Raw genomic sequence first — 72,089 nt, 5'->3', positions numbered from 1 at the left:
ATTTTAACTAAATCTATAACTCATATTTAATTCTAGCAAAATTTTAAACTATTAAGAAAAATAAAATTTTAGGGTGTTACAAACCTACCCCCTTAGGTTGAATCTCACCCTCGAGATTTGAAATGATAAGAGAAGAGATGGGGAAACTCGACCTTTAGATCATCCTGTCAGGTGGGTTTTGAATGATGCCTCCACTGCACTTTGCATATTCGCACTCTTCTGTTCTAGGTAACCCATTCTGATGTCTCAAGAATATTGACCGGATATTCTGAATAGGAGAGATCTTCTCACACATCCAGTTCCTCTACCGGTAATTGTTCCTCGGAAACTCTCAAATACTTTTTCAGTTGTAACACATGAAAAACATCATGTACTCCTGAAAGTTAAGGTGATAATTCAAGCTGGTAAACTACTTTACCTCGTCTTTCCAGTATCTTGTATGGGCCAATAAATCGAGGTAAAACCTTGCCCTTGACCTTGAATCTGCGTAGATCTCTTATATGTGACACCTTGAGATACATAAAGTCTCCCACTTCGAAGGTTAATCACTACGTAAAAAAAATTCATTAGTGACGGGTGATAACCGGTATTAGTGACGGGTCTCATACCCATAACTCTTATCACGTCATTAATGATATATTATTAATGACAGGAGATGACCCATCACTAATGAGGTCATTAGTGACGGGTCATAACCGTGAGCTGTTACTAATGACTGAACATTAGTGATGTGTCGTAATTGTGACCCGTCACTATTGACTGAACATTAGTGACGGGTTGTAATCTTGACCCGTCACTAATGAACGATGAACATTTTTTGTATTTTTTGGACACGAAAAAAAGTCAAAAAAAATATTTTTTCACCAGAGCCATCCCAACATAGGCCCATCCCATATGCCTCAAAAGCCACGCTTTTTCATATTGTTTTCAAGTTTGCGTTCCATAGGAATCAAACCCACGACCTCCTCCTCGCCTATATAGCCACTTACCACCTCTGTTATCACGTAGTTATGATAGAAATCGAATATTTTATCTTTTTAACCTTCTTTGCTTAAGGTCATTAGTGACGCGTCGTAACCATGACCCATCACTAATGACTAATTTTGCCAAATTTCGTTGAGGGTTATAATTTGATAGGTGACCCGGAGTGCATTCGGTAAAACGGGCATAACTTTTACATACGGACTCCGATTTCTACGTTTTTTTGACTCTACGAACATCTAAAAAAATACATCTGTTTGTCCCTGACTTTGTAGGATTCGGAGAATTTTTTTAGGCTAAAAATGGCTTGGATGATTGAGTTCTTGCCTCCGAAAGTTTATGCATCATTTTTGGAACGCGCGTTTATATCCATAGCCATCACACCTTACATCAAACTTGAGAAGAAATGTACAATAGTTCGTATTCTAGTGCTGCTGAGGTGAGAAAAATAGGAGAAAAATAAAATAAAAATAAAAAATATTTACGAATACCGTCATTAGCGACGGATTACAAGTTGACCTGTCACTAATAACTAGTATAGGACAACCCGCTACTAATGACTGATCTAGGACGACCTGTAACTGATGACCTTATCATTAGTGATGGGTCACAACTTGAACCATCACTAATGACTCACCTAGAACGACCCATCACTGATATCCTTATCATTAGTGATGGGTCACAACTTAACATGTCACTAATGACTGACCTAAGATGACTTATCACTGATGACTTAGTCATTAGTGGCGGGTCACAACTTGATCCGTCACTATTATCATCAGTGACGGGTCTATATCTGGTCCCGATCAGAAGGAATATTAGTGATGTGTCCTTACTGGTCCCATCACTAATATGATATTAGTAACGCGTGTTGAGCAGTCATCACTAATGTGATGTCTCCTTTGCTGGTTTCTTACATAGTGAATTCTTGACGTCGGTGATCCGTATAGATCTTTTGTCTTGATTGAGCAGTTTTCAGATTATCACTAATCTCTTGTACTTATCTTTCTACTTCTCTCAATACTTCTGGGACGAATACTTAGCTTTCCCCAATCTGGTTTCAAAATAGTAGGGTTCTACACTTCCTTCCATACAAGACCTCAAAAGGAGACATCTTGATACTAGCTTAATAAAAGCTGCTATACAAGAACTCTGCATAGGGTAAATTCTTGTCTCAACTGTTACTATTCTTAAAAGCACACGCTCTCAACACGATTAAATACATCAACGCATAAAAATGATAAAATGTAACTCTTTGCCAATACATCTAATTATCTTCCTTTGTTTGTGAGGTATTGCCTCATCCCTTACTCGGTGACTCTCCAAATATTTAGCCCCTTGGCTTGAAGAAAATAAGTCATTAGAATTTTTCATCGAAGGAAATTAGTGCCGTTGAAATGTGGAGCACTATAGGTATACATCCCAACCCCGGATGTCACAACTCTAGGATGTTAAGCCTATCAAGAGCATGAGGCTCTGATACTAATTATGAGAAACAATGACGTCCTAAGAGGGGGGTGAATTAGGACACTTAGAAACTAATAGCTCCAAAAACTTCACAAGATAAACCTATATCAATTCCTATCTAAATGTGCTCTAGGTTTATCTAGTGTATCTACTCTATCGCTCAAGAGGATTACAACATACTCTAGCAAGGTAAATTGTAAGTTTGTAAATGAGAAAACATAAATAAGGTAGAGAGAGAGTAGCAAAAAGTGTCCTATTAGATCATGATTGTGATTTTGGTGATTAATGACAACATAGTCAATAAGACTAACATATTTATTAAATATATGCTTTAGTAGATCTCATGGATGCAATACATAAAGAAGTCACCGTAGCTAGGGACAAAGTTTGATTGAATTAGAGAAGTCTCAGAATATTTGTTCTCACCGTATGGTGTTGAGGCTCGAGTACTCACCAGAGTATTTCTGCTCAGAAGGCAAAATGGAACAACCCACTGCATAGTCCGGTGATCAGAGAAGGATACACACCGGAACATTTTTACCAGAGAAGATTGTAGCCATTGAAGATTAAAGATCAACTCACCGGATAGTTTGGTGATCATAGAGAGTTGCATCGGAGCATTTTCAAGGAAAAGAATATAAGGTTCAACTCACCGAATGGTCCGGTGTGAATGAGATGAACACCGAATGCTTACACCAGAGCATTTTACATAGAGAGGCTGCAAAGGCACGAATTGGCTCAGGATAACTCACCGGATAGTCCGGTGATGGATATAAAGCATACACTAGAGTGTTCGGTGTTTACAGTGGCTTTGAGTGGATTTTCATTGGCTAGTTTCTAAGGTTGTACTAACCGGATGGTCCGATGTTAGTACAACTATTATCACCGGATCATTCGGTGTTAACAGCTTTTCTAAATTGTTGGGGCAATGGCTAGTTAGCGAGTTTGAGGCTATAAATACCCAGCCACTCATCCATTTGAAGGGGCTAGAGTCCAGATAAGCACAGAGACACTTGAGAAGACATCCGAGACACTTGAGAAGACATCCAAGCCACTAAAGTGCTTAATGTGATCATTCAAAACAATTAAGCACACGATTAGTGAGTAATTAGTGCTTATAGCCCTAGAAAGAGTGTTGCTAGGTGATTACTGTCTAGAGAATATATTAAGGAGTGATCCTAACTTGTACTAGGTGCTAAGTCGACACCTTAGAGTCATGGTGACTCGTCGGCAACTTGAGTCGGAGTTGCTAAAGCTTGTTGACCCTCCGACTTAGTGTGGAGCGGTGGCAAGACGCTTGTATGGGGACACAGAGACCCTTGCCTTGGTGGCTCAAGATCCAAAGTGAAGATAGCGACAAGTGACCGTATAGCATCTAGGCCCCTAGGTAAGTGGTAAGTGTTTTGGTGATTAATGACAATCATAGCATTGCGTCTAACAATTTGTTTTGAAGGGAATCAAAAATTTAGTTCGCAATAATATTTGGGTATGCTTGGTCCCTAAAGCGATTATATGGATGATAAAAGGACATGCACATCAAGATTAAGGATCTTCTAGTTTTAAGTGTCACAAAGGAGATGAATGACACTTAGAGTAGTATAGGTCTCTTTTTCTTAGTCTTTTGACCGATCTATAAAGAGGGGCTAAGAGTAGTAGCTTGACCTAGTTAAGTCTAGACGTGGTTTGATGCACACTTGTGAAATTCTAGCACTAGGTAGTTCATAGAAGCCCATTGTTGAGATGTCGAGAAGTTAGAGCTCAAGAAAGTTTGAATTGGACGAGCTCAGAAAAAGTTTAACTCACTAGATGATCCGGAGTCTGAAGAAGGAACCCACCGGAGCTTTATTTGTTCAGCAAGACAGAAATTAGTTGAATACACCAGATGATCCGATGTATAAGTTGATGTATCACCGGATGATTATTTTTTTGTTGACATGTGTCCAAAAAATTTAGAAGTGTTTCACCGGATGGTCCGGTGTTAGTGTGGTGAAATCATCGGACCAATTTCAGCAAAAGTGATCTTGCTCAGGAAAATGAAGTTGAACTCACCGGATGATCCAGTGATGGAAGTGTGGGATCACTGGACTATATTTTCCAGAGGAAAATTGAAGATGGTATACTCACCAGATGGTCCGGTCAGGTGATTGGAGACTACACCGGAGTAATATTCCCAGAGAGGGTTATTTCGGGTGTTTTGAATTGGAACTACTCACCGGATTATCCGGTGATAGTCATATATGTACACCGGAGCTTTTTCTCCGGAGGATCCTTTGATGGCAGAAGCAGCTCAACCCATCGGATAGTCCGGTGTTGGCTTGATGAGAGTTACCGAACTAATAGTTCCAGAGAGGGTTGCAACGGGTAGTTTTGACTGAGTTACACTCACAGGATAGTCTGTTGTTGAGTGTGTGTTCACTGGATGGATTCACCAGACTATTAATAGTACAGCGGCCAATGACAACTGGCACAGTGGAGGATTGAAGTTTGAACTCACCAGATTGTCCACTGTGAGTAAAAAGATACTCACCGAATCATCTGGTGTTAGCAGAAAATGTGGGTGGTTAGGCAACAGTTATAATTTGGTTCTCTATCCTATAAGTACCCCTCCACTTGGTTTCATTTGGCTGGTTAGCGACCCAGAGAAGCTCATACACTATGTGTGTCATCTAGAAGCAAGAGAGAGCACTTGAGTTGATTTTCAGATCCCTAATTGAAGATTAAGGACTTTATTAATGCTTGGAGAGTAGCAAGTGTGCATCTAGCTATAGTCTAGGCTTGATCTTGGTTAAGTGAAGCTATTGCCTTGTTACTCTTGGTGGTTATCAACACCTAGCCGGTCTTGGTGATTGGAGGTGTTCTCGGTGAGCTCTTGGAATTCTTGTGGGAGCCTCAGGAAGAGCTTTATATTTGGTTTAATGCTCACCAATCCGGAGATGGAGAAGTGGTAATCATAAGGGAGCACTTGAGTCTTGGTGACTCAAGGGGGAGCGATATCCTTGGTGGATGCTCCAACGAGGACTAGGGGGAGTGCCAACTGCTCGATACCTCGGGAAAAATCCGTGTTCTCTTGTCCATCTCTTTACTATTCTTTAATTTAATTTGAGTATTTACATTCTTACAAGCTTTCAAATTCCGTATTTTCTTAGTGTCTTTGCTTGCTTGTTTTGTTGCCCTCTCCTAACTTGTTCGTGTAGTCACACTTCATTTCTTCTAGGCTAAGATTGCTATTTGTTCTAGATTTTGATAGAAGTTTTTAATTGCCCAATTCACCCTCCTCTTGGGCCATTCGATCCTTTCAGAATAGCAGAGAGGCTACTTGTGAGACCTTGTCTTTGTGGCTTGATGGCTCATATGGGTTAAGAACTAAAACACTCTCTAATCTTGTGCGTAATTGCCCTATATGATCACTTTAAGCACTTTGGTGGCTTAGATATCTTCTCAAGTATATATGAGCTTCCTCTAGACTCTAGCAGCATGCCACACCATCAAATAACTGAGTGGAGGGGTATTTATAGCCTCAACCCCACCAACTAGCCGTTTTCCAACGGCTCAGAAAAGCTGTTAACACCGGATGATCCGGTGAGAATAGTAGTACTAACACCAGATCATCCGGTGAGTACAAACTCAGAAACTAGCCGTTAGAACTACACTCAATATCTCTGTGAACACCATACACTCCAGTGTGCCTTCAAATCCATCACCAAACCTTTCGGTGAGTTATCTTAAGACACCCAAGCCTTTACAGCATCTCTGTGTAAAATGCTCCAGTGCATTCATCCGGTGTTCATTCTATTCACACTAAACCATCCGATGAGTTGAACATTCTCTTCTTTTTCCTAAAAATGCTCTGGTGCAACTATCTCTGTGATCACCGGACTATCCGGTGAATTGATCTTCATTTTTTAGCAATTGCAATCGCCTTTGCAAGAAATGCTTCGATGTCATACTCCGGTGTGCACAAACCAAGCACTAGACCTTCCTGTGGGTTGATCTTCAGTCTTCTACACTTGCATTCTTCTCTATAAGAAATGCTCCGGTGTTACCCAGTGCAGATCATCGGACTATCCGGTAAGATCCTCAGCCTTCTCCTCTTTGTCAGAAATACTCCGGTGAGTTAAACAAATAGAGCACCGGACCTTCCGAAGGGGCAAATGTTTTTGGGACTTTTTCAATTTAATAAATCTTTGTCCCAGTTATGGTGGCTTCTTGATGTATTGTATCCATGAGACTTACTAACATATATTCTTGGTAAACATGTTAGTCCCAATGACTATTTTATCATTAATCACCAAAATCATAATCATGACCTAATAGGCCCATTTTCGCTACAATATCTGAGTTATCCCCGTGTTAACTCCAAAAGCCCTCTTCTCTGGGTTCATCATGACTGGATTATTGCGCAGATTGTTGAATGTTTTTTTGTAGGTCAGAGATGACATCTTCCTTCTTTCTGGTTTTGACAATAAGATCATCAACGAAGGCCTTTGTGTTCTGGTTGATCTGATTATGGAGTGTTATTTGTATTCCTCATTGGTATGTGACATCGGCATTTTTCAATCCGAAGGGCATTTTAACATATTAATAAACCCCAAATGTAGTAATAAAGGAAGTCTTCTCCTTATCCTCTGGATGCATGCTCATATGGTGATAGCCAGAATAGGCATCAAGAAGGCTTAAATAATCGCAACCAGATGTGGAGTCGACTATCTGATCTATTCGTGATAAAGGAAAAGTATCCTTAGGGCAGACTTTGTTGAGATCTATGAAGTTGACACACATTCGTCATCTGTTGTTTGACTTTTTAACCATAACAGGGTTTGCAAGCCACTCGGGGTGATCAACCTCTTGAATAAAGCCTGGGTTGGTGAGCCTCTCGATTTCCTCTATAATAGCTTCTTTACGATCGGGTGTGAACCATTGGAGTTTCTGTATGACCAGCTTTGTGTCAGGTCGGATAGCTAGTTTGTGCTCAATCACCTTCCTAGGGATCTCGGACATGTTTGATGGTTGTCAGGAGAACACATCGGCGTTTGCTCGGAGGAAAGTGATGAGCACGAGTTCCTATTTGGGATCCATTTTGTAACTAATCCGAAGGAGATTTCAGTGTTTGACCACATCACAGCTGGACGACCCTTAGGGATGACAGCTAGGACTTCTCGGGCTACCATCTTGTACTATAGCTTTGACTAGTAGGATGTGAAACCACAGAATATGTGGCCGATTGTCCTCTCACCCAGCAGAAAAGACATCGTGTTTATATCATCCTCACTGCCATCCGAGTCGGAGTCCCTGCTTTGGGTCACATCCTAGATCTTCTTTCCCTTAGCGCATTTTAATTGTGCCTTGACCAACTTTTTGCAGCAATGGTACTCATAGATGTTGTAGTTGTCGATTTGGTGGAAGTTGCACCAAGACTTCTCAATTCATTCGTCGGAGCCTGGTGTAAAGCTTTTACTCCGAGAAGGACCGGAGCGCTGGTCAGGATGGATGTCGGGTAGATCTACAAAAACTTTATCAGATTTAGCTTTTTTGCCCTTACCTCCCTTGATGTCCTTCTTGCGCTTGCTCTAGAACTTATCACCGTGGAGCCGAGGTTGAGAATGCTTGATGCCTTGAATCTGCATGAGGCCCTTAACCGTTTCAGGCTCCTTGTCTTCAATGCTACACCGGCTCTTAACCTCTTGAGTGAACACCTAGATGACATCGTAGTCGCTAATCTTGGGGATGGTATTCCGGGTGTTGCTGAAGCGTCACACGAACTCACGCAAGGTTTTGTTCCCCATCTCCTCGCAATGGTGGAGATTGTTTTCATGCTAGGGCGAACATACAAACCCTGGAAGTTAGCTTGAAACATGTCGTGAAGCTGCTCCCACGATTAGATTATCCTTGGTGATAGATTGATCAACCATGTCCTAGCTGCCCCTTCAAAGGCTGTGGGGAGGTAATTCGCCATTTCCTTTTCGCCCCACCCCTAGCTTCCTAGAAGGCCATCGTGTAGATATGGAGAAACTCAATGGGATTTGCACTTCCATTGTAAATCTCAATCGCCCTAGGGTGGGACCTTGTCGGCCAGCTTACATTCTGTAGACTTGATGAGAAGGCCAGACATTCGTTGATGGTGGCTTGCTTGGTTCCAGCACCATCTAGAATGCTTCCCATGGTGATCAGAGATCAGTCCCGATTTGATCGATGGCAGGACATTTTCTGATTAGATCGATGAGGGGTAGAAGAAGCCTCCTCAGAAGCCCCTAGGCCTCTTCACCAGTAATCAATGACCTGATGCAAGTCATTGATAGGATGATGATTGACTAATGAGGTCCGACATCACTTATTTGGTCGATTGTCATCAAGGGAAGCCTTGTTCCTAGGGTTACACCTTTCCAGGTTCAACACATCTCACGACAAAGGATTCTCTAGCCTGCCCCGATTAGTATTATTTCTAGCTACGGCCAGATGAGAATTCTCAGCCTGGAGCACGATCTCTTTTGTTAAGTCAACCATCGAGTTCATCCAATCCTTACCGGCTGGGGTAGCCACATTTGTGGTCGGAGAGTGCATGATGGTCTCTTGTTGAAGGAGGATCCTCTTAGCAGTCGTGGATTTAAAGCGATCAATCCCCTATTGATAATCGGGAGACTGTATGATCGGGCCTTGATAAGGGTCGTAGGTGGTGTGTCTGCGTGAGGCTGGCCATTGCATGCCGCCGAGGCCGAAAGACCTTGACCGTTTGCAAGGTTGTCGTCATGATGACCCAGATCATCACCTCCATCTCTGATAGTGAAGACATCTCTGGGGTAATCTCAGCTAGACGAGGTGTCTAGATCCATCATGGTTGTTTTATCGGATTGCTCCGGGTTGGTATCTTGACAATTCATGTTGTCAGAAACTGCGGGGATTGATCTCAACTTGCTGTGAATCGGATATTCATAGTTGTCTTAGCAACCGAGTGGTTCAAACTCGATGCCATCATCTTTGGCACTCCATAAATTGACTTACCTCATCGCTTGAATTATCGCCAGAAAGTTCATCGCTGAAATGTACCCGATCGATCATAGGTTCATCGGAAAGAGAGGTAAAGTTATCGTAAAACCCCTCGTCGGAAAACCAATTTTCAGTGAAGCTTTGGGTGATGTCGACGGCATGTCATGTGCAGACTCTTCAACACCTTTTTTCATGATCCCCATGGATGGTGCCAGCTATCGACGATTGGTAAATCGCCGATCTAACGAACCTGTTGAAGAATTGGGGGATGTTTTGAGTAGATGAATCATAAGGGGAACACAAGAGTTTTTAGACAGGTTCGAACCTCCCTGAGGATAATAATCCTACATCATATTTGTCTTGTATTGATCTGAGGTTGTTACAAGGAGGGTGTAGCTAACCTAGATGGATCTAAACTTTATCGGTGACTTCTTCCTCGGTTTCCGTTGGCTCGTATTGTGTATTTTGGCTTGTAATGACTTGTCCTCCGCAGAGCCCCTTGGTTTCATATATATATGGGGGTGTCATTCGTCCTCTGACCTCCTCATTCCTATTCTTAGAGATAGACCTACATAGTTACGGGACACCTTGGGTAACTACGGGTAGTTTTCTTTCTTCCAGGGATCCCCTTCACAGAGATAAAGACATACCTCTAGAATTACAAAAAAACCCTGGGGGTGCCCGGATATAATAACTACCCATTATTCATCGTCAGTTTCCCAAAATGTTTTTTATTAGTTAAAACAAAACTAAATAAATGAAGCATGATGCGTATGTATGTTTGATGACTAGGTTAGGGTTTTTTGGGGTGTGACAATAACTTAAGTTTTAAAAGGATGGCCGTATCTTTAAAACTTACATGTATAATGTATTTGCGACATGAGTTAGTATCATTGTGCCAAATATTTTACTTTGTCATCTATATATTCATATTTGGCCCTCCTTTGTTTATGTTTATATTGAACGACAAAAGTAATGGAGAGAAACAGTAGAGTGTAGAATAGAATTCCATAGGTTCATTGCATTGTGTCTGTTAAATAAATATATATATATATATAAGATGAAAGGGTGTTGTTGGGGAGGCACCTCTCCCCAGCGGACATGAACAAAGGGATGCCTATTGGGGAGACATCTCTTCCTAATAGGTATGAATTGATCATTTCTCAAAACTCCTCCTTAATCAATTTTGCCATCTATATATAGCACAATGAAAAACTCCTCTAAAAACCTTATGTGAAAAATATGAGGAGAAAAGTGATTGTAATATGCCATTAAAAAAACTCCATGAAAACCCAGTGGGGAAAAACTTAGGAGAAAATGATATGTCCTATATGATTGCATTGATATTGCCTCATTAGAAACCTTATATGAGAAAAGTAGAGAGTAAAACTTATAAAGGGAAAATAGTACAATGTATATAATTTGATGATTATAAACATGTTATAAACTAGGGACTGACTCCCTCTGAACTTTGCAATTTTTGAAGTCTTCGTCACGCCAATTTCACGAATATATTTCTAGAATAGTAAACTAGGCAATAACTTAGTGAATAAATCTGCTAGATTTTTACATAACTTTGTTTGCACGATATCTTGTGGCAATATGCTCCATGATATTGCACTTTATATAACATTTAGCATTTGAGCAATACAAGCAATATTATTTTGATAGATAGTTATGGGATATTCTGATGAATCTATACCACATGATATTGGAATATAATTAATCATTCTACAAAGTAATACACTCATGTGATATTGCATGTAATGTAATTATTCCAGAATGATCAGCGGAAGCGGAAAGTAAAGTTTGCTTTTGATGACTTCCAACATAAGATTGTAGTACCATGTAAGAAAATGGAACCGGTCGGACAATAAGCTTGTATTAGTATTTTCTAAAATGATCATGTCTTGATATTATGATAAAATAAATTAGGATCCTTCGTACATTGGAGATATCTGAGGATATTCCATAAACAAATCATATGCATTTTTGTTGGAGCTATATTGTGTCTAGCTAATAACTTGGCTGCAAATGCAAAGTTGGGTCTGAGACAATTTGCAAGATATCTGAGTGCTCCAATCATACCAGAATATGGAACTTCAGGTTCTGATATTATCTCATCAACACCTTTAGGTTCCAATGGATGTTTATCTACACCAAGGAATTGAATGACCATAAGTGCTTTAGATGAGATTCCTTATGGAATGTGCTCAAGTTATAGACTTAAGTAAAGATTTGGCTTTACCCAAGTCTTTCATCTCAAAATCCATATTTAGATGTCTGTTTACCTCTTCTATATCTTGTGTAGTGAGATGATACAAAATTCAATGAGGGATTTCTTAATGGACACGCATAGGTAATCATCATTTGAGTAATCCTTTAGTAGCTCATTCGATCTATTGTACCATATTTTGCCTAACTGGTTTAAGTCATAGAGTGACTTTTTAGTTTCACACAATACATGTTTCGATTTGCTCTTGGATTTGGAATTTTAAGCTATTCAGAGGTATATAATATCCGAATCTAGTGACTCATGAGAGTATGCGGTCACTACATCAACTGCATGGATAAATCCATTTATACTGCCAAAATATTAGATATCAGAACTTAATTCCACACAGAACTAGAGAGTATGTTATCATTGAAAATTGATGTCGGGTCTTTGCGTTAACACTTGTGCTGCATGCCTTGCTTTGTATCTCACCACGTCATTCTTTCGAATGAATAGACCATATTTTGTTATAAATTTGCATCACTTTGTAATACCTACTCTTCATTAAGACTTCCCACGGGAAGCAAAATATATTATCATAATGAAGAGTAAGTATTACAGAGGTAAATGTCTCTACTTTGTGAAGCAAGTGCAATTCTAAGTCTGAGTGCTAGAGGCACTCTGTCATGGTTATGGACTTTGGCCTGGATTCAGTTGAAGGTCTACAAATTTTCGAGGAGAAATATAATATCTACAAATTGTAATCTTTCTATTGTATGATTCAGTGGAATTAATATACTTTGTGAATATTTAGTTAACCCTTCTAACTCGTAATGATTTCCCACAACAATGAAGTGATGGGGTTCTGATGTCTCAGCATATAAATTTGTGCGCACATTTATGTCGGGTACTGGATGCAAAGCATCCATTAGGTGTCTTTCACCAAGAAGTTGAACATCATTTACTGATTTAGAAGATATCTTTATTTGCTTTTGCGGTAGATTAAGAAGCATTATTTGTGCCTAGATTTCTCCCCGTCTTATTTTTATTTGGGAAATGAGTGGTTTTATAAGGTACCTCCACTCTTTCTAGTGTATTGATCGTAAAGATTAGTGACACCCTTATGATCAATAAATACAATTGGCAAAGTATTTGCAAAGTGATACAAATTTATAACTCTCTGAACTTTTTATTCAAATTCTTTAGTACGTGAATCTAAGGACTCAAGTCAATCTTTATGGTACATATCTTACCCTAATTCTGGAATAATTATTCTTATCAAAATATAATCAGCGTACCAGGCTATATCTAAGTATCATGTTATGACGGAGATTTATATCATTAACTGAGATTTATATCTCACTTAGATCCCCAATTCCCTGTGGGGGCCCAAAGATGTATTATGAAGTGGTGATTCCGATATGTAGAGAACGTAACTGGATTTTTGCAAATAGAAAATTCTTGGTTGATTTTTCACGGGTGTCGCCTTCCACCACAAAAAGTAAAGCTGGCTTGGGCGGAAGGCCACCGTGGGAGGAGGCAAGGCGCCGGTCGAGGGCCACCACCAGATAGGGAGGGCGAGCCGCGAGACCGGTTCAGGTGTCAGCCGAGGGACGCCGGTGTGCATGGTGGGAGCGGCCACCACCGGTGGGCGCAATGCAAGCGGACACAACCGTGGGGGAGGCACCACCGCGAGGGTATGACGATGGCTGACGCAGCAAGCAGATCTCGCCATGTTGGGGGGCTCCCACCGCCAGAGGAAGACGCATCGCAAGCATGAGCGAACCGCATTGCCGGCAGACTGACCCATAGCCACTATCATCAAGAAGGAAGGTTACCACCTGGAAAAAGTGGGGTGGGTGCGCCACCGCTTTAGGCAGTGTCGGTCGCCGCCTCAGGCATTGCCAGCCATCGCGCGCCACTACGGGCGCTACCGTCTGAGGGCCAAGATGACACATATACCTGACCGGTCATATTCAGAATGCCTTAAGGTGAAGTGAAGGAGCAGCGCTGCCACAGATGGCCATGGTGGTGAAGACTTCTTTTCAAGCTTCTGCTCCTGTGTGCCCTTGATTGGTTGAATGACATGTAGAGCAAGTGACCTTGATGCTTCCTCTACTCTTCACTCCTCATTTTTGTTCTTTGCTATTTGTCTTCAGTGCATGAACTTCTTTGGCTAGCCGATGCTTAGTTGATCGAATAAGTGACTGATAACATGTTGAATGACAAAAGTAATGGAGAGAAACAGTAGAGATTGTAGAATAGAATTCCATTGATTCATTGCATTGTGAATGTTACATATATACAAGATAAAAGGGTGTTGTTTGGGAGGCACCTCTCCCCAACAAACATGAACTAAGGGATACCTATCGGGGAGACACCACTTCTCAGCAGGCATGAATTGATCATTTCTCAACTGTCACATCCCAAAACATTAATTATGTAATTAGGCATGTCTCATCATAATTGCATTATATTTTGTGTGATTTATTATCAATTTAAGTTTAAGCCTGTTTCAAAAGTTATGTGTTTTGAACCTTCACGTATTTCCCCACATACAAGTGAGTATTTGAGAGTAAAAATGGCTTAGAAGATAATTAGGAGAAACCCTATAGATATTAGAAAAGAAAAAGAATAAGAAAAGGGAAAAAGAATGAGACTTTTAGCATCAAATAGCTCTCGCTGTCTAACCGGGGCTCCCCGCGATCTAACCGCCAGTACACAAAGCGGCCATTAAGGAGATAGATCTCTCTCTCTCTCTCTCTCTCTCTCTCTCTCTCTCTCTCTCTCTCTCTCTCTCTCTCTCTCTCTCTCTCTCTCTCTCTCTCTCTCTCTCTCTATCTATCTATCTATCTATCTATATATCTATCTCTCTCTCTCTCACTCACTCTCACTCTCTCTCTCTTTCTTTTGCTATCTCACTCTCTCCCTCACTCAAGCCCTAAAGAGAGAGAAAGAGATCACCTCGACAACCAAAGATCAATGGAGGAACCTTCACCGAGCTTCCCGAAGACTTCCCTGAGATCTTCCCCCTTTTTCTCAATTGTCGGAGGCGTGTTCTTCCTCCCCAAGCTCCCTCATCCTCTTTGGGGGTCCAATCGGTGGATCGGAGCTCCCCCCGGAGGATTCCAATCCAATAGAAAGTTCCTCTACGCCGAGGTGAATCTTCGCATGCTATCTTTCTTTCGTTTCCTAGCTCTAGTCGTTCGTCGTTTGGATTTGAACCAAGAAATCCGAGTATACCCTAGATCTATATCTCATTCTCGGGGTTTTATGTGTTCGGACCGTGCATGTCATCCAAACACTCATAGAAAACGTTCCCCTAGTCTTATAGAGTACTTTGGTGCCCTTCGTCGTTGAACGTTTCGCTAGAGTCCTCGTTAGCGACCCCGCAAAGCCTCTGCCAGTAAGGTCTGGTAGTTTGATTGCCACTAGGGCCAGTCTGACCACCACCATTCCTTTGGTCAGACTGCCAGGCGCCAAAGCTCTCTGCTGGTTGATGGTTAGACCACTACTTCCTCGTTGGTCTAACCGCCAGCCATTCAAATCTGCTGGTTGATGGTTAGACCACTACTTCCTCGTTGGTCTAACCGCCAGCCATTCAAATCTGTATGTACTTAGGTTACCTTGTCCGGGGCAAACTTTGAAACCCTAATCTTTTGGCAGTCTTTTGCAAATATTTTTGAAACACGGCGCTCTATTATTGTTCAAGCATGCATCATATGCACATGTTTTCATCGTTTGATTATTTATTCGATGCATTCGTATTTTGTTTAGAGAGTGATGTGTTGCTGTTCTTTGTGGTCGAGATCGACACCAAAGTGGTTCTGAACGTGAGCGAAGCACCTAGAGTAGCAAGACAAGCATCTAAGCATATTATACCCTTTTGAGTTGAATCAAGTGGAATATAAATTGATAGGTTACTGCTTAAGTATGTTTGCATGATTAGTGAGTCGATGTCGGGTGATATGGGTAGAACCTATGTTGATGCATTGCCTCTACCTTCAATTATTGATGATTCTTTATCCTTGTAACCTAGGTATAGTTTTGTTGATGTCTAACTTCAAAGGTTAATCGAAATGCTTACCAATGCTTAGGTCCCGGTAGAAGTCAAGCGCTGATGTGGCCGTTGTTCGCGAGCATAGGGCTTGCTTAATGTTCACATTGATTATGATTATGATGTGGGGTGGTATGAGATGTGAGGATGAGGCGAGATGTGGGCGGTGCTAGGGGTAGATCGAGAGAAGAGCCCAGATACCATAGACCACTTGCATCGGTTGAGCATTAATCATCGGTGTTGTTAGCTCTAACACTTTTTCGTACTTACCACATACTCTGATATGGGATGTGTAAACCAGGTACCGTAAGTCACTGTGTTCATTTTACCTATGCGCCCGGGGTGTGAGCAAGGGCTTGTAGAGGTACCGAGAAGCGTCAGTAAATAGTAGTACGTTCGGGGTCTCGGTGGCCTCTACATAGATCGGGCATGGGGACAAAGGTTCGGAGTGGGTACGTGAGCGGTTGGTTCGTGAATCATCGCTCGCAGCTGATGGGTTGTGTGGGGGGTGGTCTCATATCATGTGGGTCCAAGAGTACCCCTTGCAGGGTGTAAAATCAATTCGAATTGCCATGCTCTCGGTTATCAAGCAAGTTTTATCCATCTACATCGGTCGTAGAGTTCCGACTTTAGGGTTTTGGTATGCCATGTTGATTATGATGATTGATGGTAGTTGTTTACATGAGATGGTTCCACTTACTTTCATGTGTAAGTGGTTGGTTATAGGGTAGAAAGATAGTTGTGGTTTAGAATAGGTGCTCACATCTAGGTATTAAGGTTGCTTACGCATGTGAATTTATTTGCTAATGGCTCAATTGAATAATCCTTGGAGTCAGGTTATTATACGTACCCAATATGGATTAAATTTTGTGAGTACATTCGTACTCACGCTACCCTTTCAGGTTTGCAGACGAGAAAAGTTTAGTTGTCAGCTACTTCGTGTCTATCGATGCTGGCGGCAGTCAAGAGTAGTGATGTCTACTCGAGTGGCGTGCTTTTGTGTGGAGCTTAAGCGCATATAGCTTCACCTAGTTGTTGTTGCTCATAGATGTTACTTTTTCTCTGCGTGGTATCTATGTAAATTATTGTAAATGATACTCTTCTAAATGCTTATAATATAATCTAATTACTCGCTCTTTCTTAAGCTTTGTTATGATATTATTGTTGGAAAGGTATATGTTCCAATCTTGTGTACAAAACACGTGTCAAAACTATCGAAATGGTATTCTAGTTAATCATTATAGTTATAATTATTTAAATAATCGACTTAATAGTTAATTAGAATACTATTTAAACTGTTCCTCGTATCAACCGTTTCAAGCTCCACCCTGAAGAACTAGAAAAGTTAATAGCAACCAGCTTTCATCTATCCTGTGATAATTTGGCCGTACCAAAATAACCAACTGCCAACCTACCACTTTTTTAGCAGTGGCATAACAGATTTTTTTTTCTAAATAAGGTAGTGCACAAGGTTAGGACATGTTTAGGGGAGCTCCAACTTTTGGATTCATGCAGATATATTTATCTAAAGCTCTACCTCTAAGACACTATCACAGAAACTATCATCCGCGTCCTCTCTTCACTGCAGGTTCAGAAGCTTCAGCCGCACATAAAAAATCGAGTCAGCAAGAACCGGCAGTGATAGTGATTAACTCTGTCGGTGATAGTGATACATCACTACGATTATTGTTACTAATCGGCAATGATATTCAAATTATCACTGTCGGTTTGTTTTATAAATTGGCAATGATACATTACTACCGGTTCTTAGCTAAAATCGACAGTGATATTAGGTCACCAAAAGATGTACCTTTTATAACCAGTATTGATAATAACTATTAATACCGGTTGTGTTTATAAATCGCCAGTGATACTTAAAAATCCATATGTCTTCACGCACGCGACTGCTTGGCTTCACACGTCCGGTTGCTCAGCTTCCCAGCGACTGTAAATATCGATGCTCTCTCTCTCTCTCTCTCTCTCTCTCTCTCTCTCTCTCTCTCTCTCTCTCTCATGCTCTCTCTTGTGCCCAACGCCGGTTGCCTCCACCTCCGCATGATCCATGGATCCGATGGCACCTCCACCGCCACCTCTACCGTCTTCTTCGAGGATGCCTCCCACACCCGTGACCTTGTCTAGGGAGGAGGAGACCTCGCTAGGCAGGTCATCGGACAAGGCTCCCTCGACCTCCTTGTACTTTGGCATTTCGCCAGGATCCCCCTCATCGGACGACGAGGTGTGGGATCTGTTCATTGACGATCTGAAGACCAAGAAGGCTTGGAGAAGCTCGAAGGAGGAGGACGACGACGATGAGGAGGAGGAGGAGGAAGAGGAAGACCTTGGTGATGGCAACGAAGAAAACACCGCCGCCACCGACAATGACAATGCCCGTGACAAGGAAGATGGCGACGATGTCGATGAAGATGAGGATGACGACTTTCGTTCATGGGTCGAGTACCATCTCGGTTGTGGGTAGTCGACGCGCGTATTAGGGTTTTTCATGCGGCTTAGGGTTTTACGTGCTGTCGTATGCATGACGACAGCTTTTGGTGTAATTAGTATTATGAACTCTATTAATATTGTAATTAGTAATATTAATCTTGTTTAAGTATCACTATTAATGCTTATCTTTTATTCCTTATTTTGTTTTAGATTAAGTATCACTATCTGTTCGTAGCTAGAACCGATAGTGATAAATATACAAATTGAGCAGAATAAGATTAAAAACGAGTAGTGATAATCATGGTTCAAAAACCGACAATGATATCAGTTTTAAACCAACAGTAATAACATTTTCTATAACAGTTAGAAATTTAGAGCTACCTATATCTGACTCCAATTTTACCGAGCAGACTTAAAAAAGCTACGCGAATCTCACAGTTGTACACAGAGTATAGGACAGAGCTAAACCTTTCTACCACGAAAAGCGCATATATAAATATAATCACCAAACTAGTTTAGGGCATGCTTTGAATGGAGTAGGTCATATGAATTCCACACGAAACAGTTTAACTCCTACACGATCGAAAAATTATCACGTGTTTCAAAATAGAGTCTTGGTACAGTAACAAACAAAAACACTAGATTTATGAATCCTCAGTTTCTACTGAAAAAGGTGATATATGAGCCTAGATAAATAGGCTCAGAAGTTACGAAATTCTGGACTGAAAAGTTGGGAACCGTACCAGAACCGTACCATACCTTAGGCAACACGGTTTAAAAATTCGTCGGTAACAGACAAAAATTCGCGATAATCGGGCATCTCGGTCCGACTCGATTTCAGAAACCGAAGGTAACCGAATTTAAATTAAAAAATTCGAAAAAATTAAAAACATTAAAAAAATTAAAAAATTCTTAAAAAAACTAGACACAATTTTAAGACCTTCTATGAAAAAAATTTAAAAAATAATGTCGTTTGCATCATATTCTACAGGGAGGAAGTTTGAAAAAAATAAAAAAAGTTGAAACGTGCGACTCAGTTATTAACTCATATTAAGAAAAAAATTAACATGCAAATACATATTTTTCTTGTGTAGAACATATTTTAAAAGGATTTTAAAATTGATTTCACTTTATTTAGAATTTTATTAATTTCTCTATGATTTTTATGAAGTTCACAAGCATAAAATGAACATGTTAAGAAACATCACTGTAATTAACTTTTTCATGTCTACTATTATTTTTCCTACATAAATCATAGTATAAATAAACTAATAAAAGTGGTTTCACTAATTTTTAGGTGTGATGGGTCAGTTATAAATTAATCTAGTCGCAACACATTTACACAATCCTGCATGTTACAATAACTAATTCATGAGTTCATGTATTTTAAAAGACATAGGATCATGTAATAAGACTAACAAAATTAGTTTCATGATTTTTAGATTAGCAAAGAGTAAACTATGTATTTAACTTGGTTTAACAAATATATTTTCTCACAGAAAATTTTAAATTTTTTATGAGTATAAATAATTTTATCATGTAGATCATATCACAAGGAAACTAACAAAATTTGTTTCACTTGATTTGAAGCTCAGATTAATTAGTTATTGATTTTATAAGATTGAGATAATTTTTGAGTTTTTATTGAACTTCACTGAAAATCAAGAAAATCGCTCAATAAATCAAGAAAACCGAACGATTATCGATAAAACCGAACGATTACCGATAATACGAAAAATTCGAGAAAACCGCTCGATAAATCGAGAAAATCGCTCGGTAACCAGTCCAATTCAACCGGTTACCAAGAGGCTAAATTCATAAAAAAAAAATCTAAAATTTAATTTTTTTAATAAATTTTATCCAAAATTTATTTAAAATTCAAACGGTTATCACGGTTTTTCGGTTAATAAAGCCTGGTTGGCATATGCCGCGCCGCGTGCTGTGACTGCTGTCTCGTGAACTAGTGCTGGGCTTGCGTGATTCTACGGCGCCAGTTCCGCCACTCGCCCACTCGGCGGAATTCGCTGGAAGCACCACGTGCGTGCCGCGGCCAATGGCGGCGCGGGGAGAGGCGGTTCGTGGAAAAGCTCGAACAGCCTGAACCTGATCAGATGTGTTTCGTGCTGTGCGTGGCCCGTCTGAATCCCCAACCTTTCCGGGCGCGGCTGGTCCGTGGGCTGCGTACCAGGCCTAGTGTGGCAGCGCCGGTAGGACTAATGGCCTTTGCGATTGTGCGGGCGTGCCGGGTTTTATGGGCCACTGGACAGGACAGCAGGGCTTTAGAGAGTTGGTGTGGGATCAAAAGGTTTTTTTAAAAAAAAATCTATATTACTATTCTCAACTATTGTTGGAATCTGATAGTCCTTCTAAACCATAAAATAAGATATTTTACCTTTTTTAATTATTGTTCGAGTCTGTTAGTCCTTCTAAACCATAAAATAAGATATTTCACCTCTTTCAACTATTCAAATTGATACAATTTATCTCCTTACGTGACGATAACTCAATGTATCATGTTGACAGCGTTTTGTTGACATGTCATAAAAAATTAAAAAAATAAAAATCACAATTTTTTTTAAATAATAGAGACAATTCTAAGACCTTATGTGAAAAAATTTCAAAACTAATGACCTTTGCATCATATTTCATGAAGAGGAAGTTTGGGGAAAAATGTTTTAAAAAGCGTACAGCTCATTTATTAACTCACTTCAAGAAAACTAGTAACATAAAAACACATAATTTTATGTGTAGAGTGTAACTTAAGAGAATCTATAAAACTAGTTTCACTTCATTAGAGTTTTATTAATTTCTACATGTTTTTTACAAAGTCCACAAGCATAAAGTGAACATGTAGAAAAAGCATTGCAATTAACTTTATCAGGTCTACCATTGTTTTTTCCTACACAAAGTATTGTTTAAGTAAATTAATAAAAGTGGTTTCACTAATTTTGAGGGTGAGATGGATTAGTTATGAATTAATTTAGTTAAAATATATTTACTCAATCATGCACGTTACAATAACTATTTCATGTTTTTTTAGAAGATAGAGGATGGTGTAAGAAAAAAATGGTTTCATGATTTTTTTATTAGCAAATAATTAACTATGCATTTAACTAGGTTTAGCAAATAAATTTTCTCATGGAAAATATACAACTTTTTCATGAGTGTAAATACTTTTATCATGTATATCATATTACAAGAAAACCAGAAAAATTTGTTTCATTTGATTTAAAGCTCAGATGAATTAGTTATTGATTTTACAATAAATCCAACAAAAACTAACATGTTCACTTTATGCTCATTAACTTTGTAAAAATCATACAGAAATTAATAAAACTTTAGATAAAGTGAAATTAATTTTATAGATTCTCTTAAGGTACACTCTACGCATAAAAAAATATATGTTTGCATAGTAATATTTTTTTGACGTGAATTAATAAATAAGTTGCACGTTTTTTCTTTTTTTCAAGATTCCTCTCCAAATATGATGCAAAGGTATTATTTTAAAAAAAAATCACATAAGTTCTTAGAATTGTCTCTAGTATTTTTATAATTTTTATGATTTTATGATTTTTTTTAATTTGTTTTATACCACGTCAGCGAAACGCGGCCAACAAGGCAGGCTGAGTATTGCCATATGAAGAAACCACCATCAGAACCAGTTAAAAGAGGCAAATTACACCAGTTTAAATAGTTAGAGTAGATGAAATATTTAATTTTGTATTTGAGGAGACAAACATACTCTAACAATAGTTGAGAAAGATAATATTTTAAAAAAAAACCTCAACTTCAAAGTATAAGTTGGAGTAACTGTAGGATCAAAAGTTAGAAATTTATCATAGTCCTCTCAGAAAAAAAAACATGAACAAAATTAGCAGAAACAAGGTGAGTAAATTATAAGGGACGATACTCCAAGGCGGATTAGCCTGCTGTCGCATCAAATCGCCGTCGTTCTCTCCAGCTTTGTCACTGTCTTGGTCTCTTAGGTGGAAAACAAATTTTATAGGGTATTTCTATAAAATGTTTCTGTGAGATCCTGATCTACTTATATATAGTTATACTGAAGAAAAAAGAGAAAAATACATATCTTAAAAAAGATCTTTTATAAAATATGATACTTTAGAATTTACTTACTCTTATGCGTTCTTCATGTTGAACTTTAACGAGTAGTTGTGGTGTCTTGGTGATGGCTGCTCTTTTGAGATCATCCTGCCATGCATGTTCCATGTCAACACTAACTTTTATACTTCATTCGTTTAAAAATAATATAAGTATTTATTTTAAAAATTCAAATTTTATGTACTTAACTAATATTTCATTAAATTGTAAAATTATCTAGTGTATAAAATTATACAACTAGATTCATAATTCAAACTAATTTCATGCTATATAAGTTTTATAGCTTTAAATGATATATTTTATAAAAAAATCTTAATTAAAATTTAACTTCGAAGACCGAGTCTAAAAAGAAACTAGAAAATATGGCACAGCATCGCCGTGCCGTTTAGCCCCCGCTTTTATGCGCCAGTATGTATACAGTTGATGATATTTACATTGTGGTCTGATCAGTGATGTAAAGAGTTATATTGTGTTTACATCGTGCTATATGAAAAAGGACACACTTTACTTCTTGATTGTGTTTTTCCAACAAGTGATCCCACCGGAAGTGGAAGAAGTGTTATACGAAGACTTCAAGGAGCAAAATTTTCATTTCTAAGGTCCAATCTAGTAGCATCGATAACAAAATAATGCAAATATATTTGGAAAAAACATCCTAAGCATCCCATCAGCAACAAAGCAAAGAGATCATTTCCTTCAGGAAAAAAAAGCAAAGAGATCATTTCTCTTAGTCTAGTAGGACATAGATAAGACAAAATGCATGCCTGTAGATCTATGCACTTGCCGCCGATTACTGGACTCTCAAAATTATTTGAGACAATGGATATATTTTTTAATGTTTACATACTTGTGTAAATGCAGTAGAATTTTTGGGACAGTACTGACAGTCTTCTACATTATTAATAGAGAAAATCTACGATTTACCATCGAATAACTACTGATTCTACAATCCGTCATCGAATAAATTCTGTTTACTTCTATACCATCGAATAAATGTTTCAGTTATTTATATGCCATCGGATTCCGATACTACCCTCCGCTGCACTGTTCATGAACAGTATGAACAGTACATGTAAATAAAAAAAAGTCACAAAAAATATGTCGATTTTTGTGCACGCTCTATAATTCATAATCAACCCGTTTTAACTATATTCACCTAAAAATACTGTATAAAATTAAAACTAAAATTCTTCAAAATGTACTACTTTTGTAACTTCTTGCAATTTTTAAGCCTCATAAAAATTTGCAAAAAATCTGAGAAAATTTACTAATATTCCTCTAATGTGATGTAATAATTTCTAAAATTATCTTCCGCGGTGAAAAAATTAGTTCTTTGTAATGCACAATATTACAAAAGTAGCTCATTTTGAGAAATTTTAGTTTGAATTTTATACAGTATTTTTAGGTGAATACAGTAAAAATGGGTTGATTATGAATTATAGAGCGTGCACAAAAATCGACATATTTTTTTGACTTTTTTATTCTCGGGTACTGTTCATGAACAGTATAGCGGATGGCAGTATCGGAAGCGGATGGCATAAAAGTAACTGAAACATTTATTCGATGGTATAGAAATAAACAGAATTTATTCGATGGCAAATTGTAGAATCAGTAGTTATTCAATGGGGAATCATAAATTTTCTTTTATTAATAACAGGTGCATCAGGAAAAGGAAAGAGGCAATGAATACAAATTCCAGCTCCTAGAGTTTGGAGTATCATCCATTCATCCTTGATATGCGCTACCTAATAATCATGATCATCTAATAGGTGAATCATCAAGTTTTGTTTGTACTATAATCTTCTCCTAGGTTGGACTATAAATAATGTTTGCACTTAGACTTGAAAAGCACATATCACAGGTTCCTCTTATTTCTGCAACGACACATTTATGCTTCTTCTTTTTTTTTTTTGCAAATTATATGGAGTGAAACAGCATAAGCAAGAATGATGATCAGGACACATAATACTTGTATGTGAATAGCAACTAAAGCCTCCTTCGATCAAGCCACTTGTCTGAAATATTGAAAGCCAACTTTGCTAACTAAATGTCAATACAGTTTAATAGTGTTCTTATCAAAAGCTGTAGAAAAAAGAAGAAGGCAGGTCTCGTGTGGCGGAGGAGAAGGGAGCTACAACCAGGACGAGTTAAGATCTTTGGAATTTTTTGTTATAATAAATGAATGTCAAAAATAATCCGGAAAATGTTGTGGCGGAGGAGAAGGGAGCTACAACCAGGACGAGTTAAGATCTTTGGAATTTTTTGTTATAATAAATGAATGTCAAAAATAATCCGGAAAATGTTGACAGGGATCAGTTTATAGAAATAGAAAAAATGGCAAACATCTGAAGATACTGAATCCGAACTATACAAATCAAAATATATTGATAATTTTAATTATTAGAATGGGGAAAAAAATATAAGGTCTTGTTGCAATCAATTTCACATGGAAGATACTGAATATAATTTGAAGCTTTGGAAGCTGTAACTGAATTCTGAAGGTATATTATGGCAGTAACACATGAGCTTATGGTTACAACATAGAACTGCTCTGTTGCCTGCCTCAAATAATATATGAATCAAAAGAACATTTGAAGGCACATTTTCAAATAATATATGAATCAAAAGAACATTTGAAGGCACATTTTCAAATAATATATGAATCAAAAGAACATTTGAAGGCACATTTTCCATCTAAACTCAAAGAACCATCTAAACGGCCCTTTCGTATGCCATTGTCTATTACTATATTGCCGATCTATTGCGTATTTATTGTGGAGCATATCGAAGGGCTTAAAGTTTGGAGTAAGGAGAACAGAAAAGTGTATCACTCTGTTGTTTTTCATGTTGACTGATTATACAACATAGCTGGCTATTATTCTCTAACTATCAATTGTACTAAGAGTCGGTGTGCAAATGATATTAGAACACATAATCAGTGTCCAATACAAAGTTGATGAAATATAAGCTTGAAAATAAAGAAAATATGTAGGTTGTAACTTGTTGGAATTTATTGCTATGCAGTCCAAAAAAGCATGGTACCAATGCAATGCTTCAATCCGAGTGGCTTCATGTTTGCTATTGAATTCTCTAAAAGGAAAGGGAGAAAAGGTTAACGCCACATCACAAGGTCAGGTTGACATAATTCTAATGATACCTGTGCAGGTAGGTACCTAAACAACTCAAATTACCACACAGATAGATGACAAAACAGTTAAAACTTAATTTCATATCCAATGGATTGAACCTTTTTGCAATTGAGAGAATCGCTCCAATATCAAATCTCTAGGTTGGATTAGCTTTTATAGCACGAAGTTCCTCATTAGTTTCATGTGCAACATTGCAAATAATGAAGAAAATAACTGCATAAATGATGTTGTCCAAGCAAACAGTTTACATCTGCAAGAATTGTATGAATCAAAAGAAGAACACAGGAAAGTACCACTCAAATTTTGTATAGATCAAAATAAGCAAATAGTTAACATAATGCATCAAAAATCTTGTTGAAGTAGATGATGAAATCCTCTCTCACAACCTATAGATGGAAATTCATGTTAGTGTATGTAAAGCAAACATGCAATTCATGATTCATTACTGAATTACATATGTTATGTTGTATAGTGCTTCACAAGCATAGTAGCGCACTCTACTATCTTGGTCCAGGAAAGAATTAAGCACATGAGGCACGATTTGCCGAAAACACAGAGCAAAAGCTTATTGAGCAGTCAATTTGACAAAACAAAATAATATCACGGCCGATTAAATGTAGACATTAGACGTATCCATCTGAATATTGCTTCTTTTCTAGGTAGATATGTAAGCAGAACCATAACAATTTATGTTATATGTAACAACAGTTTTATATTAAACTACAAAACTGTACAATTTGAATATGACCGTGCAATGTCATCTAAAATTTTATCCCCACACCAAAATTCAACCTCAATAAATCCGCAAGTATTTAATAGAACAACACGATAACTCTCAATAGTCTTCCTTCCAAATCCATGATATCAACTTAAACGGATGGCAGTAACATGCCTCCATAACATCCTGCGAGTCACAGTATGATGAACACCATACAGAGCTAACATTTTCCAATCATCAAATGCAACAAGTTGACAGGAATGCCAAAAGGCATTGGCTCAAAGTGGCATGGCAACTCTGCAACCTAGCTAAGTAAAATATTTTCATGGTGAATCAGTAAGCAGAATGTCCTTAAGCACTAATCGAAAGGTCTCGGTCATCCCTGAGTCCCGCTACATTAGCTAAGGTCTCAATACATTTAAAAGAAAGCAAAAACTATTGGAGATCACCAATAGACTTGGCATTTGATATCATTGAGTAAATGCCACAGTTAAACATATGGTACACCAATAGAGCTATGTATAAAACAATGGTAAAGCTCAATAAGCCAATAGCTACTGCCAATGGCAATCCAGCCCCGCAGTAGCCAACTTGCGATAAAAATCAGGCATACATGTTTTAAGCTAAAGAGGCGTACTATTTTTTTGAAGACCCACACATATTTCACCAGATACAAGACATGTAACTGCTAGTCTGCTACAATGGCATGTAGATAGAGAGAAGAGACGGCAATGCTTACTGGCAGCCAATGGGTGCTACTCACTGAGCAACCACCGCAGCCCTCATGACCCCCTCCGCCTGGTGTTCCTATTCCCATCTCCACTATCGTCCATGACACCTCTTCACGGCTCACCGCCTCACGCGGCTAAATCTGCCAGTCGCTGGCCACCATCATAGAAGCTCGCCGAGCAGCTCGAGCTCAAGGTGAGGATTGGAGAAGTCGAGGTCGTCAGTGACCGTCGTCGACGATGGCTTGAGAAGAAATCGATCTCCTACTACTCATCGTTCGACTGCTCCCAGCAACTGCGGCGGTAGCATCGGGAGGAGTCACAGCCCCGACCATTGATGGGGAGTTGCGACCGGCCGAGGGCACCAACAAGACCAGTGCGTAAGGGGAACTCTTCTGGGCTGACGACCTGGCTGGATCCTGTCCGGCGAAAAGCACAGCGGCATGACTGTGCCCAGCTAGTGCGGATAGTCGCGTTGACAGTGGGCCAAGGTCAACCCAATGTGCACTCAGGCACTCCCGAGACCTAAGCGAGCTCACCATGCATCCTGCTAGCGTGAAGCCACCTGGGATGAATTGGTCAATAACAAGGTGGGTGGAAGGGTGGCCGGAGTTAAAAAAGACAACCACATGAAACTCTGATTCGGACGGGAAGCAAAGGATTCGCACAGGATCGGGTGGGGAAAGCTCCTAGCGACTTTCCTCAGCGCAAATCTGAGCTCGTTGCTGGGATTTGGGGTTTGGCTGATCGGATTTTGACTGGCAGCAAGGTGGAGTTTGGCGGGCGGCTGTCGGTGCTGTGTTCTTGTGCTCTGGTGTGAGAGAGAAGAGAGTAGGGGAGACTAAAGGAGTGAGAGGGGGGAGATAAGGACCGACGCCCCTCCTCTACATCGGTGATGCAGAGGTGATGGTGTGTGGGGGGGAAGATGAGAGGTTGTGGTCAAGGGAGGATGAGGAGGAGGAGGTTGGGGTCGAAGGCGCGGCGAGAGACTCCAGAAGCTACGGGAGAGGAGGGCGCACAAGGCAACATGACCACACAATCGCAATCCGACAGCAGGCAACGGTGCTAGTGACGTGGCTCACTCTAGGCTGAGTTTTCTTACATGAATTCCGCATAAGAGATACACCTATTATTTCTAAACGGAGATATTTCTATCTTAATCCGATGCAAGGTGTCTTTTTTTATCATGCTAGCACAATATAGTAGTTAATGTGACTTGGCCCCATATGTCAAGTGGAGAGAGCCAGCCTTAGCACGTGTGTTTGACATGTGGATCAGGGATCACCATGTCTCATAATGGTGAAGTTGATGCCATGCACAACAAAAGTCTAGTTTTCAAATACATGCAAAGTTAGGTGGTAAGCGAACACGATATTTTTTTAGCTCATATATGTATTTTTTTATTAAATTTGCTCTTTAAAAAGTACAGTAAGAAGGGCCTATATCATTTTTCAAGTGTAGTAAGCCATACAAACATGGCAGTACATGGAATTGAAGGGGCTAGAATCACATTGTTTTCTTCTTTTACTGTAAAACACCTTTATACATGCAAGTGCGGTACTACCACACACAAAACTTAGTGAGAGCACTCACGTGTGTTGCACAACAATATTTTAACCAAGAGTCATAGGGTCATGAATATGTTTTTTTTCGAAGGAGGTCATGGATACGTTCCTGGCCAGAATCACACTCATGGTGGTTTGTTTGGTAGAGCTCTTCTAATTTAAATTCTTTGTAGGAAGTGATTCTCGGGGAGAAGTGATTCTCTGGGTGAAGTGATTCTCTATGATAAACTTTATGGAGAAAGTGATTCTATAAGGGAAGTGATCACACTACAATACGGATGAAGTTTGCATGCACCTAAATATGCCATCATATCTACATATCTGCCCTAGAATTCTATTAGGGGTATATATTATGTGATGCAAAACATCGTGTTCAGGATTCTATAGCACGACACATAGCAAACTCTAGCACGTATATTTGTCGGCATCTCGTTTGATACCTTGGCACATATAAGTGTCATGGTCAGTTTGATATACCTACATATATAGGTGCCTTGGTGGCTGTAATAGCCTGCCACGTATATTATGTGTTGTTATTTCTAAACTCCACGACACATATAAGTGCCGCGGTAGCATCAGTAGCCTGGCACATATATCATGTGTAATGCCACTATATACTAGCAAATATATTATGCTGCTGCAAATTAGGGAAAAAATCATGCCAAAATATAGATTCAGAGGCAAATCAAGGTTTTGTTTCGCATATGTAATAAATATGCACATGTGTCACATTTAGCATACAAGGTTTAGCTTTGCATGTATAATAAGCATGTGTAGGGATCACATTTAGCATATAAACATACATATAAACTGTAACATGAGTTGAACAAATACACAGCCGATTTGAACCGTACACTATTATTTTTGGTCAATTCAACTAACTTCATACATGCATGTAGCAGTTAGTTCATGCTTAGTCCACAAAGAGGCAAGCATCTTAGTTTTCATGTTCAAAGAGATTGAACACTAAGAGGAAAATGAATGTAGATTCACTTCATCAGGTCTTCAGAGCTAGTGCTAGTCTTCAACAGGGTTAAGCCAAAATATCACCACTTCTTCAACAAAATACATGTCTCACACATCAAACCATCATATCACTTGGTTATCCGATGAAGAAATTAACCATTAGTTGGGATAAAGTAATTAAACAATGAACGAGACTTCCAAAATCTAAGTTAAGGACCTTTTCTAGGTTTAGACATGTTCAAAGCAGATACATGTAGTTGAACAACCTCAGTAAGATATAATCATAGAGTTAGTCAACCTACTTTTACTGATAATATTTACTACCAACTAGTGTCTGCCATTTCATACATTTTGGTGTGGCCATAGGATGCGACGACCAACAATAGCACCTAACTTAATAGGTTCTCCTTGGAATCTAGGTAGAGCAAGGTTGTTATCAAGCACAACATCCACTAACACCTCATAGAACCCCCCCCCCAATGGTAGTCCATCTCGACCTTTAGTTGTTTTATGTATACTTAGAAGTCTTCCATGCGCCACAATATTTGTTCCAGTAAGTGAACGGAAAGCAACATCTTTCACAACATACAAGAATGAATATTAAGGTATGATCCAACTCTCCATGCATATAGGTTCTAAATTTCTTTGATTTAAGTTAGTTTTCACCTATGCTTGTCTTTGTGGCAGCTTCCTCATCCTTGTTAAGTTATTCTCATCTACATGTATCTTGTTTCTAAAAGATGGTGATCGCGGTTATTGAGCCATCGGTACTGGCACATCCTAATAATCAACATAATATTGTATTAATACAACAAAATAAATACATTTAAAACTATGTGGTGAGCGAGCTTTTAACAATTAGACGATGAAAATCACATCACATGTGCATTATGAGCTGCTCGTTACTCCTCTCCAGCATGTGAACGTTGCGTAGCTACCTTAACACTCTAGGATAATAAGTATTAAGATATATGAGCTATTATCCATGAACACATCTTAAAGCACTGAGCTTGAACTACTTTTTTTACCTATCCCTTATTCGTTTTTTTGCAGCTTTCTCATCCTTATCGAGTTAATTTGATCTATTTGCAGCCTATTTTCAAAAGATGATGATTGTACTTGCTGACCTATTTCTAGAGCCACATCCTAATAATCACATAAAATTAGAATTTTTCTATATGGAAGTTTTAAAACTAGAGCCGTATATTCAATATTGTGAGCAACAACATAATGATTAGAGCCATCATTGGTGCAGTACCTTTGCATTATGTGGCGCTTTTAGCTAAGCACCAACATTAGATCCTTGTAAGGACAATAATAATACTTTTAATTCAGCAAATTATCGATCAGAACTCTCAAATATCCTTTCAGCATACTTTTTGTACGACTTGTACTCCGATGATATATCCTCCATTCGGGCTTTAACCTGTTCATTTTCTTCTTCCATTTGCCTCACTGTGGCAAGAGTTCTTGCTAAACAAACTGTCTACAATCTAGGTAGCAACCCCAACCCAGTAATTTGTTTTGTTTTCTTTTTCTTTGGAAACATACCATATACAAATACTGAACGGATTGACTCCATCTGCTGCCAAAGCCAGTGGATGCCTAAAATCAAAGTCTCTCCATGCAGTAGAGTTTGCTAGATGCCGCAATAAGCCATCCATTGTGCGACCTTCACTGTGCCATCTCATATCTACAAAAGTATTTGAAGACATGAATATTCTTCGCAATTTTTTGCAAGTGGAAAGTGACGAATAACTTTTGCAGGAAACTTATGCACTCGCTTTGCATTAAAACCTACATTTTTTTTATTTTCAGCTAGAAACACCACATACTATACAAGAATTGACATTGGCATAATCCTTCCTATATAGGATACAATCATTTCTACATACATCAATGTTTTTATATCCAAGACCAACACCCTTAACAAACTTTTTAGCATCATGGTAATTTTTGGGTAATTTTGCTCCTTTAGGAAGTGCTTCCCTTAAAAATAGTGGTTCCTCAAAGCGTGCATTACTAACACCCCATATATTACTAGTAAGCGTGCATGTGTAACACACGTGTAATTAATAATGTTGAATACATTCAGAATTGCCTGGGAAGAATGTATTCAAGTTGTGTGAGAACGGTGTATTTTTATAAGGTATTAACTTTCTTAAGTCAAAATAGCAAAACTGTAAAGTAGCTTTTATAAAACATACCTTATGTGGCTCTTCATCTGAATCACTATCCTCAATATTATTATTATCCATTTCTGATATCCTAGAATCTACCACTGAAGCGGGCAAAGGTCTTGGAAGAATTGGTTCGCCATTTCCAAAGCTAGGCTAAATAGAACAATGAGATAAGTGTATGCATAACATGCCACACATACAAAATCTGGAGTATGGAGTGCAAATGCATTCAAATATTAAGAAGAAAACAGAGAAAATGATACAATCCATTCAAACTAAAAACAGTAGTCATGGGATTAGATTTTTGGAGTATCTATGGATTGCATACTCATTCACACAAAAAGAAGAAAGAGGGAAGGCAGTGCAATCCGTCCACACTACACATAATAGTCGATTAGTCATGTGTAAACTGACAAACTGCACTTAGCCATTCTCACAAGTTTAAAGCTTGTTAAATTAAAAGAACTTCATATAATATAACACATGTAGCCTCTGAAAATAACAAGAGCAAAACCCAGAACATAAATAATCTAGTTGTATATTGGGCTAATGGTAATTGCATTTACAACTCAAGACAAAATTATCTTTCACTGATATTTGCATAATACAATTGAAGATTGTGTTTGCCTTCATGTAACTCCAATCATATTTTTTCTTGAGAGAATAACTCCAATCATATTTTTACAACACAACATAATACTTAAATCATCCTTGACCAATAATGATCAAATTTCCTAAATAAAAGTATCTGACTATGAACCTACTTTATTTCTCATAAAACATAAAAAACATTTATTGAAGAATATATGATTTAAATAAAAGATGAAAACATTGGAAAAATGAAAAACACCATAAATACACTAAGGCATGTTAGAAGGAGCTAATTCAGAGGAATTCCATGGTAAAGGAACTGTGCTATCTTAGAGCAATTTTAACAAGCAACCAAGCACTGCATTCATCTGAAAGAAGAAAAGTATGCTAACCTAACTTTCATGTGGAACACCATTACGCACCCAAGATTGACAGAGAGCATACAAGGATCCTAACTCAGTGTCCAGCAAGTTAACCTTTCAAATAGCCAAAACTCAGTGCTTGTGCATAACCCACCTTGTTAATCAAGATAACAAACAAGTCATGCATAAACTTTGAGAATTGGTCCTTCTTCGGCAACAGAGGAATCCTTTCATAAATTGAATACAGATCTTAGCCTCATTATCAAAGTATCAATATGATCATAATATTTTTGAAGAATAGGAAGATGAGAATAAGTTAGTCTTGCTTGAACTGAGAAAAAAGAAGTGTGAAGAACAAATTAAATTGTTGTAACGCAGAGTCATAACCTTTACAATCTCCGTGGTGAAAGATTAAAATCTGTGGAATCATATTATCTTGGGAGATAGAAAAGCCTATGACTAATCGGTACAAAGTACAAAACTTGTAACAACTTGTAACAGTATAGCTTACCTATCAACAATGTTTGTTTTGTTTGGGTAAACCATGTCTCCATACTGTGTGAGGGAAGAAGCAATAGCTGATGAATCAGCAGCTAACATTGGTTCCTTAATGTGCTGAAAAATATTTTATATCATCGTGAGGAAGCTCCATATTAGTTGATCCACATAAAGAGCTTTTAAAGTACACAGAACATGAAAGTCTATTTGACTTACTTCATAAATGAAATTACTTTTGTTGTTGTATTCATAGAAATCCTGAAAAATGTTGACAGTGGCATACCTCACCTTCAGGAAAAACCACCAAACAACCTTGGCAACATATTCTTCTTGTAGCAAACCAGCTTCAATATGTGGTAACAGTATTGAATAAGAAGGGTATGCCAACAAGCAAATTATAATATGAATGGAGATTGCTAAAATGGATAGGACGACATGCTAGAGTGCATATGCACTTGGTTACTTTGGCCTACCATTCTTGTAGCTAAATATGAGCCATTCTATCAGTTACAGTCAGTTTTAACACTTCATAATACTTTCCCAAGATCCTTGTAGTGCTTCTCCTGCAGAGAGATTATATAAATTCAAGTACAGTTAGTAGCATGTCTGCTTTTGATTCTGAGGATGGCTGGTAAACAAATTGCAAACAAGATCAGCACCTAAAATCAACAACGCGAACATTGGTCAATCAGAACCACAAAAGGAACACATGAGCATTTTGACCAATCTGAAACATCATTCAATCCTAATTAAAGAATACTTGTCAACGGGTTAGCATCAACCACTGAATATTGGAATGTTCTACTTGAAGTTCTTAACTTACCAAAACTAAACACAAATGTATCGGTTATAAAGTGATGGCCACTGCATTAAGCCCCTTTGGCATTGTTTCAAACCTTCAATTCAAGCTGTCACTCAATTCATTTCCCACAAAAATGGTGCATTACATATCCAAAATGCTGACTAAAAGTACTTCATATATTATATTGTTGTTGCATGTATGTAATTATGAGATCATAACTCTTCCATCACCTGACTTTGCCTTTAATAACGATGACTTTGCCATACAAATAGGAGAGAAGGACTGCTCAAGGACGTTAGGGGTGCCTACATATATAGTGAACCAAAATTGATACCCTGATATAGAATCAGTAAAGTCTAACCTTGCATGAAACGATGAGCTGTATGATACCTATATGTAAAGTATCTACTTATTCTTCAACATTGGCAAGGGCATCTGTAGTCTTCTTTTGATGACGGGCTTCACGACGCTTTTTTAGTAACGCTTCTTTTTGCTCGGTAGACATTTGGGCATACCGCTCCCTTTCCTTTTGCCTCTTTCTTTCTTTGGGATCTACGATTGGTGGTTGCGCTCTGGATGTAATTTGTCCATTGACGCCATCTAAAAAATACAATAAACATGTAGTTAGGGACTATCAAAAGGGACCTTTACTGGCACAGGTTGATAAACATTACCACTGGATGTGTTGGTGAGGTCTTGGAATGGAGTGCGCCCCTTAGTTTGCTTTGAAGATGCCATCTGCCATAATCGTAACAGGCGTGTAATGAAATAGGATAGAGCAGTGAGGACTGACAACTCAGGCACAAGGCATTGAGTTACCTTTAGTTTGTAAGTTTGACATGACCAATTGTTAACATATTGTCATAGTTAACATATTGTGGCAGGAACATGAATGATGAGTACATTTACAAATCCAAGTTAGAGAAAACAACATAATGATGAATACAAATACAAAGTTATAAGTTGAATATCACACATAAAGAATTTAAGAAATTACATAAGCCGTTATTTACCCTCAATTGGTACCACGTTCTACAGAGTACAGTCAAATTCAGATTTTCCAACAAAAAAATTGTCCAATGCATCCCATATATATAATTGGCCACTGAGATAAGATTTCAAAGTCCATTCCTTCTTTTTTTAGGATGTCAAAATTCATTGTCCTTACATTTTCACCTTCTACAGCTGGTGTTAGATAGTATGCACACTCCCAAATCATTGTTGAATATGCAAGATTGTTCTAAGCGGTATATGGAGAAATAGATCAACGATTGATATCCAAGTCATCATTTGAGGGGTACACAGAAGTATTCATTCGAAGTTGGATAATATGGAATATGAACAAAGAAAACTCCATTTCAGCATGTGTATCTTGCATCTCAATTTGCAGGCAGAAATTACATAAGTCGCAATCAACGCTACCACCTGACAAGCAAATATGTAGATGGGTATATATTAGCATTAACAGAAAAAGGTACATAGTTTGGATTGTGCTTAAAACCAAAGTTCTTTCTGAGGATTGATGTAAATGGGCAGTACATTAGCATTAACATCAAGAGTTTCTACTGAGTTGAAGATCAAATTACATCATGACCGTGACATTTAGCAGCTTGTATATTCAAGTTTTTCATGCATATAGCGAGCAATGTGCACCATAAGTTTCATCGTTACCTTGAAAACTCTGAAATCTATCAGATTGCAATACCAAATGAGAAGCTTCGTTTGGAGCCTTGACTGGAGCAGCTGGTCCGTGACCCCCTCGTCGAGCCGAAAGTTCCAGGCGCCCGCCACGGGGGCCGAGCCGGCGGGGACGGTGCTGGGAGTATGGAGGCGGTGACGGTAGTACGGGTATGGGGATGAGTGCAGACGAGGCGGGGACGATGCTGGGAGTGCGGAGGCCGTGGTGGCAGTGCGGGGACAGGGAGGAGTGCGGAGGCGGTGGGGACAATGCTAGGAGTGCGGGGACGGGGAGGAGTGCGGAGGTGGCGGGGACGGTGCTAGGATTGTGGAGGCGACGACGGCAGTGCGGGGACGAGGAGGAGTGCGAAGGCGGCGGGGACGGTGCTGGGAGTGCGGAGTTGGCGGCGGCAATGCGAGGACGTGGATGAGTGCAGACGCGGTAGCCTCGGTGGCGGCAGCGCGAGGACAGGGTCACAGTCGCTTGAGCGGAGGCGGAGGCGTCTGTGCGGTGGTGGATTCAGGGATGGAGAGGCGGTGGGTTCGAGGACGGGGAGGAGCACGGAGGCGGTGAAGGGTTCTCGGACGGGAGGCGGCGGTCGTGGTCGTGGTCGCGGTCGCTTGAGCAGAAGCAGAGGCGGAGGCGTCAGTTCGGCGGCGGATTCGGGGACGAGAAGGATGCAGAGGGTTCGGGGATGGGGAGGCGACGAGGAGGAGCGCGGAGGCGGCGGGTTCGGGAAAGGGGAGGCGGCGGGTGCAGCACAAGAAGCGGTAACTCGGTTTCCAAATCATCATATCAGACGCGTAATGAAAGCGAGGGCAGATTACGGGGATCATCTTTAACTGTATACCGTTGGATTGTGTGCAATGGACAGTGTAGATTATTTGGTTCTGCCATAACTCGTGCTTTTTATAGGGGTATAGATTTATACTAAAAAGTTTTATGAGGAACTGTAGCTTTGAGAAAATTTGGCAACTAGAATAATTCTTCACTAGCTTCAGATGCCAATCTATAATAGGTTTCATCATCTGCTGCCCCTTCTATCTCATAATCACTACAATTTGCACACCTCTCTTTGATATCATTTTCAAAAACTCCAAGTCCTTCACTTAGCATATTATCTATTTCATCACCTTTATCATTTTGTACTTGTGAATTTGGGCTAACAAGCGATTCCGATTTTAGATTCTCACAGTAAAATATCCATATAATATATCCTGGCACGAATCCTTTAGAGATCTAGCGATTTTTCACTATACTTGCTTCTAACCAACAACAATTTACACAATCATCACAATGGCAACGGATTGTACCACCTCTTCTAGACTTAGCTAAAGCAAACTTTATAATTCTTTCAATTCATTGTAGTACTCAATTGTTTGCCTATAGTATATAATAGACATTGTTATCCATTTGTAAGAAAAGAGTTATAATTTTTAATCCTATGTTCCGAGATCCAATTACCTAGGTAAATGCATCCACCTCTTGTCCGTGCTTATAATGCCAATTGATTTGTGCTAATGTATTGCAGTCTACAAGCTTCAAATAAATTATATGGTCAGGTTAAATTTCAGAGTATATATTAAAAATACTTGTACTGCAAGTTGATGTTCCTCTTTCAAATTATTTATTCTAGTATTAGATGGGTTTTTGAGTATTCATATGTAAAACAAAATCTAAACAAGTACTCTGATGCGGCAGCAACCAAGAATGCACACAAAATCACGGAGAAGACAATTTCATCCAGTTAGCCACAGTTTCTAGACGTTCACATAACTTATTTATATCATCCATGCATCACACAAAAATACATAGCAAGATATATATAAAGGAAAAGTAGAAGTTGCTCACCAAGATGCACTCTACTACTATCGTGATGTGCACTCTTCAAATTGCTTGCTTGTTCTCCACCAGATGCGTCAAGTGAGATTGCTTCTTCCTTCTTACTCCCACACCAGAATGCCTTACTCGTTCCCCAGTTTGTAGATCCAGCTCCCCTCTCCAAATTTGCAACCCTAGCTTGATAACAAATGTGAAAGCTTCACATAGTGGCAGATTTGGAGGCTTTGGGTAAAAAAGATTGGGGGATTTCAGAGGAGAACTAAGCCAGATTTGGGAAAGGAGCTACGATTTGGGGGAACTTAGGAGGAAAATGGAGTAGAAATTTGGAGGATCTGAGAGGAGAGTGATCAGGGATTAAGAATTTGGAGAAGAGAGGATATGTGGTTTGATGAATTTGGTTTCCTGGGAGGGGAGAGAGTAAGTGTGTGTGCCTGTTTCTAAGAGGGAGACCAGATTATGTACATGTGTGAGGATTCATCAGGACACATATATATCCTAGTGTATCCACGCGTTAAAATTTTCGTTTTCCGCTGAAATTTTCGTTATGTGCCCCGCTTTCACTAGAGCGGCACAAAATTTGCCCTCGATTTGATGGTGCCGTCTTCGACTAGAGTAACTTCGACACTTTCAAATACCTATAATTAATATAAACTGGTACATACAAAATGTCATACTAGTAAGTGCTTTGAATAAAAAGAAGTGTCTTTGTATTGTTTCAGGGGGCAATTAAGCCAAATGTTGTCCCGAGTTATATGCCACGTAATCTTAATCATCTCGTAGTGTTAGTAGAAGTTGGTTTTTTACTCCCAATATCTAGTTTATTTCAGAGAATTATTTCCACAAAATCACTATAAAAACTAAAAAATGTAAACTGTTGTTTAACATAGTTTTCACTAATTTTACTTTGAAAACTAGTTTGAAAGCTTTGCTAAATATATCCTAAGTTTAGTGAAGGTGCACACATGGAAGATTGATTCTATATCAAATGTTTGTGTCAGGTAGATGAAACAAACCAATGCCAATGCCACATGGTACTATCGCAATGCTTGTGAATAAACATGGCTAAATGGGCCGTTCGTGCCGGCCCGGCACGGGCCCGACTCGGCACGGCCCGGCTACGGCACGGTCCAAATGGCCCATCTACAGTAACGGGCCGTGCCGTGCCGGCCCGCGTGCCTTCCCCTCGGCCCACGGCACGGCCCGTCGGTGACCGTGCCGTGCCTGGTCGGCCCGGGCACGATTTCGGCCCGACGGTCCGGTTAGTCCGACGGGCCGAAATAGATAAAAAAATATAAAAAAAATGAAAAAATACATAAAAAATATATAGAAAATAGATAAAAAATATAAAAAAATAGATAAAAAAATATTTAAAAATAGATAAAAAATATTTAAAAATAGCTAAAAATATTAAAAATATAAATAAAAAAATAGAAAATAGTGCCGGGCCGAACCGTATCGGGCCGTACCGGCCCCGGCTGGGCCGTGCCCGTGCCAGCCCGACTTGACCGGGCCGTGCCGTGCCGGCCCGTCGTGCCGCGCGCTCGACCCAGGCACGACTCGTGGCGTCATGCCGTGCCAGCCCGGCCCATCGGTAATCGAGCCGTGCCTATAGTACCGTACCTCGGGCCGACCCAATAGACATGACTCATTTGGACGTCTTTAGTTGTGAATGACTTCTGAAGACTTCTTTACACAGCCCTAGGAATCACGCTCCGTTAACCACTGCTGACTACTGGGACCCAGTGCTGCCCTTAGCCACTTACACAGCGGATCCACAAAGAACACGAACGAACGCTTGGCCCCACAAGGCAGCAAGACATTTCTTGTGTAGACTTAAACCCTGCGGAAGTGCGGAGTCCTTCCCAACCCTGCGGCTGCGCAGTCCTTGGACGAACACCTGCTTAGCCCATCAAGCCGCCGCCGCCTCCACGGAATGGGAGCGCAGGAGACGGCAGTGGAGGAGGTGCTGCGCGCCGCCGCCGCCGAGGTCTCCACCTCCTCCGCCAAGCGCCGCCTCCGCCTCTTCCGCCACACCCTGCCCCCTCTCCTCGCGAAGGCCTCAGGTACCCACCCCTTCATCGCCTCCGCTCTTCCCTCTATGGTTCGCCCGTTCGCCGTCGTCCGCGAATTTTGGTCCCTCTCTCTTTCATCTCTGCTCGTTCCCGTGCTTACTTTTTCGAGCGAGGGGCTCTGCGATCGGACGAACTTTTGACGGTGGTTTCGCTTCGATTTGCTCGAGCTGGATCTCCCCATCGACCGTGAGGTGTTGCGTCTTTGCTCGCTTGCTCAATTCTGATTAACTTGATGCGGATCGTTGCTAGTTGGCTTCTCTCTATTGTGCAGATGTGCTCGGTAGCCTGTGCGGACTTTCGACTGAGATTAGCGCGTCGCTTTGCTGTGCTTCTATGACCCTATCTGTTTTCCGATGCATTATCTACTCGTTTTGCCCCCTGTGATCTCTGGTGTAATTGTAGTTGTTGAGATCATAGATATGTCAGCACTCAGTAGCTGTGTAGTTTCTGGAGTTGCATTTTATTGCATAGACCTAAACGTCCTGTTCTGCATGCGAGTTTTAAACAAGTGAATGGAGCTTGTAGACAAAACATGCTGCTAATTCTCCTTCATTCAAGCGATTGCTTTACTGTTAAGCTGCTGACCTCCATTGTTTTGCACCGAGATTTGGTATAGTCTTGAAGCACATGCCTTATTGCAGAAGGGCTGTCCCATGGTCGATTCTGTTGGACAACCTATAGTGTCCACTGCAAGACACGCCGACTCATGTTAACGGCCTATCCTATTCAGGTTCAACAATTTGAACTAGCTCGAATGTTAGTTTAACAGACGTGTAGTGCAACCAGAGCCTCCCGTGAGATACATGATTACCATGGAATTAAAGCGTTATTCAGCTCGTACTAGGATTCATTATACAGAGCATATACCAACACCTTCGCTTCCTGATGCTGCAACTAGATTGCTAGTTACTTTCTCCTATGCTTAAGCTATGCTTCACTATGATTTCAGTCTATTGTTAATCTGGCATGGTGCTATGGGTTGGGAGTTGTTACCACCAGTTGTTTGATCTGTGATATAATAGCTGTATACTTGCAAGTAGGCCAGGTTCTAGAGCTTAGAATCCTCTTTGCATCCCGAGTGTAGAGAATTGCCAATATTTTGTATCCAGCATCTAACATTAGCACTAATGAATTTCGAAAAATACTATGTTGTTTAATGTTATCATCGGATATTATTATGCCATTAGATCCATGTTTCCATGTTGATAAGCATGCATTTGCCAACTCATGGTAGTTTTTTTGGTAAACTTTGACAACATTCAAACGCATTCACTGATCCTGAGACAATGTATATGCCACTATCCTAGACAATTGATTGGGTGAAATACACCTCTATCTCGTTTTTTTTCCCTTTTTTTTGACAAGGAACCTTTTTAGCATTCCTCCGCGGACAAAATTTTCATGTGCATATAAATTGATACTTCTTCTGCTCATTTTTTATTCAATGTTCACAGAGGAGGTCATTATGAAATCATTTTTATTAAATTACTTGTGTTTTATGTGCAGAGTCACCATCAGATACCGCACTTTTAGTTGATCTCATTTTCCAGACATTGCCTATTTATGATGATCGGGCATCAAGAAAAGCGGTAGATGATATGGTTATTCAGGCTCTTGGTGAACCCACTTTCATGAAGCCATTTGCTGCGGTGCTTGTTCAATCTATGGAAAAGAATCTAAAGGTTACAAGCCCCCTTACTAGCTTCAAGCTTCTCAGATGGTCACACTATCTTCTGAAATGGAGCCAGTTTGCCGCACTTTCAAAAGGTGCTTTCTCTAGACTGGCCAATGCACAATCAGTCTTATGTCAAGTCCTTATGGATGGGTCATTTCGTCGGCGCCGGACTTGCAAACAGTTATTCATCCATCTTTTCTCTGAGGTATTTTTTTGGATATAAGTAAATAAGTGCGTGCAAGTCAGAAATGTGCCCATTTCTTATCTTGTTCCATTTTCCAGCCTATTAGTATATATAAGATGTACTTAGAGGAGGTCAGAGATTTGAGGATTTCAACGAGGGATTTTCCTGCATTCTTGAATCTAGTACTGGATTTCACTATTACTGCACCATCATTATCTGCTGAGTACAAGGTAAACCTTCAGCCCCATGTTTGACCACCAGTTTTCAGTTGTTATTGGACGAGCATGTATGTAATCATCCTAAAAGTATGTTACTGTATGACCTGATTTTTCTGGAAGCCTTTTGTAGATTCTCTCACATGTTTGACAATCTGTTGCTTTTTCTTTCAGCCATTGTTCCTTGATTTGTATGTCAAAACCATCTTGAGTTCAAAAGACCGGCCGTCGAAAGCAGCCACTGAAGCTTTTAAGTCTCTTTTCTTGGACATTGGGCATGAGGATTTTAAAAATACTGTTGTCCCATCATGCATAAGGATGCTGAAAAGAAATCCTGAAGTCGTGCTACAATCTATTGGATATCTTCTAGAGACAGTTCGATTAGACCTAAGCAAGTATTCCAATGAATTTATGCCAGTTGTTCTGCAGCAGGCTCGACATTTAGATGAAGAGAGGAGGATTAATGCTTTGAGTATTGTTGGAACATTAAGTGAGAAGTCAAGTGATCCAGACACTCTACCTTCCATGTTCAGTGCTATCAAAGCAATTTTAGGAGGTTGTACATATATAGTTCTTATTTTCTTAAATCTGTTGACCTATCATATTATCTTGTGTTAATGTTTTTTACATCTTGCGGCTTAACTCATTTTTAACACAGCTTGTAATTTGGTACTGTAACTCATATAGCTCTTGGCAAACTTGGTTTGGGCAGGCTCAGAGGGGAAACTGTCACTTCCATACCAAAGAATTGGAATGATAAATGCTTTAGAGCAGTTATCAAGATCTCCCCCAAAGCAAATATGCAGACTTGCTCCCTCAGTATCGAGTTTCCTACTAACATGTTACAAGAATGATGGTGAAGTTCAATAGTCCCATTCTATGCTTCGTACCCTCATCTAATGGCATCAATTCATAGTTTTGCTATCTTGTGACAGGTATTGAGGAGGTGAAACTGGCGATTCTATCAGTGTTAGGGTCCTGGGCTTCGGTATCAGCTGAAGCTGTCCAACCAGATGTTGTTTCATTTGTATCTGCAGGCTTGAAAGAGAAAGATACTTTGAGGAAGGGGCATCTAAAATTAATACGAGTCATATGCAAAAAGTCTGATTCTTTGACTAAGGTATGGAGGTTGCCTCCAGTTTTGTCTCCAAAAAGAACCATCTTCCTTCTTCATTCATCTTTTTCCCCTTTCTTTTCTTGCCTAAGGAAGAGTGTTTTAAACGCAGATGAAATGCAAACATTGATGCATATTAACTATTAATAAAATTGTTGTGCTTCAGGTTACTTCTTTATTGGATCATTTGATTCAGTTGTCAAAAGCTGGCTTCAGCAAGGTAACACAGCGGCTGGATGGAATCTATGCACTCCTTGCAGTATCGAGGCTTGCTGCTGTTGATACAAAAGCAGGTTTTCTACACGTTCTCTTTTATCCAACTGCATATTTTATTTATATTTGCAATTACATTTTTGTCACAAATATAGTTCGCTGAATATGCAGATGGTGCTGTTCTGAAGGAGAAGCTCTGGGCATTGATTGCTCAAAATGAACCATCGTTAATCTCCGTACAGCTGGTAACTCCAGTGTTCTTTGAATTTCCGTCAAGAATAATTTGTTAATCTGCAAAATGATTAAGACTCTGTATTGTCTTCTTTGCATGGCTGCTTGATGATGAAATCATCGAAGTAGTTTGTTTTTTTAATATCCAAATTGTTACAAGAAGGGGATGTACTTCAGCATCTCACTCACTTTTTTCTTTATTCTTTAGAATCTGTTGATGTGATTTTTTTATTATAAATTGTGCTTGAAGAATGAGTGATTAACAAATACAAAAACTCTGGTGCCTCAGTGTAATCATTGGCATTAAATGTTCTAAGTTTTCACATCTTTTGATTTTACCTCAAAAGTAAAGCTTTTTGTAGTAAGGTATATGTAACACTGCATTTTCTTCTGGCAGCTTTCCAAACTAGCAGATGATGATTGCTTAGCTGTTGTTGACCTTCTTCAGTCGCTGCTTGTAGAGCATCTCTCCAGGTGATGCATTCACCTCCTTAAATTGGCTTTTATGCGTTAGACCAGTACCTTTTCTTTTCTGTCCTCAGCTTAATTAATTATTTGAATTGCAGGGTTCGAGAATATTTTTCTATCCAGTCATTGCTGCAGGTACATATAATGGGCTAAAATGCTCCAAACCGTTGAGTCTCGACTTTCTAATCTGATTTTTTTTTAAACCTGGATATTTTCATCTAGCTTTTTTAGTACTGGAGAACTTTTTGCCCGTCAGATATTAGCTCTATGGCTGTAGTTTGTATTGATTCATTGTCTTTTTGTACAGCTACTAATATATCTAGTTTGCCATCCAAGTTGGGAAGTCAGAAAGGTAGCTTATGATGCTACCACGAAAGTCCTGTCATTCTCCGGTGGCCTAGCTGAAGATCTTCTATTCTTATTTACTAATTGGTTGTCATTAGTTGGAGAGAGATTGTCAATATTGAATCAAGGGTATGCACCTCTAGACCTATTGAAGAATGCTTATGTATTCTTATTTTTAACCTTCTCTGTGGAGTCATCTGCTTTTGGTTGTGCTGTTACTTTTTCTTCTTATGAGCCCTCTAAATTTGCGTATCCTGACACTTCTCTTTTTCAACCAGTGATATGGATATCTTTACAGATTTGCAAGTACCATTCATTCCATCTACTGAGGTCCTTGTGAAGTGCTTGTTTTTGATTGCACCTTATGCTGTCGAGCATAGTTTGAGATCATATTCTCGACTTATATTATGCTCCCACCACCCTTGTGTTTCCAGTTCCACTTGCCCAGCTGGTATATGGAAGGTTGGATCTTGCTACCTATCTTCGGTAGTTCTGTTCATTTTTATGTCTGATTGCTTTGTTCATCTGATTTCAGAGGTTGCAAAGAAGGTTGAGACAACAACATATCTTCTTTGTTGACTTAATTTCTCCCAACATTTCTGTTATCTGCAAGGTAATTGCAAACTTTGAATTTTTAAATATATAGGCTTGTTTTATTTGAAGGCTAATTTTAAATTTTGTTTGTTTGTGCTACTGTTTTAGCAATGCCACCAGCATATATTAGGCTATGACACCTTGTTATGTTCATGTCAAATGGCATTGATGTGGAACATGATAATAAAAATAGTCTATGTAGTGCATGTTTGTTATCATTCATTATCAACTAGGATTAGGCTGTTTAGTGGCAGCTACTGGCCTGGTTACAATAGGTACATATTTTAAACTGCCTGGAACAAGAGAGATTAAGTTTGGTTGGTTTACTCTACAGAAGTTCATGTAGTTTCTTGATGGTTTTGATACAAGTTTATTATGGTATTGGGCTATCTTCGCAAAGCTAGCATTCATATAACTTAAGACAGCTTTTTTTAATTTCTTGAAAATATGAAAACAAATTAAAATTATAAAAGAAAGAAAAATCCAAAATACGGCTGTCTTGTCTTGGCTGTTTCATATGGGAAATTGACTAGTTCTGTTGGTCCAAGTCAATTTCGGACCAGCTTGGTTTTGATGTTTCTGTATTTGATAAATTGTTTCACCTGCCAACACGTTGGCTGAGAAAATGCGGGCCACAACCATGCCTACTCCTTCCAGGAAATTATTTTTGGCTGTGCTGCTATTATACAATTTTCCTTCTCACTGTTGTCATTTTTCGGGTCAATAAGCAGTATATTTTTTTTTCAGGAATTACTTTCACAGGATGGTCTATTTAGTTCTAACGAGCAAGAACAGCGTGCAGCATTATGTTCATTATCGACACTGATGACAATTACTCCCAACGATACATTTCTAGAGTTTGAAAAGGTCTATTATCTTATCTCTTTGTTATCTCAATGACAGCTGCAGTCCCCTTTTCTAACATTTTGTTGACATTGATATTTTTTTCCAGCACTTCATAGGGCTCCAGGAGCGCACTTTGCACGATGGCTTTTCTGAGAATGATATTAAGGTGAATTTCGAGGGCTTGATGAAATTTTATTTTAAATAAAAAAATCTTGAAAGTCTCTTTGTTATGGATAAGCTATGAATTTAGGTTATAATAGTACATGATGCCATGTGACCATGTCTAGTCATTTTTGGACTGGTATAATGTTTTTTTTGCTGCTACAAACATGCATGAAATTGTTTTTTTTGTTCTACTCTCACTGCAACGATTTGTGTTGCTGCATTTGTTCCATAAGCTTTAGTTAGCTCACTTTATCATCATATGATACCGATAATGTTCATACCAATTTCCCCACGCTGCACAACTTGTCCACTGGAATATTCGGAGATATTAATGCACTTGTGTTCCGCAATACAAGCTGAAAAATCCTCTACCTTATGTCTTGATAGGCTGAATGCTGAAATAAATCCAATGCCTATCTTTTTGATGTGAGGTTGTTAGTTCACATGCAATGATGGCCTGATAGTTGTTGCTTTTGTGCCTTTATTTATTTCTTCTTATTTCACAAGAGTTCTTTTCAAGGCTTCAGAGCCTTACAAGTTCTGCTAAATCCAATGTAGATATTCTATACTCCAGAGGGGCATTTGTCAACTGAGCAAGGAGTTTATGTTGCCGAGGCTGTTGCTTCCAAAAATACAAAACTCGCAAAAGGGCGTTTTCGTGCATATGACGATGAAGATGTGGTATTTTTTTTGTTCTTGTTTAGTTCTTACAAGTTATACTACTGAATCACTTTAATTGGAATTTGTTGTGAATATGCAGCCTTTTGTGAGGCTTTGCCAAATAATCTACGAAAAATTGGATTTAGTATATTATTAGATATGTGGACTTTTTCACGTGTGAAGGCTACATGCATCTGGCTCGTAGATAATGGCTTATTGTTAACCTAATCTGGATGACAAATTTTGGCTTTGCTGTATTTTGTAGGACACTGCTCGATCTAGTGTCCCTGCAAAGACTGAGAGGAGAGAGCCCACGGGCACTGGCAAGCGAGAATCTGGGAAATCTACGAAAAAGACTGGTATCTCAAATTCTCAAGCTCTTAGTTCTGACACAAGCTATATATAATCTGTTATTTGATAAAAAAATACGTCTAATTTTTTTCCAGCTCCTGTGGACAAGGCCAAGACTGCAAAAGAGGAGGCCAGAGAGTTGCTTTTGAAGGAGGAAGCATCTGTACGTGCGAAGGTTGGGCAGGTGCAGAAGAATCTTGCCTTAATGTTGGATGCTCTTGGCGAATTGGCTATTGCTAATCCTATATTTACTCATGGTCAACTGCCTTCTCTGGTTAGCAATATTTTCCTTCCCTTTTCTATTTTTTTCTTTCAATCTGTTACTGGACAACTTATATATCTTGTTTGTCAGAATTTTGTCTAGCTCGATAGTGGGAGTAATACTAAACTTCTAGTTCCAGAAATAGAATTGAACAAATTGGATCACACCTTATTATGAAAGATTCAAAGTCAGAAAGCTGCCCAAAATATGAATAAATCGTATTGTACTGAGCAGAAATTGACTTCTTCTTTTGTGCCTGTTCCAAAGCGAGGTATTTTGAGTTTTTGATATTTCTGAAATGTTAATTATGGGTCTAACATAGACTGAAGGTTTGCAGTCTCTTAATACACACACTAGTATGTTAATTTGCAGTAACAATTGTACATAATACGGACAGTCAAATATGTAAACTAGGCATATCTGAGTATGTGACAAAGCCATCGGATATACAATTTAAAATAGTGCAATGGGGTCATTCAATGTGCTATAGAGTATATTTTAAAGAAATCTTTTAGGTTTTAGATCCCCATATCTTTTTTTGGGGCGAATAACATGGTTGTGTATTGCGATGATTGTTGTACATTTGTGTTTATTATATCTGTTGTGGCTGAAAACTTGATGGTGTGCCATGCAGGTAAATTATGTTGAACCATTGCTAAGTTCTGCAATAGTAAGTGATGCTGCATTTCGTGCAATGTTGAGGCTAGCTCGCTGCACAGCCCCTCCTCTTTGCAATTGGGCACCTGAGATTGCTGCTGCTATCCGTGTGATATCTGTCAATGATTTTGAAATGGTTTTGGACCTTATGCCTGTGGCCATGGAAGAAGATAGCAAGAAGTCATCAGCTGGCCTCTTTGAACAAATAGTAAATGGGCTGATAATTGCATGCAAAGCAGGGCCTCTTCCAGCAGATTCATTTACATTCATCTTTTCGGTATATATTTCAATTTGTCATTAGTCCTATCATAAATTCATTTTTATTCCTCTTGACCTTTTCCTTTCCACATTGACTTTCCTGCCTTTTCTCCTTTTTTTTATTTAACTTCTTTCTGGTTCAGATAATGGAAAGGATCCTTCTTTCTTCGAAAAAAACGTGTCTTCATGATGATGTGCTTCACATACTATCTATGCATCTGGATCCAATACTACCTCTTCCTCGGCCTAGGATGTTATCAGTTATACATTCTTAGTTCTTTCAGACTTAATGATTTGCCTTGTTTTATTCTCCAATTACTCACCATCTTATTTTTTTGGGCGCTAGGTTCTTTATCATGTGCTAAGCACTGTTCCTGCTTACCAACCTTCAGTTGGGCCTATGCTGAATGAGTTATGCCTGGGTCTACGAAGCAATGAGTTAGCACAGGTTGTTATTTTGTAGTCCAATCTTCAGCTTAATTTTATTTCATCTGTTGTTATGATATTCTTACACCTTTCTTTATTCAGGCTCTTGTCGGAGTGTATGCAAAAGAAATGCACGTTAGGCTTGCCTGCTTAACTGCTATAAAATGTGTTCCTATGCACTCTGTGCAACGGGATTTGCAGGTATCAACAAACCTCTGGATTGCTGCTCATGACCCCGAAAAGGTCTGTAAAAGCATCCCTACAAAATTTGGCATGGAACTGTTCTATTAAACCTTTTTATGTTCTTGAAAAATGTTGAACCTTTTGTTGTTTCTAGAACAAGAAATAACATTTACTTTCTTGCTCATTGGCACATGTACCTTTTTTAGGTCGTTGCTGAATTATCGGAGGATTTATGGGACCGCTTTGGTTTTGATGTCTGTACTGATTATTCTGGTATTTTTGATGCACTTTCCCATAAAAATTATAATGTTCGTGCTGCCGCTGCTGAGGCTCTGGCTGCTGCATTGGATGAAAATCCAGACAAAATGCAAGTAAGTCTCCAAAGGTGCAGAATTCCTGTTCTGCATTTGTACTCTCTCTGCTACTATAGTACTATACTACTATATAGATGTTCTACGATTTTGCACAACAACCAAGGCACACTTTACAAAAGAGCATGTTACCCACATTTAAAGAATGGATTAGGTTAGTTATTGCTCTTGGAATGATGTGTTACTCTGGTGTGGTAAAGGATATTGGAACTGGAAGTGGATCATTAAAACAGGGAGTGTATATAAGTACCAAGTGGTAAAGATCCATCTCAAAATCATAGAATGACATGTATTCAACAACAACAGCCTTTGTCCCAAGCAAGTGGGGATAGGCTAGAGATGAAACCCACAAGATCCAACTAAAAGATGATGTGAAAACAATAATGATAATAAAGGTACTAGTAATAATAACAAAAATTTTAAAAGCTATAATGCCATGTATTTGGGTACGAAGTACATAATAATGTTATTGTGTCTATTTAACTGCAAAGCAATCAAATGGAGCTATCTTGATCAATGAGTTCGTGCTGATTTCTGATGACGGCATTGTATCATGGCAGGATGCACTTTCTACCCTTTTCTCTTTATACATTCGTGATCTTGGACCTAGAGTTGAATTTGGAGACACACACTGGCTTGGAAGACAGGGTATTGCATTAGCACTCCATTCGATTGCGGATGTTTTGGCTTCCAGTGATCTTCCTGTTGTCATGACATTTCTCATATCACGCGCCCTAGTAAGTTTTTTTTTCCTTTTTTTGTGGATCTTATAATTGCAATGCCTCTTAAATTGAAATTTTAATGCTTCTTTTGCTGAACTTACAGGCTGATCCTAATTTGGATGTTCGTGGTAGAATGATAAATGCTGGCATCCTTATTATTGATAAGCATGGAAAGGAAAATGTTCCTTTGCTATTTCCTATTTTTGAGAGCTACTTGAATAAAAGGGTAAGTCACTCTAATAATTATACAGATGTGTTTTAATTATGATATGGCTCATGGATTTCCTTATTTGATATATAATCCATTGATCACAGGCATCAGATGAGGAAACATATGATCTTGTTAGGGAAGGTGTCGTAATATTCACTGGTGCTCTTGCAAAACATCTGTCAAAGGTAGCAATGGATACTGAACTATCTTTTATTTTAAAGATATATACATATTTCTAAATATAACATTTGTAACAGGATGATCCTAAAGTTCACAGTGTTATTGAGAAGTTGTTAGAAGTCCTTAACACCCCATCAGAGGCAGTTCAACAGGCTGTCTCAGACTGTTTGTCCCCACTTATGGTTTCTAAACATGTGAGTTGTGTTTTGCGCCATCGTTTTTTGTCTTTGTATTGATGACCTCATAATGTTTTGGTGCTTACTTTTCTTATGCTTTTCTTTTTCTTGTTCATTTGATTATATTGTTCACTTCTCTATAACCAGGAAGAGGCTCAAGCTCTTGTATCTAAACTCTTGGATCGGATGATGAAATGTGAAAAGTATGGTGAGCGACGTGGCGCAGCCTTTGGCCTTGCTGGGGTGGTTAAAGGATTTGGAATTTCTTCCTTGAAGAAGTACGGTATTGCTGCAACAATACGTCAAGGTTTAGAAGACAGGTTGGCTACTTTGTGACCTCTTTCATTAGTGCTACATAGTGACTTCATGGGTAAAATTAGTAGATGCATTCACCAATCACCATGTTGATTACAATTTTCCACCAAAACATGTGTTGCAGCCTGCAACCTTTTTGTATTACTTTTCTTGTCTCGTTAGGCATGTGAAGACGGTTTGTCTTGAATCATGGCCTTTAATCTTGATGGTTTCAGGGAATGTTTTTTCTTTTTGCGCCTAGCCTGAGTGCCTGAGTGCCTTCATTTGCACCTCTAAAAATGGAAATTTTAAGGCTTAGCGCCTCACTCATGCATTTTTTGCAACATGCGGTTAGTATTTGTTTCGTATGTTTCTCTTGCCATGTCATTGTCATCATATGCTCTCACCTTTGATTGGTAAAGTGTTCAATGTATCAGGAGTTTTCTGATTGCTGAATGTTATAGCACTGAATTTGTCTATGTGTGCCCAGAATGTCAGCAAAATCTCGTGAAGGAGCTTTACTTGGATTCGAGTGTCTGTGTGAGAAGCTTGGCAGACTATTCGAGCCGTAAGTTTGACACCTTTACTACAAAATGTTGGCCAGATTCAAAGTGATTCATTATGTTTGTTGTCTTGTAGGTATGTCATTCAAATGCTACCCTTGATACTCGTGTCTTTCTCTGATCAAGTCGTGGCAGTGCGTGAAGCTGCTGAGTGTGCTGCTCGGGCAATGATGTCTCAGCTCACCGGTCATGGTGTGAAGCTCGTCCTTCCTTCGCTTCTTAAGGTATTAATATGTCTTGTTTGATGCTATCAAATTATAATGCTTATTGTTTCCAAATGATCTGTAGGGTACGGTCGGTCACTTCATCTTGTCATATATTGAAATTCGACCCAATCATTAAAGCTTTCTCCATTTCACCATTTTTTCTAGCTGTGCTACTATAGGCCGTTGGCACCAGAAGCTAATAGTTGCATGCATGTATTTTACATTATCTAGCCATGAATTTTCAGTTAATTAATTAAAAAGAGCAGAACACCTCAATGGCCATCTGTTAACCTTACATTTATGATTTCTATATCACGTTTTGGCAATGTTGCTTTTTTATTTTTCATTTGTAGTGTTATACATTTTTTGGTAGTTCTTTAATAGAAGATGAATAGACATTTGATACTACTGAAAAATTATGATACAAAGTCACATCAATCTTCTAAAGGTAACATACAGTGAATATATTTTGCTAGTTTAATACACTCAGTATGTTTTCCTCAAATCACATATTTAGATGAGTATCTTGTATGCTTTTCCAGGGTCTAGATGATAAAGCATGGCGTACTAAGCAAAGCAGTGTTCAACTTCTTGGTGCTATGGCATATTGTGCTCCTCAGCAGTTATCTCAGTGTCTTCCGAAGATTGTTCCAAAGTTGACAGAGGTATATTTTGGAATTCGTCTTTTGAGCTTATAACCTGCCTATATAACTTAGCATCAAGTTTTATATATTATGCAATATCTTTGCCAGGTACTAACAGACACACATCCTAAAGTCCAAGTGGCAGGACAGACAGCTCTCCAGGAGGTGATTTTTTGCTTGTTTACCATGGCAACTGGGATGTTTTTATGCCTTATCTCCAATGGACACTGATTTGATTTTACAGGTTGGCGGTGTCATAAAGAATCCTGAAATATCTGCACTTGTCCCTATTCTTCTGTCTGCTTTGATGGATCCAAATGACCACACTAAACACTCTCTTGACATCCTTCTTCAGGTAAAGTACGATTGCAGTTGATGTTCACCCAGACTTTTGACTTTCAAGTGCTTGTATCACTTTGTGGATCAAGAGTAGTTATTATTGATTAGCTTTACATCCTCTGCCTCTTTTTTTTGGCAGACTACTTTTATTAACTCAATAGATGCACCATCGCTTGCGTTGCTTGTGCCTATTGTGCATAGAGGATTGAGGGAGAGGGGTGTTGACACTAAGAAGAAAGCTGCTCAAATTGTTGGAAACATGTCCTCTTTAGTTACAGAATCAAAGGATATGATCCCATACATTGGATTGCTCCTACCAGAAGTTAAGAAGGTAAGTTTTCTGCCTATGTTGCATACGCCACACTAGTAAGCAACTGCTGATAGAAGTTGATTTAATTGAGTGAAGTTTCCTTGCTTCTTGTACTCTGCTTGACTTCATCTTGCAGGTTCTAGTGGATCCTATACCTGAAGTCAGGGCAGTGGCAGCTCGAGCTCTTGGATCTCTTATAAGAGGAATGGGTGAAGAAATCTTCCCAGATCTTGTGCCATGGTTATTAGATACACTCAAATCGGATAATAGTAACGTCGAAAGATCTGGAGCTGCCCAGGGACTGAGTGAGGTTGGTCTTTCTTTTTTCGCCTGCCTTGAGGTCTTGTTTGTAGTATGACATTTCTTTTATTTTAACCTAGCAGAGTATGTTATAATGGGGCGAGTTTTGTTTTCAATTCTCATGGGAGCACCTACTGCAATCGGCATGTGTTCTAGTTTTTGTTGCATTTTTTTTGAAAGAAATAGAACCGGCCCTAAAATCAGAGCAAGTACAGTTCTGATTTTTATCCTGTTGCATGGATGTTGAGGATTGGACACTAATATACATAGTCCCTTCTAAAACTGCACAAGTCTATTTTTCTGTTTTTGTTCTGTTGCATCTGAAATTCATTCATAGTTATCTTTGTCCAGTATGATCGTCACAAAGGGAGTTCCAGGAAAACTAAAGTTTTTTGTTGTTTTGATGGCTGCTTATGCAATGGATAGATTGTGCAATCAGAATAGTCATTTAGCATATCATTATGCATTTTTGCTAATTATTTTCAATTTCCAGGTTTTAGCTGCTCTTGGCCATGATTATTTTAATCATGTTCTTCCTGATATCATCCGTAACTGTTCCCATCAGAAGGCATCTGTTCGCGATGGACATCTTACACTTTTCCGCGTAATTTATCCCTATTTTCTTTTCTGTGCTCATATGACTAATATCCGTGTAATATAGTACATTATTTTTTACTGCTATATCTTTTTTTACAGTATTTGCCAAGGTCCTTGGGTGGTGTTTTTCAGAACTATCTACAGGCCGTTCTTCCTTCTATATTAGATGGTAAGATGGTTGAATTCCTATCTCTGCTTTCATCACATTGATTCTCTAATTATTCACTCTTATCAGGGCTTGCTGATGAGAATGAATCTGTTCGTGATGCTGCACTTTCTGCTGGTCATGTCTTTGTGGAGCATTATGCAACATCGTATGCTCTCCTCTTTGAATTTGTTAGTTGCTGATTTTTAGCGATGTTATTGTCTTATTGATATATGGTGGATTTTTTCTTGATGTTGAATAGGTCGTTACCTCTGTTGCTTCCTGCTATCGAGGATGGGATCTTTAGTGACAACTGGCGTATCCGACAAAGTTCTGTTGAACTTCTTGGAGATCTCTTGTTCAAGGTCGATACCTTCTTTATGTACTACTGAATTCAGGTATTGGGTTCTCTTTATTATGCTGCACCATCTTGTAATACTGCTATCTTTAGGTGGCTGGAACTTCTGGGAAGGCAATCCTTGAGGGTGGAAGCGATGATGAAGGTGCTAGTACAGAGGCTCAGGGTCTTGCAATTATTGATGTACTTGGAAGGGAGAAACGCAACGAAGTTCTTGCTGCCATTTATATGGTCCGTTCTGATGTCAGCTTGACCGTTCGGCAGGTACGTATGCTTATTCTTAGATATCTTCATTAAATAACTCTCTTTGTGAGAATTAGTGAGTGTTGTTTGTTTTTCCGTCATGCTGCCAAGAACATGCCACTGTGAAGCATTCCCGGAACATCCTTGTTCTTAAGTTTTTCTTTTTTGACTTCCCAGGCTGCACTACATGTTTGGAAGACAATTGTTGCGAACACTCCACGAACTCTGAAAGAGATAATGCCAGTTCTTATGGACACACTTATTTCATCAATTGCATCATCTTCCTCAGAAAGGCGGCAGGTTTGACCTATTCCATGTGCTATTTGACATTTGTGGAGGGTTATTCTGGGTTTGAATTCGCTGTGTATTGTCATTTTTCAGGTCGCTGGGAGAGCACTTGGTGAGCTTGTAAGGAAGCTTGGTGAGAGAGTTTTGCCCTCTATTATTCCAATCCTGTCACGAGGACTCAAAGATCCAAATGCTGGCAGAAGACAAGTAAGTTATCTTAGCCAATTTTGTTTATGGAGGGCAACTAGATTTGGCAACTGAGTCAACCTGCTTATGGTCAACCATCCAGATGCCTGAAAATGCCTGGAATTTGATTATTTAATTTCTCTTAATAAAATGGTCACCCCAACTTGCTGGTCTGGTTGATGGGCCCAATAACTAGACCCAATCCAGGAATGGTCCATCAAGGCTGGGATTTAGGAGTTTCATGGACCTTCCACAATTCTTCCGAGGATTACAGTGACATTTTATTTTCTTGTAGAAATTGAGGCCAAAATATTCATAGTTTTTTAATTATGTTTTCCTATCAAAATCCCTGCTAGTCCAGAAGTGTAATGGCCAAGCGGACCTGCTTGGAGCAGTGGGCAGAACATTATTTCATCTTGAAATAAATCTCCTTTCATCTAAAAAGTCCAGAAGTTCCCTTTGCAGGCGTTACCTTGATGTGTTTTTGTTAACTTATTTTGAACAAACTATTTATTTTGTTGAATATACAATCTTGAAATGATCTATATACTCCTAATTTTTCGCTTTTCAGGGAGTTTGCATTGGTTTGAGTGAGGTTATGGGTAGCGCTGGAAAACATCAGCTATTAAGTTTTATGGATGAACTTATTCCTACCATTCGTACTGCTCTATGTGACAGGTCTGTTTTTTGGTTGTACCTTTTTTTGTTATACTGACGTCTCATTTAGTAGTATCTATTCTTAACAGCACCCAAGAGGTTCGTGAATCTGCTGGGTTAGCGTTTAGTACTCTATATAAGGTATTTGATCTGAACCTATCCAGATATTCTGGATGACTTGTCATGTTTCATTTTTTATCTTTTCACCTTTTATAGAGTGCTGGACTGCAAGCCATTGATGAGATTGTCCCCACACTACTGCGGGCTTTGGAAGATGATGATACATCTGCAACTGCCCTTGATGGTCTAAAGCAGATTCTAAGGTTTTTTTTTGTCTCGTTTGTTTGGTGAAATTAGATGTCTGACTTTGAACTCTAGACAAATTGACCTTTTGATCTGATTTTACAGTGTCAGAACTGCAGCTGTTTTGCCCCATATATTGCCCAAATTAGTCCAGCCCCCCCTTTCGTGAGTTGACTACTGATATTGCACTGTTTATTTATATTGAGGCCAACCTTTTTTTTTTTGACAAATTACTTTATCGGTGCAGTTCATTCAATGCACATGCATTGGGAGCTCTAGCAGAGGTTGCTGGGCCGGGTTTGAATTCATATATTGTAACAGTCCTCCCAGCATTGATTCTTGCTATGGATGATGAAGATGCGGTGAGATGCATTCTGAACACAAACACTTTATATCTAGGCATCTAACTAATTTCCTATTCGTGTGATTCATTATTTCTATTTAGACACATTTTTTTATGCGTTTAACTCATGCTTGAGAATCCATTGTAGGAATGCTAGTTGTATGTTCTGTTGTTGCTCACCTTTTCCTTCTCTCATCTCTATAGGATGTACAAAACTCATCCAGGAAAGCTGCTGAAACTGTTTTATTGGTTATTGATGAGGAAGGAGTTGAAACGTTGATACCTGAGCTTCTAAAAGGAGTCAATGACAGTCAGGTAGTTTGGCCCAAGACATTTTCATTTGGGAGTTGGAATAATGTTAAGCCTGCTTTTTGTTCTGGTGTTTTAATAAATTATTTGCCTGCAGGCATCTATGAGGCGGGGTTCAGCCTATCTAATTGGTTTCCTCTTTAAAAGTACCAAATTATATTTGGCTGATGAAGCTCCTGATATGATGTCAACCCTAATTATTTTGTTGAGCGATACAGACAAGGCTACTGTATCAGTGAGTACCAGCCATCCCTACTCTATTGTTCCACTTCTCCTCTTTTGTGACTTATTTACTTACCATTGTCAACAGGCTGCTTTGGAAGCATTTTCAAGAGTTGTTGGCTCAATTCCAAAGGAACAACTTCCTACACATATAAAACTATTGCGCGATGCTGTCTCTACAGCCAGGGATAAAGAACGCAGAAGGCGGAAGGTGCTACTTTGATTCGAACTACTAACATTTGTGCTATGGACTTGTTGCAGTTCCCTCCTAGCTCTAAAGGAGAAAAAAACCTAGCCACAAGTTTTTCGTTTGCACTAAAATTTTTAGATTGATTTTCAGTCCTAGACTAATAATTTCATGTTCGGTTTCAGGGTGTGCCTGTGCTTCTGCCTGGCTTATGTCTTCCTAAAGCACTGCAGCCTTTTCTTCCTATATTTCAGCAGGTATTTACTTGTGAACTTTTTTAATTACAATAATGTACCTACTATAAGAATGTGCATCACGAAATTAGACTAGTCTTGTTTTGTTTTCTTGTCATCAATTTCAGGCTTGAGCACATTTGACACATCTTTCTGTTGAACTCCAGGGTTTGATTAGTGGGTCAGCCGAGATAAAGGAACAGGCGGCTGAAGGTCTCGGAGAGTTAATTGATGTGACTAGTGAGAAGACTCTTAAGGAGGTTGTTGTTCCAATTACAGGGTATGGCTTTTATCTTCTTGAAATAGCCTCAGTTTTAACGATTGTCCCTTTTTTTTTCGCGTACGTGATGTGCTAGCTCTGCTAAGAGAAGCCCAACTACATATAGCTGACTCCATATTACAACCTGTCCATCTGCTGAGTTGAAGAGCTCCTTGCATGGCACTTTAAAAAAAAAAGAGATATGCACTGAAGAAACTGACAGATTTAATGAAATGAAAGGGCAATACACTTCGCAAGTGTTTTGCATTTGCACCACAAGTTTTATGTTACTTATAGGTCTAGTATTGATGCTTTGATCTGCTCTATCTGCTATTTTATATGGAATAATCATTTGTTAAATTTTCGCACCTATCTGCTGCTTTACCATAAGTCTTATTTAAATCCTGGAATGCATTAACGAACTATTCTTACCTGTCCCAGAAGGGGCTGCATGGAACATTTTGTAAACCATATGCGTACCTATATAGCCAAATCAAAATTTCAAAACATAACCTAAATACCACAGAGTGAATTATGTTTTCACATTATTTTTGCTGCTAAGTTGTAACTTTTGCTTTGTTTACCTTTTTTTTGAGGGGAAAGCTTTTGTTTTGTTTACTTACCATATTAGCATACTTGGAACAAAGCAAATACAGGCAGGTAATTGTGTGGCCCTGTAAGGTGGAGCTTTTCTTCCCTACCTTTTCCCTTGGAGAAGAGCCCCCAAGCAGGTGGCTTTTGAGCCTGCTCAACAACTAGAATCCAAAAGCCACTCAGGCTCCCCTAAGCATGGCCCAGAAACAAAACAGCCTTCTAAACACACTGTCAAAACTGGCTCTATCTCGTATTTGCTTTCATGCTAGGTTGATTGATTTTTTGGTCTATAGCATTTTGGCATTGTTGCTCTAATCCAGTTTTTTTAGACCTCTTATTCGCATCCTTGGCGACCGATTTCCATGGCAAGTTAAGTCGGCTATCCTATCAACCCTCACAATCATCATCACTAAAGGAGGAATTGCACTTAAGCCCTTCCTTCCACAACTTCAGACTACATTTGTGAAATGTCTACAGGATAACAATAGGTTAGTGTTATCTTCTTATTCTGCAGCTTTCAGTTAGTTCTTTACCTCCACACGTGAATATATTCAATCGCAGGTCTGTCCGTACGAGGGCGGCAGCTGCTCTTGGAAAGCTTAGTGCTCTTAGCACACGAGTGGATCCTTTAGTTAGCGATCTTCTTTCCATGTTGCAGGTTGTGTGGATGTTCTGTCTCTTTTCCTTTTTGTGTGTGAGTGAGAAAATGTCATCACTGGCTCAAAAGTAATTTATTTTTTTTCTTTTTCAGTCAGGAGATGAATCTGTTAAAGAAAGCGTGCTTTCTGCGCTTAAAGGTGTTATCAAGCATGCTGGCAAAAGTGTTAGCTCTGCAATAAGATCACGTGGTTGTGCTCTTCTCAAAGATCTGCTGCAGGCTGATGCTGATGATGTCCGCAGTTGTGCTGCAAAAGTAATTGGTACAGTGTCTCAGGTAATGGTAAATCTTCTATTTTATGTATCCATCTTTACTTGTCTATTCTTGATGTAGCATAAAAGTTGACGCTATCATAAATAATTTATCATTTTCATCTAACTAGTGTTTGAGCTGTAATAAAAGAAAAACTACAGCCTGTTGACTGTTGTAAAAGAAATATAGGACAAATTCAAGCCCTGTGGAAATAGAAAAATAAAAAGGCAACATTTAAATCAAGATTATCAAATGAGAAATCCCATTACAATGAGAGAATGTGGATTTGTTAGAGATGCAATTGCTACTTGCTCCCCTACTGATGCATTCCAGAACGGATGAATGCTGCTAGATTCTGTGCACTGATGGGATGACTACAATTTCAAGTCTGCATATTTTAGAAAGACTTCAGTCTGAATTCTACTGTACATTATTTAACCTATAAAATAGCGTCTAACAAAACATGTTCAACGTGTTTCTGGCAGCAGACCCAAAACCTTCTGTTTAGGCAAAAACAAACTTAAGTATCTGTACATTTGATGAGTAATGCAGCAAAGCAACACAAGCTAACAAAATTGGTTACTTATATTGCCTTATTTAGAGGAATAAAATAACACAGTACATGATAATCTGCTACAATTTTGAGCTCAAAGTTGATCGAAAAGCAACACCCTTTTTCAAGGAACTATCATGTATCATGTTCTCCAGTCCATTCAAGCGTCAACTTGCTGTTAGATTTCGGAGAACCATGCTATTTTCTTATCTCTTTAATTTGGCCACGTCTATTGACTGCAATATGCATGTTTTTTTACAGTACATGGAGGAGATCGAGATTTCAGATTTCGTGCAAATACTGTTGAACATGAGCACCTCACCAAACTGGTGTACCAGGCATGGTGCTTTGTTAGCTTTCTCATCCATATCAATGCATTGTCCATCAAAATTGTGCCACTCGGCATCATTTTCATCTCTTGTTAATCTTCTGAAAGATGCTCTAAAAGACGACAAGGTATTGGATCAGTTGCACATCTTGATTGTTTATACTATTATTGCATGTTTATGTGTAACTCATGTCTGTGTTGTGAAGTTCCCTGTTCGTGAAGTTTCTACAAGAACTCTGGGACGGCTACTCTGTTTCCAGTTGCATTCGGAAGCCGGCACCTTGCAACTTGTTCAATTGCTTGTCTTGGCCTTGCGTGATGATTCAAGTGAAGTTAGGAGAAGATCTTTGTCTTGTCTCAAAGCTGCTGCAAAGGTTCATAATTGGAGCATCTGTATCTCAATGTGCACTTTTTAACTCTTTTAACTTTATTCTAGGTGATATTGTGGCAATATGACGGTTTCTTGTTGTAGATAAATCATTCAGCTCTTGCTACACATTACTTGATATTAGGCCCAGCAATTGCAGACGCTTTAAAGGATTCTAGCACGCCCGTACGTCTAGCTGCAGAACGCTGTGCCCTTCATGTTTTCCAATTGACTAAAGGTACTTCATTTCTTGGTCTTTGTTTCCTACTGCTACCATATCATACAATTCCTTGTTAGTGCTGTTAACTCATTCGTGAACTTATGGTAAACCATAGATAGGATTATGATAAATTGGTATGTTTCATAGATATTGAACCCGTGCTTTTGTGATAAGAACTGTTTACAAATTGATGCTACTACCTCTGTTTTCAGGGGCAGATAATGTTACGGCTGCGCAAAAGCACCTGGGCATGACAGGCTTGGAGGTAAAGAAAATTGCAAAGCTTAAAGAGGAGAGGTATGTGTGATTAGCTAATCTAGTACGACTACCTTCAACATCGTAGATGCTTATGATTGTTTGTCATGTTTTATCGAGTTGGACACCACTTGATAGTTTTCTTTCCATGGCTATCCCGTGCAGCGATGGCAGTGAGAGCAGTGATGACGACAAGAGGACATGAACACAGCTACAGCAACCTCCTGGGCAATCCTTTGTCTGTTGCACTCATACGAACTGTTCTTATAGTTGCAGTTAAATTGGTAGTGGAAAATGGGGTCATTTTTTCCGTCTGACCCTTGTTGTAAACGTCTTTTTTGACAAAATACAGTAGCAGAGAAAGACACGTCGGCTTTGTTCATAATTTTTGCTACAGAGCAACAATGTTTATATCACATTTCTACTGCTGAAGGTCATCAATCAGCAATTCTGACTACCAAGCGCATCACATAATATTTTGACTCGAACATATTCACTTCAGTTGGATGAATAAACTGCGCAAACTTAACAGTTGTATTGCAATCAATAATCAGAATCGTTGGTCAGAGCACAATCATCGCTGTTCTACAGTGAAGCTCATCAATGCCAATGTCAAGCCACACACATCTTAAAATCTTACTCCTACCATCTCTCGTCTCCCTCCCAGTTGTTCTTCTCCTTGGGCCCGGTCGGCCCTTCCTCCCTGGACAGCTCGTTCGGCATCTTGTTCAGCATGTTCTCCGCTCCACACCTGAGCCGGGGAGGCAGGCGCTGGAGCATCCGCTCCATCCGCTTCCTGGACTTGTACACCACCGTCGGCCCCCACTCCCGCATGAACTGCAGCCACTGCGGCTCGGCGACGGCGCCGTCGCCCAGGTACTCCATCGCTACGATGCGGTACCTGGCGCTGGAGTCCACGAACAACCTGCTGCGCGCGGCGTCGTTGCGTATGCCGATCCCGAGCGCGGCCGAGCCCTGCAGGTACACGCCGGGGTACGCGTAGCTCGCGTGCCCGTTCCTGGACGAGTACACCACGGGCCGGTTGCCGTCGATGTACTCCAGCGCGGACGCGTCCACCCAGTGCCCGCCGCTGTGCTGCGAGTAGTACACGGCCATGAGCTCGCCGGTGAGGTTGCTGACGCGGAGCGTGAAGTGCTCCCAGTCACCGATGTGCCGCCCGGTCTTGCCGAGCGGGAGACTGACCACGCCGAACTTGAGGCGCGCCGGGCCGTTGAACGGGCAGAACACCCACATAGCCACGTCCGTGCACGTCCCGCCCATGGCCGGTTTCACGTGCGCGTACAGCTCCGCGCTGTCGACGTCACCGCGGCAGACGGCGCGCCCCCGCTCGCCACAGGGAATGTCGATCCAGTACTCCCCGTCGTTGCACCCGCCGCCCGGGAGGTTGGACCCCTCGCTGTCGATCTCCTCGCCGACGGCATCTCCCCCTCGCTTGTACAGTGTGGCTCCGTTCTTGAAGAACCAAGAGACGGACGACGGCAGGTAGACCTCCTTGGGGTGGAAGAACACCGTGGGGCCGTAGTGCTGGATCACCGCGTGCGCCTGATCCAAGGTTGGCATCGCCGACAGGTCGAGCTCGACGTTGCTCAGGCACGCCAGGCCCTGCTCCTGTGGGGAGCTCCCGTCCGCAGCGCAGCAGAAGGTCCCCACGCCCACGCCCCTCCCACACATCCCCCGGTGCACCGGCCTCACGCCCCGCACGGCGAAAGCCGCGCAGGACGCCGACGACGGCCGCGCGAGCTGCAGGAGGAGCAGCGACCCGTGCGGTTCGCACTCGTCCGTGAGGTCCGCGCGGACGCAGCCCACCTCGTCGAGCGGCGGCTTGCGAGGGTCCGTCGTGACGATGCACCCGAGCGCCCGGTACCCCTCCGGCGGAACGGGGAGCCAGAAGTAGGCGTTGCTGCTGCCGTAGCCGTAGCCGGCATTGCTACGGTTGCCATTGCCGACACCACGGGTACGGAATTCCCAGACGAGCGCGTAGTCCCGCGGCGCGCAGAGCGGCGGAAGCTGAGGCGGGCCATTGGCCGGGCGCGCGCCCACCCTCGCGACGAGTAGGTGGCCGTGGAGCGGGCGGCAGTTGGGCTGGCAGTAGTGGCCGAGGAGGGAGAAGCCCTCGGGGACGCCGAGCGGCCGGTAGAAGGTGGCGCTGCCGCCGCGCCGCGGCGACGACAGGGTGCAGATCTTCTGGAAGGCGGTGGCCGCAGCGAGCTCCAGCGCCCCTCCGCCGATGCACATCCTCCCCTGCGCGAATCCCCCACCTGCAACAATGCCACGCGCGGAATTGATTGATCAACTAATCAACAATGGTAACCACCACTCGCACTCGTGGAAACAATCTAGCATTCTAGCGGTAAGCATTACGCGATCCGGTGGATGGATAAGATAATCACAAGCGGAGACACCGACAAAATCGAAACCCGAAGACGGGGGAGGATGGGGGCGTCACTGACCTGGGGGCCACGTCGGGAAGGGGTCGGCGAAGGAGAAGACCTCCGGCTCCGGCTCCTCCGGCGCGCGCCCGCCCACGCGGGCGTCGGCGCGGCCCGAGAAGCAGCTTCCCCACCGCTGCAGCATCGGGCGCTCGCTTGCCGGACCGCTCGGCGGCCGCGACCCGATTCGATTGCAACGGGATGGGTTGCGCGCTAACCGGCAGGCTACCGATACGGCGTCACGATCCGATGGGCTCCGGCCGCGCCGGCTTCAAGGGAGAGGGCTTTTTTTTGTGCTGCGCACCCGCTGGTAGATTTGCTTCGTCACAGGTTTGACGTTTGCCACTCGCGGGGAAAAGGACACGGTGCCTGCCTTCCCAGCCTATCGGTACCTTGGGTTGGTGGAGTGGGATGGGAATCTCGCGGCGTTGCCCTCCCGGAGCCCTGCGCATTGATACGCATGGAGGACGTGGCGACGCCGGGTGCGCGCTCTGCCGACGTTGCTCGCGTTGGGGGTGGTGGGGCTGCCGCAGCACTGCGCTCCTGCTTGGAACATCACCGTCTGTGCTGCGGTGCACCCTGGCTCGGTTTCAGCTGCAAGGGCCGCCGTTTCACTGGCTGGAGCTGGAGCTACGCGGAGGGATGGGTTCAGCTTCAGCTGCTCACGTTGCCGGGAGCCATGATTTCAAAACGTTAGGGGTGCGATGCGATCTCAAGTGACACATACGTCTATAAGAATTCAATTTTTGTAGTATGAATATTCAATGGAAGAAAATTTATAGTATTACTGTACTTCAACCAACATAAAAGAGACGAGCTCTTTAGTCTTCGTCGTGATCTTGTGTTTTACATATCCATCAATCCATATTTTCAACAAAAAAACTGTGACTAAACCTGATGATCAAACGAGCTCAGACACACCAAAACCCAAAGAGCTAGAAAGGGATGTCTAAAACATAAAGTAGTAAGCACAATCTCCACACTCGTAAACCCAGCAAAAGGTGGCCACATAATAGAAGGCAGTCCCGGCCCGCACCCCTACTTAGGAAACATATAGTAGTAAGCACAATCTAGATTCTAATAAAGGGCCATTAGGACATCTTAGTCTTCATCTTCATGCACTTTATTTCATAGTTCCTCCTTGGAAGCTTTCTCGTCATCAGGCTTCTTTTAATTCAGTTCACCGAATAGGGTTAATCCTGGCAACAATCGAGCACAACCACATGTGAAGCCGGCATGTTCGACGGGATGAGGAAAATTTTGACAGGGAAGAAGATGAAACAAGATAAGATGGGAAAGGAAATGCTTTGTTGGTGAGGCGCTGGATTGTTTTATATTGTCTCCGTTCTTAGCGTCCGATTAATGTTATTAGATCATTCAGCATTGTGTATTTTTCTAAGTTTTTTTCTGGGTGGTGTAGGGGTTGGTCTACGCAAAACTCGAGCACTCGGGTTTTGAGCCAATCCTCCGCCACCGTGGCCAACGGCGCTTCTGCCGCCGCCTCATCGCCCTCTGTCACCGTCCGCCGGCCTACCTCGCCGGACATTCCTCTGCACGGATCAAAAAATCACGTGTAATGCCCCTACAGAAGTCCCGTTTCCCTTTTTCTAAATAGCTACGTGCTTCGTTGCTAATGCTCTGATTTTTTGCAGTTCTCACAGGATTATTCCTGCATGCTCCTCCCTGGTGGGTAGAGGTACAAATATCTTCACTAACCATCTTCTCAGTAAGAGCATTGGTCTTGATCTTTAATAAAAGCATAAACAATCACTACTACAAAGTGGTTATTAGTATCGGCTCAAAAATATCACTAGTGACAGTTTCTGAACTAATACTGATAATCAAGGATTATCAGTATCAGTATCAGTACCAGTTCCTAACAGAGAACCGACACTGATACTGGCACTCTCAATACCGTTCTTATTAACAATCGTCACTGATACGAATTACAAGACCAAAAAATAAGCTCGCACTTATACGAATTACAGAGCTCATATCACAATCATCGGGCTCATATCAGCATTCAAAAATCTTGACATCCGCACTGGTTTCTTAACCCGTTAATGGTGAAATCTTGTAATAGACGGGATGGATAGACAGAGTACGCACTATAAATTGACAAAAATCTTGTAGTCTAAACACTACCATATCAATACATAGCAAACTAAACACCACCAACCCACTAAATTCCTCCAAATTCCTAGCAAAGAATTAATTTCATCATCCTACGCCCCTTTAGCAATAAGTTACCATGGTAAAGCTAAGGTTTTTCCAACAAATCTGTAATCCCAACCCAACTAATTTTAGATGCTAACTCGATATTCACATATCAGTTTAAAAAACAAATCAATTTGGTCTAGAAAAGCAAAAGCATAAGAGAGATTCCCATTGAAGACTTTGGTTTATCACTCCCGGAAGAGGGCTCTGATGTTCCTATATTGTTCTCATTACCTGCTCCTGTATAGAATCCCTTCCCAAATTGAAGAAAGATCACAAAACCAGAAGGAAAAATTATTTGGATCAAGATGACGGTGGTGCTTGCCTTTCCTAGCCGAAGATGTCCTATATCTCACGCTTCCACTACAAGCCGCCGGTGGTGAGCAGGTAGATCGGGGAGGGAGCTTGCCGGAGGAGCTGCCTATTTAGGGAGGGGACTGTCGAATCAGAGAGGGAGCTCTCCGGAGGAGCCGCTGGACCGAGGAGGGAGCCCGATAAAGGAGCTGCTGAAATAGCAAAGGAGCCCGACGGAGGAGTTACCGAACTGACGAAGGAGCCCGCCGCAAGTGCCATCATACCAACGAGATGAGAGAGGTAAGGACGATAGCTTCATCGGGGTGAGGAGATAAGGCTGAGCTCATGCGTATTGCACGTGGACTCAAAGTACCGATTCATTTTACCTTCATAAAATTTCAGGTCCAGCTCAAATACTTCACTACCGGTCTTACTAATGAACCAACATTGATAATTTTCATCAATGCTGGTTCAACCCAGCTCAATTATTGATCGGGCTCAGAATATTACAAAATGACACTAATACTTCATCAGTGTCAGTTTGTGCCTAACCGGCACTGATAGGGCGGCACGGATGACCTATTTTGTTGTAGTGAATGCTAGGTGTTTATGATTAGGAGCTTAAGGAAAGAGAGTGTTAAACATCTATATAAAAATTGTAATTTCCCATGCAAACAAAGACTAGATGTGTTTAAACATAGTTAACTATCTTGTTAGCACTAATATAAGCATTGATGCTTAAGTAAGCACATTGCCCTCCATCTAAGCACTTTTGCCAATGCAGTTGAGAAAAAAAAATCTGATTTTTTCCATAAGCAACTCCTATAAGCACCCTATTTTACACACTCTAAGGGTTGTTTGGTTCGCGCCTCTAGGTGGCCAAACCAAATTTTAGTCATGCCCAAAAAATTAGGCCTTCATTTGGTTGGAAGCCAAATTTTGGTCTACCCTAATCAAATTTAGCCTGTCCAGCTACAGTAAACGCTGGCTCATGCGTATATCTGTTCATGGACAACCTGGCCCGAGGAATCTGACCTGATCCTACCCGAAAAAGCCAAACATAACCCGACCCGATGTGTTCACTGGGCAGGCTTGAACTAAAAAATATTAGCTTAGAGCAATTTTTGGGCTGAGCTCAAGCTTCAAAAATTGCATCTTTGGGTAGCCCAGCCCACCCAACAATAGCTTCACAAAAAACTTCAGAGTCCAGGCATCTAGCCCACTTGTCCGGTCCACTTGTACAACCACATAAAAACTCCCTCAACTTCCGGTTGCTAACCCTAACCCTCATTCCCCATTCATATAGATGCAATCATGCAGTGGCGGTGGCACGACTTGACAGGCGGCAGGCCACACGACGCACGCTCTGAGGTCCCCTGAGCCTTGGCCGTCGTCCTCTCCAAGTCAGCAAGTCCCTTGTTCGTGCGCCGATGCCATGTGACGTGTGGGGCCATGAGGTCCCCTGTTTCAAGCTCAGAGGTCCCTTTGTCGTCATCCCCTTGCCACTGCGTTCAATGACCTCAGCCCCTCGCCCGCACGCCACTGCGTCCAACAACCTTGGCCCCTCGCCCACGGCCATTGCGTCTGACGACCTCGGCACTATGATAAGTCCATGGAGCCTGGTTAGCCTCAAAGATGAGGAGGTGGAGGGTGATGTACCTGTTGAAGCAAACACGCAGCAGCCAGTGATGTTGGTGCTAGCACTACCTCCTCTGCAGTAGCAGCAAAATGAGGGGGTTGAAGGAAGTTCTTAGCCGCAACAACAGTCCAAGAAGCGTGCAAGATCAAACCCTTCCCCTGCTGCATCATGTACCTCTAATCTACTAGCAGGCAAAAAGTCAAAGGTATGGAAAGACTTCAAGTTAATTTCAGTAGAAGGTGCAAAACAAGTTATGGCAGAGTGTAGGCATTGTCATAAGGTTTTGAGGGCAGATTTTAGCAATGAAACATCTTGTCTCTTGAGGCATCTTAAGTTTGTTCATCCAACTAATCAAAGTGATATCAACAACTACTTCCTAAAAACTGAGAAGAATGATGATGGGTTAGTTTCAATTAGAAACTATAAGTTCAATAAGGGCTCTTTAAGGACTGGAATAACTATGTTTCTTCTTGGAGGTGCACATCCATTTACAATGGTAGAAGAACATGGCTTTAGGCATATGAAGGATCGTGACGTCTCCTAGAGGGGGTGATTATGCGTTCCTGAAAAATTAAAACTTTGTAACGGATTAAACATAATCTGGAACCTCCGGGTTCAATCCAAAACTTCTGGCCTTATTCGGAAGTTCCGGGCTCAACCCAGGTATTCCAGTCATAGAATTCAAAACTAGGATTAAGCTACACTTATGCAAATCTATTTGAATCTAAGAGTTACCACATATCACCAATGATGTATTCAAGCCTTTTCACAAAGCACCTACAACCACAAACTTTCCAACAAGTAGATCGGGTCAATTTGCCCAAAAGTCAACAATAGCGAACACAAGAACAACAAAAGTAAGCAAATGAGACAAGTGATTTGTTTCCCGAAGTTCGGATCCAAGGATCCTACGTCTTTGTTAAGGAGCTCACAAAGAGCTAGGTCTCTTTCAACCCTTTTCCTCACCGAGCGACCACGAAGATCAAGCTTGGGGCTTACTCAGTGTCCTCTTTCCTTGTGGAGGCAACAAGGGGCCTTTACAAACTTTCTTACGGCACACCACAAGCTTGGGTGTTCACAAGCAATGCCTAACCATTTAGGAGCTCCAAACTCCAAGAGTAACAAAGGCGAAATCGACAGCTTGACGATGAACCAAATGCTCAAAGGTTGGAGATGAAGCTCACTAGCTCTCACATTTGCAATTCCTCACTCTACTCACAAATCCTTCTAAGAACTAAAGCTTAAGTGAATAAGGAGAGCTCCAGAGGGCTTTCAATGCTCTTGTCTCTAGTTTGGTCATCAATTTATGAGGGAAGGGGGAGAGGGGGTATTTATACCCACCCACCCCCCCCCCCCCCAAAACTAACCGTTATAGTGCATTCTGGACAAACCCTGAACCTCTGGGTACAATCCGAAATTTCCGGGTTAGCACCAGGCCTTAGAAACCGAGGACCCCCACTCGAAACTTAATCCGGAGGGTCCAGTATAACTTACCAGAATCCGAAGGTTCCGACCAATTTAGAACTTCTGGGTTAAATAGAAAAACTAAACCGAGCATCCCTGCCCGGGCCCCCATCCGGTGGTTCCAGCAACCCGGACTTCCGGATTGAACCCGGAACATCTGGATACATAGAACTTGAAAGCACACTCCGGTGTACATGGGGTGACTAATGTTTCTCATAATTAGTCTAAATAGGTATTTTGAGTACTGAAATATTTTCAAGTTAATCTACATGCATCCCTCTTGATAGAATGACATACCTACACTCAATTTAAAAAATAAAATGAATTTAAATCTATTGAGCAACCACATGCCGCTTCTCTTTTCCTTTTTGAGGAACTCTAGCATCTTTTAACTTCTTCATGGGACTGATACCCGTTCATAAACTCATTAAACTTCATTAGTACCTTGATCACTTGTCATCAATTATCCAAAACCCGCATAAGGGGTCTAGATGCACTTTCAATCTCTCTCTTTTTTGTGATTGATGACAACACGACTAAGGCTTACAAATGATAACTGAATTAAAGATTATTGAATCGTAAGATATATGGTGAGCTCCCTCTAAATGTTTGCATCGATTAAAATTTGATTTTGACATTAAATGCACATGTTTGTGATGCATATGACAAAGAGTGTGAGTGTATCGTAGGGTGCAAAGAGTGTGAGTGTATATGATAAGTCTGTGATGCATATGATAAGATATATCACACAAAGAAAATAAAGAAAATAAAACCAACATTACACCATCATTACATAGGCATCGCATACGACTCACACAAGCATAATTAAGACTTAAAAAATAAATTTCAACATTTATCTAGTACACCACATAGTTCATCACATCATTACAATAATGTCTTACATGTCCAACCATGAAAGATAAAGATCAAGCTAAAGGAGGCAAACACTATCATAGAATCCGGAAGTTCTAGATTCACCCGGAACTTCTGGGTTCTGGCAGAAGATTAGGCAACAGCTGGACAAAGAATATCTTCTCTCCCCCTTTGGCATCAAGTCACCAAAAATGAAAGAGAAGCAGAAGAAAGATATCTTAGTCGTTGTCCTCTTCATAGTCATCATCCTCATCACAATTATTATTATCATCGTCGTCCTCATTGGAGCTCTCCTCGACGCCTCCAATGTCTTCTTCTTCTTCTTCGGTGTCTTTCTCATCACTTTCTTGAGCGCGAGAAGTATTAGAAGGTCCGACACCGGTAGTAGTGGCTTGGGCTGCATCGTATCAAGCCCAAGGATTCTCAAATGTCTCAGGCTTACTAACTTCCTCCTTGGAAGCCATCGGTGAGCAAGGAGGCTCAATCCCCAATATGGCATGTATTTCCTTTTTCCTAGCCTCAAGTTTCATCATCCACATGTTTGTGCGATCATTATGCTCCTTGATCTTGACTGCATTGTGGGTACAAACTTTTAATATAGCTTTGAGAGCATTCTTAATGAAAGAGGATGACCCACGAGAGCAAGAACCATGCCTTGGTGCTTCCCTAGGAGGAGAAGGCAGGGTTGCATGCTAACTAGCTTGACCACTCTTTGGTCTTATTCTCAATGGCTCATGCTTGACCTCTTTGACAAACACTTTCTTTATGACCCTCTCAATGATAAACATAATGTATGGAGCAAAGAGGATTGATGGAAGTTAGACGAATTTCTTCCCAAATGAAGTCAAACACACTAAAACCTTCGACATCACTATCCATCTTTGCAAGCAAGTTCCTTGAGAGAGATTCAACCAAAGTAGCATCACCACATTTAGGACTTTGTGTCCTTTGGAACATTCTATTTAGGATCTCATAGAAAGGTTTCATACCTTTGATATGACCATACTCAACTTCATAGTTCTCATGATCATACATGAAATCCATCTCGCTAGTGGAAAGTTGAATCTCATCATGAATTTTGGCCTTGCTAGTATCACGAACTTCAAGTCCAAGCATGCGTGCAAAAACCAAGTACTTGACCTCATACTTCATTCCTTCAATCATCCAACTCATGGTTTGATACTCATCATGATCAAAATAGAGAGTGGATAGAATTGAGCGATTACCTCAACACTCCAATCATATTTGAAACCCATTATCTTCTTCACATTCTTTTTTTTCACACGCCACATTGATGGCGTTCCTGATCATTCCTTTTGGTCATATACTCCCAATCAATCCATTTCATCAAAGTGATTGAATCTTTCTTTGGGAAGATGAACGAGGCATAGAAGTCTTGTCAAAACCAAGAATGAAATCTATAATCCGTGGCTTGCCTCTCATATTCATATGGATCTTTTCCCCTCTCTTTGTTGCAAAGCTCAGACTTGCCTTTATAATCAAATATCCTTCTACCAAGTTCATTTGGATTTGCCATGTTCTAAATAGGGTGTAGCTTCAAAGCTGCTACGGAAATATGGATTTGCTGCCCAGAATGTTCTTCTTCTTCCTCAACTTCATCTTGCCCTCTAGATCCAGAAGCTATTTCCTTTCTTTTGCTTCTGTCTGCTCCTCTTTCCCTCCTAGGTGGCAAAGCACCACCCCGAGTCACATTTACCGTTTGAGCCGTCTCTTCAATGTGGATGCCACTTGATCATGAAGCCGGTACTTTCCAAATGACCTTGCGAGTTCGTGGTTGGTTGCATTATAATTTGGCTTGAGGATCATGTCGAGCTTTTGTCCTCCTTTGGAAAGTTGAACCATCAAATCTTTCACCCGCCATCTCAAACTGCCTGGAGAAAGATATGGATGATATGTTTGAGATGGGGAATTCATTTAGCATGAATTGGATTTAAAGAACAAGACTAGGTTTAAGTCGCTGGACAATCCAAAACTTCTGGATTCAATCCGGAACTTTCGGATTGCCCGAGCAAGGGTAAGAATTAGGAATTTGAACTATTTAACAAAGGAATTGCAAGCCCTTGTAAGACGAGATTCTATGATAGATAAGGAACTAATCCACCATAGGAAACTGACTCTAAGGATCTAGATTGAGAGATCAAGAAGATCGGTTTTGAAGGATACCTTGAAGATTAACCGACGAATCCAGAGTCAACTTGTAGGTTAACTTGGAGTTACCGACCTAGGGAGATATGACTTGGGTGAAGAACTTGAGTTTTTTATGGTGAAAATGAGAGATCATTGGTGAGGGCGCCGCCGGGGAGAGAGGAGGGTCGGGGTAGTTTGAGAACGAAAGAGGTTTGAACCAAGGGGTGTGTTTTGGAGAGGGTTATAAGACTCCAGAACCCGAAACTTCAGGGTTCAGATAATTCTTAAAACCAAGAGGGGTCACCAGGATGAAGCTTGGAACTTCCTAGTGAAATGACAGAATTCAGAAATTTTGGGTAAACCTGAAACATCCAGGTTCTGTCAACCTAATAGGGTTAGATAGAGAGCTAGGAACCTCCAGAATCCGGAACTTCCGAATTGAGGCCAGAACCTTCGGGTTCTGGAGGATGACATAATTTATTTTGAAGGAATTTGGATACGATTTGGATGGTTGGACATATAAGAAGTTTTACCACTTATGATCAGCCAACAAACAACAATACATAACAATGATCACAAGTAGCAAAATATGATCATAAGATCAAAGAATAAAATCTTTTGAAAAATATCTCTAAAATAAGATTTCCACAAACTTCTAGCTACCAAGGTTACTAGACTAGAGCAATCAATTTTATGCAACATATCAAGCCACGTGCGAGAGTCTAAGATATTTAGCTCACTTCTCAACTCACGAAACCTTTGCTCATCTAGTGGTTTGGTGACGATATCGGCTAGTTGCTTTTCAGTTCTCATATGATGAATATCAATATCTCTTTTGGTTGAGTGGTCTCTTAAAAAATAGTGTCGGATA

At 40.4% G+C, this 72,089-nt stretch overlaps 3 protein-coding genes and 1 non-coding gene across 4 annotated transcripts; 1 reads left to right on the top strand and 3 right to left on the bottom strand.

Moving 5' to 3' along the window:
- Positions 1-39,193: 39,193 nt before the first annotated feature.
- On the top strand, positions 39,194-60,590 carry LOC133915563 (protein ILITYHIA-like). Its single transcript, XM_062358773.1, has 60 exons — positions 39,194-39,404; positions 40,920-41,293; positions 41,371-41,502; positions 41,662-42,043; positions 42,200-42,343; positions 42,423-42,607; positions 42,768-42,894; positions 42,986-43,059; positions 43,443-43,519; positions 43,612-43,648; positions 43,821-43,987; positions 44,137-44,320; positions 44,394-44,471; positions 45,200-45,319; positions 45,405-45,464; positions 46,022-46,144; positions 46,389-46,482; positions 46,570-46,748; positions 47,371-47,670; positions 47,795-47,911; positions 47,998-48,099; positions 48,180-48,320; positions 48,467-48,631; positions 49,192-49,368; positions 49,457-49,579; positions 49,669-49,749; positions 49,822-49,938; positions 50,068-50,240; positions 50,705-50,782; positions 50,854-51,001; positions 51,526-51,648; positions 51,736-51,792; positions 51,872-51,982; positions 52,106-52,297; positions 52,413-52,586; positions 53,070-53,180; positions 53,273-53,342; positions 53,409-53,487; positions 53,581-53,683; positions 53,770-53,940; positions 54,097-54,219; positions 54,301-54,414; positions 54,965-55,071; positions 55,140-55,191; positions 55,267-55,373; positions 55,459-55,518; positions 55,601-55,715; positions 55,901-56,011; positions 56,103-56,240; positions 56,316-56,438; positions 56,600-56,671; positions 56,815-56,927; positions 57,830-57,988; positions 58,062-58,158; positions 58,252-58,434; positions 59,225-59,419; positions 59,498-59,665; positions 59,764-59,896; positions 60,091-60,175; positions 60,299-60,590. The coding sequence occupies exons 1-60, from the start codon at positions 39,275-39,277 to the stop codon at positions 60,336-60,338; spliced, it is 7,875 nt and encodes a 2,624-aa protein (XP_062214757.1). The 5' UTR covers positions 39,194-39,274; the 3' UTR covers positions 60,339-60,590.
- LOC133915564 (hypothetical protein At1g04090-like) lies at positions 60,486-63,255 on the bottom strand. Its single transcript, XM_062358774.1, has 2 exons — positions 62,605-63,255; positions 60,486-62,412 (listed from the first exon to the last, which is right to left on the bottom strand). The coding sequence occupies exons 1-2, from the start codon at positions 62,726-62,728 to the stop codon at positions 60,776-60,778; spliced, it is 1,761 nt and encodes a 586-aa protein (XP_062214758.1). The 5' UTR covers positions 62,729-63,255; the 3' UTR covers positions 60,486-60,775.
- A 1,695-nt stretch (positions 63,256-64,950) lies between these two features.
- On the bottom strand, positions 64,951-65,041 carry LOC133917182 (small nucleolar RNA R44/J54/Z268 family). The gene has a single exon (XR_009909592.1). It is a non-coding gene; the product is annotated as a small nucleolar RNA R44/J54/Z268 family (small nucleolar RNA).
- Positions 65,042-69,288: 4,247 nt separating this feature from the next.
- On the bottom strand, positions 69,289-70,243 carry LOC133914572 (uncharacterized). The gene is made up of 2 exons (XM_062357655.1): positions 70,060-70,243; positions 69,289-69,467 (listed from the first exon to the last, which is right to left on the bottom strand). The coding sequence occupies exons 1-2, from the start codon at positions 70,241-70,243 to the stop codon at positions 69,289-69,291; spliced, it is 363 nt and encodes a 120-aa protein (XP_062213639.1).
- Positions 70,244-72,089: the final 1,846 nt, after the last annotated feature.

Source organism: Phragmites australis, chromosome 4 (assembly GCF_958298935.1).
Source record: "Phragmites australis chromosome 4, lpPhrAust1.1, whole genome shotgun sequence".
NCBI classification, from domain to species: Eukaryota; Viridiplantae; Streptophyta; class Magnoliopsida; order Poales; family Poaceae; genus Phragmites; species Phragmites australis.
Note: the sequence above shows the minus strand (reverse complement) of the source record. Positions and strands in the feature narration are given on the sequence as shown.

Excerpts from the sequence above, each read along its gene's own strand:
- LOC133915564 (XM_062358774.1), bottom strand. The coding sequence starts at position 62,728 with ATGCTGCAGCGGTGGGGAAGCTGCTTCTCGGGCCGCGCCGACGCCCGC. Across the intron at positions 62,413-62,604 it reads CTTCCCGACGTGGCCCCCAG|GTGGGGGATTCGCGCAGGGG; the intron begins GTCAGTGACGCC and ends GCATTGTTGCAG.
- LOC133915563 (XM_062358773.1), top strand. The coding sequence starts at position 39,275 with ATGGGAGCGCAGGAGACGGCAGTGGAGGAGGTGCTGCGCGCCGCCGCC. Across the intron at positions 46,483-46,569 it reads GAAATCTACGAAAAAGACTG|CTCCTGTGGACAAGGCCAAG; the intron begins GTATCTCAAATT and ends ATTTTTTTCCAG. Across the intron at positions 49,750-49,821 it reads TTGCAAAACATCTGTCAAAG|GATGATCCTAAAGTTCACAG; the intron begins GTAGCAATGGAT and ends CATTTGTAACAG.
- LOC133914572 (XM_062357655.1), bottom strand. The coding sequence starts at position 70,243 with ATGAGTTGGATGATTGAAGGAATGAAGTATGAGGTCAAGTACTTGGTT. Across the intron at positions 69,468-70,059 it reads TGAGTATGGTCATATCAAAG|CCCAAGCCACTACTACCGGT; the intron begins GTATGAAACCTT and ends GATACGATGCAG.